A 60,948-nucleotide genomic window follows, 5' to 3' on the forward strand; every position below is an offset into this window, starting at 1 on the left:
TAACAGTAGTAATAGCCAAAACACAAGTGTCAAAAGACTGAGCATATACCAGCAACCTCTGGTGGAACTGGGTAGAATATAAAGGGAGTAATGGACGCCTCTCCCAGCAGCTGACTAGTTCAGCAATCCAGCACTAAAGCCACTGCTGCAAACAAACTGAACTCACCATTACAACTTTATTGCAGCTGTATTCCAATCAAAGGCAGTATCTCTATATTTGTACCTAAAAACAAAATATTCTGGTCTTGGTTGAATACTTACATATGACAGGGAACTGTATGGGGGCGGATTCTCCTCTCCCCACAGTATTTCGCGCAACACAGGAATAGGGCTCCATGTCCCTGGTCACATTCCTCACTGTCATCTCCCGTCCTCTGTCTGGTAATCTGGTTTCCCCTTTGTACCATTCATACTCAGATACATCAGGCCTGGAGAGGCTGTTACATTGTAACGTCACATCACTTCCTTCTAAGACTTCATCCATCCCGATGACAGTAACTATTACATTTGTTGGTGCATCTGAGAAGAGAAGAAATATCTTAATATAATTATTGTATCAAATCATTATGGCTATTTCCACAATATTGTGTATTTCTACTGAGTTAAAGTGTAACTTTGAAATTACCTGGCCAAAAATAGTTTGAGTGGAGCTGAAGTGAGGTTTTCATAACGATATCTATATTATGCTGCTGGCTTCTTTCTAGGCTGAGATCAAGCCTGATCTATCTATCAGGCCTACTTGTAAAAATAATCTGCAGCTTCTCCTAAAGTCGGCGGACACTTCGGGGGGGGGGGGGCGTGACCGTCGGAAAACCGCGACGGATTCGGAAAAACTACAGAATTAAAAAAAAAATTGTATTGCAAAAATAGCACTCACATACACCGGGACGAAGGAGGTGAATTCCGGCAGACTTCAGCGCAGCAGCGACACCTAGTGGACATCGGGCGCACGACCTTAGTGAATCCCAGGCAGAACCCGAATCAGCGTCGGAGAACGTGCCGCTGGATCGTGACTGGACCGGGGAAGTAAATCTGCCCCAGTGACTAGTGATGGGCAGACCCAGGAGGATTCACATCTGGTGTGTTCAGTTGAACCTGAACCAGAAGTTTAGGTTTGTGTACCTGGACCCTAATCTGAACACCGATTCAGGTGTTAACTCTTTAAAAGCTGCCAGCAAATCCACTGATGGCTTTTAAAATAGGTCAGTTATTTAGAGGATTAACACCCATGATGCGTGCTGGCGGGGGTAGCCAAATGCAGAATCTCGCTGAAAGATTGTGGTTCGGGCCCCTCTCATTCCTATTTCAAAGTTCATGAGAAACCGATACAGTGATACATAATAACTGCTGACGATCTACTAAATGAAGGAAGGGGAAATTTACATTTTATTGAATCTATACCTACGTCAGAAAATGCAGAGGGGTTAAATAGGGTTTACTTCAAGCATTACATCTCATTCCAAATTCACAGATTTATATAATATAAAATATACACTGAATATTAGCTAGTTTTTACATACATGTCACAGGGATCTGTAACGGGGCGGATTCATCTCTCCCCACAGTATTTCGGGCAGCACAGGAATAGGACTCCATGTCCCTGGTCACACTCCTCACTGTCATCTCCCGTCCTCTGTCTGGTAATCTGGTTTCCCCTTTGTACCATTCATACTCAGATACATCAGGCCTGGAGACGCTGTTACATTGTAACGTCACATCACTTCCCTCCATCACTACATTGTAGCAAATCACTGTGACATTTTTTGGTGCATCTGTGCAAAGAAAAAAATATTACGCAATCATTAAATCATCAAGGTTCACTCATTTTTTTTCTACATTTTTTTCTTATTTTTTAACTTTTTTTTATACTTTTTTAAAACTATTTTTTAGACCCTCAAGGGTATTTTAACCCTAGAGATTCTGATTGTTCCTACTATTGTATTGCAGTACATGGCATTTTTACATAGTTTTCATTACAATGAGCGACTGGCTCAATGTAATGAAACTGCATATGCCATGACAGCCTTGGGTCTGACAAAGACCCAAGGCTGTCATGGCAACCGATCTCCGGTCCCCAATGACGTTTCAGGGAGCGACGATCGCAACAAAGTTAGCAGCGGCCACGCAATGCTGTTTTTAGAAGCCGGCGTCGGCATCGGCACGGGTAATAACCGCAATTGGTGCTAGCAACAATAGGGTATTTATTATTGGTGGGAGTTTGTTGCAATATGCAGCAAACCCCACCATGATATGAAGAGCCCCCGCGAGAACTAGTTACTTCACATCCTTTTATGTATCCCAAAATGTTACCATAAAAATAGCTTTTAAAGGACATCTATCACCAGATGAAGGATTGTAAACCAAGCACACTGACATACTGGTGTGCACCACCTCTGGCAGGATCTGCTCTTCTTCTAGCTTCTTGTTGCCTGGTTTTCACAGAAAAAGGCTTTTAAAACTATGCAAATGAGCCTGAGGAACTCCAGGCTCCATAGTAGTTAATGGAGCCTGGAGCCCCTCAGCCTCATTTGCATAATTTGTAAAGGACTTTTTTCTTAAAAACAAGGGCATAAGAAGCTAAAAGAACAGCAGAACAGTTCCATGTATCGAGTTAAGAAATTTAAGCCAAATACTTTGTTCCAGGTTTATAGAATCATCACCATTGGGTGAAATGGTACGAAACCTATTATTGATAACAACTGTGAGATGCGCTCAGTTTAGAGAATGACACTGTGCTACATTGCCCTCTGGTGGGATTAGAATACCTCGGATTTACACTGTACAGAGAATAAATACTATGCCTGGATGATCTGAAAATTATTTTCTTTCGTCATGATTGATGATTGTGTTATGGAAAGAGATCATTCAGAGATTTACGGGAAGGGAGAGAGCAAACGAAGCAACTAAATTGTGTGGGTATCTAGGGACACATTTATCATACGTTGGCGCTGAGTTTTCCAGCGTATGATGGTGCCCCTCCACCTGGCACTGGAAAGATTTATCAAGAGTCTCCAACTTGCTGATAAATCTTCTGGACAGCAGCGTAGCCCCCGTTGTGGAACCTCTGCAGGCGCACTGCACCACCAGTCGTGACTCCCCTTCATATCCCTCCATGTTCACTTGGCTTTTTGGTGGCGTAAGGGGAGAAATAGGCGAAATTTATTGCTGTATACCAAGAACTCCGTCTATTTCAAGGATTGCACCTAATTTCAGGAACACAAGCTCTGATGAATCCCCCCTAGTGTTCATTCAACCTACTCTCCCATAATACATACATTCGATGTTCAGAGTGTGCCATCTCTCATTTCTCCGTCCATTAGTATGTGTAGCCGTGCACTGGATAAGACTCCCATCATCCTCATAGGAAGGAATATAAGTCAGGTCTGATTCTTCTCTCCACAATCCATCCTTTAGATCCACGGACGTCTTTATCACATGACCGGGTTTGCTCCATTGTAGATCAGGAGGACTGGAGCCGCACGTGTGATTTACTGCACATCGTATAGTGGTGGCTTCTCCTTCCATCATAATGTCAGACACAGAAAGTTGAATGTTCACTTCATCTATAAAAAGCAAAGTTACCATTACTCAATCTAAGTCATAGAAATCTGTATAATTGTACTTACTCGGGAGGTCAATCAGTTTTATTATGTTATTAACAAGCCAATTATTTTATTGCCCGGCCAATTCGGAAAGTCGTCAGAGACACTCAGGCTGTATTGTTGCAGCAGTCTGCTACAAGAAAATAAACTCAAAGCCCCATAATCACAAATTAGAGGGGGTTTCCAGTTATCTGAAAACCCCAAAAAGTGACAGCGTGGGAAATAATAAAAAAGTATTGACTTCATTATGGATCCCGGTTTCCTTTTCCTGGTTCTCAGGTTTGATTATGTCTGAAAACTTTTAAGGGACTTTCAATTATTTGTTGTCCCCCGGTCCAATGCGGCCTCTCATTTGCCAAAGCCAATCTAGGGACCCCACAGAACTGCCAAAAAGGCACCGGTGATCTGGGAGCTGCAGAGGGGTAAGCTTGCTTTTTGTTTTAACCAATCTACACCCTAAGTTCTTTTTTTTTTAATTCATGGAAAAGCCCTTTAAAAATAAAGGGGCAGATTTATCTAAGATAGAAACCTTTAAATATTTCAAATATATGTTTTTTTTATAGTTTGAAACTTTACCTATTATTACATTTTATAAGTCTTTGGTGAGAGGAATAGAACTTGTGCATTTGCTTAGTTTTTTGGTTTTGGACTTGTTTCATCTTAGCGGATGATAGATCAGACATGTGTGTGAGTTGCTTATTGCAAACCTCAAAATAAAAATAATAAAAAAAAAAAAACTAAAAATAGGTTCCAATATGTATATTTTTTGGGGGTATTGATATAGTGATGCATATGATTAACTGTTCGATAACTCCTCCCTCTTGTGAAGACTTCACCTACCTTATGTGAGCTCTTTTATGACAAGGGTAAGCTTTTGGTGCACTTTTGCGACTTTTTCGCGCCTAAGACAACCTCCCCTTAAAGTCTGCCATGCGTGAATTTTCTACTGTGTACCCTGTGTACCCTGTATCAACAGATTACAGATTTAAAAGTTTGCCTTAAAAAAAAAAATAAAATTTGGTACACAATTTTGGTACTAATCCATACTTGCTCTTGGCAGGAAATTAATAGGAACTGATTGGGAATTTTTGGGGGCTTTTGTTGAAAAAGTTGCAAATTCTCTAGGAACCTTAAGATGTATTAAAAAGGAAAAAGGGGGGTTATATTAAAGTAATACAATACATAATAATAATAATAGTAATACATACAAAGGTCTATACATGAGAGAGAAGATTTCTGTTGGTTCCTTGGTTTAAAATTTTATATATTTACCTGTGACTTGAAGTTTCACAGTTTTTGATTGTTCCTGATATGCATTTATCGAGGTGTCTTCTGTGATCGCTGGATAATAATCACCACCATCATCTCCTCTTCTCACAGGGTCTATCCGCAGGGTACAGCTCTTATCTCCGGGCACCAGGGAGGTTCTGTCTCTGTATTCATCTCCTACTAACGATGAGTATTTGGTGTTTAACACAACTGGATCATACGCAGCATATATCTGTAAGTACCATACAGTGCCGGATGTATCTGATGTCCTGGCCGGATGATATGTACAAGGGATCTCCACACAGGAGCCAATCAGAGCCGTAATCCTAGAAGGGAAGGTCCATCCCTGACACACAGACCCCAGATAGAAGCCTGGAAGCAACGAGCAGAACATGAGGCCGCAGTCACAGATTCTCATTATATCCGATTATTCTCTTATTGTGAGACGACTTACCCTGACAGATGAGGAGAAGATAAAGCTGCTGCAACGCCTCCATTCTGGATCATGTAAAAAATAAATACAGAATATGCTGACACATACTGGATTCTCTCCCTTTTGCTCTTCAATATGCTTCAAACAGCTTGGACACTATGGTGGTCATTTACTTAGGGCCCGATTCGCATTTTCCCGACGTGTTACCCGAATATTTCCGTTTTGCGCCGATTTTCCCTGAATTGCCCCTTAGATTTTGGCGCACGCGATCGAATTGTGGCGCATCGGCGCTGGCATGCATGCAACGGAAATCGGGGGGCGTGGCCGAACGAAAACCCGACGGATTCGGAAAAACCGACGCATTTTTTTAAAAAAAGTGTCGCGGGACCCGCGCTTACCTTCACCAGGTATAGGCCGGTGAACTTCAGTGCATTCCAGCGGGCCTCAGCGGACTTCAGCGCAGCAGCGCCACCTGGTGGACGTTAGAGGAACTGCCTTAGTGAATCCCGGCCAGACCCAGATCCACCGCAGAGAACGCGCCGCTGGATCGCGAATGGACTGGGTAAGTAAATCTGCCCCAATGTGTCACAACCGCTCTCCCAATTCATACAAACATAAACAGTAGAAGAAGGTTATAGGGGCCGATTTCTGATGAATGTGGCTATAAACGTAACCTAAATATTTCTCTGAATAATGAAATAATTCTAAACAGAGGGGTGTGATTGTGTATATTCAACATAGACACGGCAGAAAAATTGTGTAGTTACAGTCTTACTTTCCCATTTGGGACTCTTTTGTTTTTTATTCGTATTGATGACTCATAGGGGCTTATAAAATTAGACTTTGAGGTCCTGAGCTCGTAGTAATTCAAGAGCAGCGCTCAGGCAATGCAATGGAAATCTACGATAATCTGACTGTCGCCTATAACATGCACCTGTTTTCTGGTACAGGTTACAGTAAATTTGGGTGGACAGAGCATCCAAGGTGTAAAAGGGGTGGAAATTGGCACAGGGGGCAGGATGTATCCGCCATTTCCTGATGATAGATATCACAGGGGCTGATTACCAAGTCCTTGCAGCCCCCAACATGTTCCCTTTGTAGAAAGTGGAGTTAAGGAAAAATGTACCTGTGAAATATATGTGGAACTAAGGGTACATTCACAAGGCGGTATGTCCTGCGCTAGAGAGGAGGCGGAGGGGACCCCTCCCTCCTCCATAGAAAACAGCGGCGCATGCCGGAGCATGCTCTATCTTTTCCCAGTGTACGGCGTGGAACAGTGCCACAAATGTGTGGCACCGTACCGCTGCTGGGCCGCCAGTGCCGTCTATGGGGACATATATACAGCCACAAATTTGTGGCCACATATACATCCCTACAGGCAGGCGTGTGAATTAGGCCGAAGGGTTAAAAAAATCTGAACTCTACAGCTTGCTGTTTTAGCCTATACAAAAATGTCTAAAAATTATAATATCTTTTATATAGGGAAAATATATTACTGTGCCGCTGCAGGGTAGTAAGAAAAACTTTGTTTTTGTGCATATCATACTGTACATGTATGATGCATCATTCTTTCCTGCTCTGTGTTCTCATCAATTATCAATGATATTTTCACAGTATTACAGGAAGTCCCCGAGTTACTTATGAGATCCTTAAGTGTGTATTTAAGTTGAATTTGTATGTAAGTCGGAATCGGTTTGTTTTGTAATTGTAGTTCAAGGAAAATAATTTGTTTTGTCCCAGTGACAATTGTATTTTAAAAATTTTGTGCTGTCATGGGAACAAGGATTATCACTAAAGCTTCATTACAGACACATAACAGCTGATCATTGCAGCCTGGGAGTAAAGTGACATCCAGAGAGGTCACCAGAGGTCACAGAGGTCCGTCTGTAACTAGGGGTCGTCTGTAAGTCGTGGACCATCTGTAGAGTAACACACCAAATGCCAATCATTTTACTTATATATTCTTTAATGAAATCACTACCTAAAGCAAAAGATAATTTAAAAATTTGGGTAAAATTTTGGAGCAAAATTTCCAAAGCAATGCAAAACTCTCTACAGCACCATGTGACCTTAATTTATTATCTCGTATACTACAATTTAACCTCTTCTGTAACCATTTTACCAAATTATTACATATTTGTGACAAATTAGGGGGGATTTATTAATTCTGTCGCAACCTTGACAGTCGGCATCTGAGATCAGACTACGGAAAGCACAGCCCGATGTATTAAAGTAGCGCACTGCTGTAAGTAATTAATGCGCAGACGGAACTAATCAGTCGGGCGCCATAAAAAAGCAGACACAAATGAGATGTGCGCCAAAATATTACATGGGCTGCGCCTGTTTTTCTTTTTGTTTTGATTTCAGACCTTTTTTTTTCCTGGTCTGTTCTACGGCAAAAATTGTGCCTAAAAAAAAGCCAAAAAATTCAACATAAATGTTGCGGTAGATGTGGAAAATATAGACCACGCCCACTCATTATAAATGATCCGCAACACTTTTGCTAAAAAAAAGAAAGTGAGTTCCTGACACTTTTTTGGCGCATATACGATAATACATCTGCCCCATTAAGTTTTAGAAAATCTCTTGATTTGGTTTTGTAACTTTTTTCTAAAGTTATTTTTCTTACTCTACAACCAGTCTGCACCACATTGGCATTTTTTCCATTGCACTTAAATGACTACTTTTTCTTGTATGTATTAAAAATATAATAAAAGACTTGCATACCAAATATTATTGTGTTTGTGGTAGTGGGAAATGCTTCTACATACAGATGTTGGAGTTCTGGGCTAAACCCCGTTGTTCATAGATTCCAAGTCTTCACGGGCAGGATCAACGTTGCAATGATGATTACACAACCTTTAACTCTACAAAACAGAGTAGTTATCAGGGAATTATAATGCATTACATGTCCACAACTACATACATGAGACATATCACAGGGTCAGGGCTCTACATGTTGAAGCACCGGTTATCATGTAGCAAATGAATGAATGATGACTTACCTACTGAGTCCAGTGAGACACCACTACAAAGTACACTGCTCAAAAAAATAAAGGGAACACTAAAATAACACATCCTAGATCTGAATAAATGAAATATTCTCATGGAATGCATCATTCTGGACAAAGTTAAATGCTCTGACAACAAAATCACAAGAAAATCATCAATGGGTATCAAATTTATTGACCAATGGAGGCCTGGATTTTGAGTCACCCACAAAATTAAAGTGGAAATACACACTACAGGCTGATCAAACTTTGATGTAATGTCTGTAAAATAAAACAAAATAAGGCTCAGTATTGCGTGTGGCCTCCACAAGCCTGTATGACCTTCCTGCAATGTCTCAACATGCTTCTGATGAGGCTCAGTATTGTGTGTGGCCTCCACGTGCCTGTGTGACCTTCCTGCAATGTCTCAACATGCTTCTGATGAGGCTCAGTATTGTGTGTGGCCTCCACGTGCCTGTGTGACCTAACTAGAACACCGTGGCATGCTCCTGATGAGGCTCAGTATTGTGTTTAGCCTCCACGTGCCTGTATGACCTCCCTACAACACCTCAGCATGCTACTGATAAGGCTCAGCATTGTATGTGGCCTCCATGTACCTCTATGACCTCCCTACAATGCCTCAGCAGCTCCTGATGAGGTTACTGATGGTCTCCTGAGGAATCTCCTCCTAGACCTGGACTTAAGCATCCGCCAACTTCTGGACTGCCTGTGGTGCAGCACGGCATTGGTGGATGGAGCAAGACATGATGTCCCAGATGTGCTCAATAGTATTCAGTTCTGGGGAACGAGCGGGCCAGTCCATAGCTTTAATGCCTTCATCTTGCATGAACGGCTGACACACTCCAGCCACAAGAGGTCTGGCATTATCCTGCATTAGGAGGAACCCAGTTCCAACTGCACCAGCATATGGTCTCACAAGGTCTCTGAGGATCTCATCCCGGTACCTAATGGCCGTCAGGCTATTTCTGGCGAGCACATGGAATGCTGTGTGCCCCCCAGCTTACATTCCTGCTGCTAGGTTGTTTCCCTCCTATGACCCCCTCCCTCTCTTGGTGTACAGGCCTGTCTCCTGGTAGTGCCTTTAGCCTCTGGGTACTACCAAACAGACACAGCTAACCTTCTTGGCACAGCTCACATTGTTGTGCCATCTCGAAGAGCTGCACTACTTTAGCCACTTGTGTGGGTTTTAGAGTCCGTCTCATGCTACCACGAGTGTGAAAGCACCACCACTATTCAAAAGTTACTAAAACAACAGCCAGAAAGCTTTGGTATAGAGAAGTAGACTGTGGTCCCCACCTGCAGAACCGCTCCTTTATTGAGCGTGTCTTGCTAATCGCCTAGGAAATTGATTGTCAGTAAGTGCTGCTTCCTCAGTTCTTTTTCACAGAAGTTTGATTTACTTGGAGTTATATTGTGTTGTTTAAGTGTTCCCTTTATTTTTTTGAGCACTATGTTTTTAGCATTTGAGGAAGCGAATTGGTAATTTTCAAAAAATTTACTTCTGCTAATTTGAAGACTTTAAGCAATGTTTCCAAACTACAACATTTGTGTATTTATAAATAAGGAGACCTTTTAGGGGTAGTCTGATTGCATCCGAATCGGCAATTTTGTGAAACGCCAGATTATAAAAAATGGGAGTTTTCCTAATTTTAAGGAAAATAAATTTATTTACTTTGAGAAAAATTCAAAACTTTTTGATTTTTTAAAAAAATGTATTAGTTTATTTCTTCCATACAGCGTTTTGCCTCATTTGGAGGCTAAGAATGTATGGAAGGGGCTCATTGTGAGCCTATCAGTTCCCTCTGAGGCTTCAAGGCCCTGACATTACAGGCGGTCCCCTACTTAAGAACACTCGACTTACATACGACCCTTAGTTACAAACGGACCTCTGGATTATGGTAATTTATTGTACTTTAGTCCTAGGTTACAATAAAAAGCTTTAACAGTTATCAATGGCGCCTGTAAATAAGATTTATTGTTAGTTCTGGTTCTTATGACAATCCAACGTTTTTAAAATCCAATTGTCACAGAGACCAAAAAAATTTTTGTCTGGGGTTACAATTATAAAGTATACAGTTCCGACTTACATACAAACTCAACTTAAGAACAAACCTATAGAACCTATCTTGTATGTAACCCGGGGACTGCCTGTAGACACAATCTAATACAAGCATAATATATTTCACAACATACTAGAATATAGTTGTACTTCAGTAAGTACATGAGCAATTAGGCCCCTAGAGTTCAAACCTTCTAAGGGGACCTGAAATAATAGTAAAAAGATATATATTTTTTAAAGTAAAAAGAAAACATAAAATAAAATATATAATATATAAATAAAATATTTAACATATTAGGTATCGGATCTCAAAATGTTTATTAAACTATAAAAATAATTAACCTATAAAGTGAAAACTGTAACAGAAAAAAATCTCAAAATGTTCAAACCAACTGTTTTTTTTTTTTACCATTTTACTTTTTTTTTTCTATGCATTTGGAACTAGTATTTTCCAGCAGAGAATATTAAATGGAATAACCAAGAAATACAAATTGTCCCGCAAAAATCAAGCCAATCTGAAAATAGAAAAATAAAATTAGATATGGATTTTCGAAAGTTGGTTTTTAAAAATGGAAACATAAATAGCTGAAAGGGGCAAGGATCAACTTTTTTGTTTTTGTGCTTCCATTTTTGCTCCCCCACCTTCGAAAATCTATAATTGTTTGAAATTGTCATGTATTGAGCTATGTGAGGGCTTGTTTTCTGCATAACAGATTGCACTTCCTTGTGACAGTATTTAATATTCCATACCGTGTACTAGAACCAGGAATAAAAGCCAAATGTGTCGAAATTGGCAATTATTTCCCATTTCTATTACTCATCTCTTTTATTCCATGGGTTAGAACAATGACAAGGATACCAAATTTAACCCCTTCACGACTGCCATAAGGCTATATATGTCCTATATTTACATTCCCCCTGCAGAAAGGACATTTATAAAAGTCACGACAGTGGCCATCTTCAAAAAGCTATATCTCCTTAACCCTGGCACTTAGAAACACAATTCTGGTGTCATATTAAAGGGAACCTATCATGAGGAACCCTTTTTCTGGCTCTCCCATGTCCCCATCGAGAATACTGAGCACATTGCTTAAGAGTTTTTATAGTAAAACTGGCTAGAAAAGTTAGATAAAAGTTTTCCTTTCTTTGTGCAGAGCTGTGCCCCGAGTCTCATGGGAGAATTCCCCCTCTAATATGATTTAAGGGTTGTCTATGGATGCCTCCCAGAATCATAGATTAGAGATGGACGAATTAGTTGAAATTCGATTCGACCTGATTCTCCAAATTTTCGAAAAAATTTGATTCAACCCGAATCGAATCATGAGGAATCACGTTTAAAAAAACAGGTATTTCCTGACTGCAGAGAGCCTGTAGGGTGTTGTAGAAAGTTGTGCCATGCTTAAATATGCATAAGGAGTGTGGTTTGGTCTTCAAACAATGCTTTGTTTTAGTATGACACCCACATGAAAGCCGCCGCTCTTAGAATCACTTCACTCTACACTTCCATGTGCACTTACATAGGCCAACCTCACCAAATTAGTGAAGCAGGAACGCAGCCCGACAAGGTAACGTCTGTGCCAGCTCATTTCACTGATCATTTTGCCCTTCTTTTCATCCATCAGTGTCCGCTTTCAATCGGTCAATAATCCATCAGTATTGCTAAAGCCAAAAACAGATAGGAGTTTTATTCTGGAAGCAACATGGTAGGCCACAAAGTGGCACAATGACAGTGTGGAGGTGGCGGCAACATGGTAGACCACAGAGTGGCACAATGACAGAGTGCAGAGGAGTCCCCAGGAACCTGGTAGGCCAGAGAGTGCCACAATGACAGAGTGTGAAGGTGGTGGCAGCAGCAGGAGGCCACAGAGTGGCACAATAACAGAGTGTAGAGGTGAAAGCAACGTGGTGGGCAACAGAGTGGCACAATGACAGAATGTGGAGATGGCGGCAGCAGCAGGAGGCCACAGAGCTGCACAATGACAGAGTGTAGATGCAGTGGCAGCAGAAGCAGCAGGTCAGAAAGTGGCACAATGACAAATTATTTAGCTGGCAGCAATAAGGTAGGCCACAGAGTGGCACAATGACAGAGTATGGAGGTGGGTGCCAATTCTAGTCCCTGGTAAAGATGGTGGGAGGCAGATGGAGCAACTGGCAGCAGATGTGTGGCATCAGGTGGGTGGCAACATCTGAATATTGCCTGAGGCAGGTAGTTAGAATCCAGACTAATTTCTCAAGATTTGGGGGAGGCATCATGGCTGATCTAATCTGATGCATTACGGGTGGACAAGCGGGTTCGATGGCCGCCCACTCGGCAGCTGGAAAAAAATCACCCATTTTCGACCGGTAGTGAGGGTCCAAGAGGGTGGAGCGGTGGTTATACCTATGCCGGATGTTCACTATTCAGCTGTCACTAGTTGGCCAAAGCAGCATGCTGAAGGCCATGTGTGCAAGTGACTCTGAGGGACTCCCGGCCTCCATCTCCACTGTATACTGCCATGGTGCTTGAGGGTCATCTGCCTCGTCTTCTACCTCCTCCGGATGCTCCTGCTCCTCATATCTTGTCAACTGAGTGGAAAAACCACTAATTTCACTCTGCTTATGCTCCAATGTCCTCCTCCTGCAGTTCCTTACCCACAGGACTCATGTGGCCATGAGATGTAGTCTCCACTTCTTCAGTGCCCTGACCAGACAGATTTTGCAGCATGAGTTCCAAGACATGAAGCAGTGGAATGATGTTATTCATCCTGCAGTCCTGGCGACTGACAAATAACGTGGCCTCTTCAAAGGGCCTGAGCAAACGGCAGGAGTCACACATGAGTTGCCAGTGGCTGACATGAAAGTTACACAGGGGAGTACTACGGTCCGCTTGCATCATCATAAAATCATTAATGGCTTTTTCTCTGTTCATACAGACGGTCTAACACAGGGGTCCCCAAACTTTTTACATAGGGGGCCGCTGACTGTCCCCCTCAGACTGTTGGAGGGCCGGACTAAAGTCTAAACATAAATAGCGGTACATGTGACCTCATCCATAATATACTGGCACCCCCCTCAATTAATTATTTGATATACCGGTACTGCACCCCCTTGTGAACTATTTTATATATTGGCCCAATTAATTAATTAATATACTGGGACCTCTCTCCATTAATTATTGAATATGCCTCCCCCCATTAATTACTAAACTGCCCCTCATAATTAATTATTTCCTATGCTGCCCCTCATAATTAATTATTTCCTATGCTGTCCCTCATAATTAATTATTTACTAATCTGCCCCTTATAATTAATTATCTCCTATGCTCCCCTTATAATTAATTATTTCCTTTTCTACCCCTTATAATTAATTATTTCCTATGCTACCCCTCATAATTATTTCCTATACTGCGCCTCATAATTAATTATTTCCTATGCTACCCCTTATAATTAATTATTTCCTATGCTACCCCTTATAATTAATTATTTCCTATGCTGTCCCTCATAATTAATTATTTCCTAAGCTGCCCCTCATAATTAATTATTTCCTAAGCTGCCCCTCATAATTAATTATTTCCTATGCTGCCCCTCAGAATTAATTATTTCCTAAGCTGCCCCTCATAATTAATTATTTCCTAAGCTGCCCCTCATAATTAATTATTTCCTATGCTGCCCCTCATAATTAATTATTTCCTATGCTGACCCTCATAATTAATTATTTCCTATGCTGCCCCTCATAATTAATTATTTCCTATGCTGACCCTCATAATTAATTATTTCCTATGCTGCCCCTCAGAATTAATTATTTCCTATGCTGCCCCTTATAATTAATTATTTCCTATGCTACCCCTTATAATTAATTATTTCCTATGCTGCCCCTCATAATTAATTATTTACTAATCTGCCCCTTATAATTAATTATTTCCTATGCTGCCCCTCATAATTAATTATTTCCTATGCTTCCCCTTATAATTTATTATTTCCTATGCTGCCCCTTATAATTTATTATTTCCTATGCTGCCCCTTATAATTAATTATTTCCTATGCTACCCCTTATAATTAATTATTTCCTATTCTACCCCTCATAATTATTTCCTATTCTACCCCTCATAATTATTTCCTATGCTGCCCCTCATAATTAATTATTTACTAATCTGCCCCTAATAATTAATTATTTCCTATGCTGCCCCTAATAATTAATTATTTCCTATGCTGCCCCTTATAATTAATTATTTCCTATGCTGTCCCTCATAATTAATTATTTCCTATGCTGCCCCTCATAATTAATTATTTCCTATACAGTGACGGGCAGGAGCTTCCTGTCCGGACGGACGGAGGCTCCTGCCGACTGTTGCAGGCCGCGAACGCCCGGCGCTGACGCGCCAAGTGTCGGGGGCCGGATCGAGACGGTCCGCGGGCCGCATGTGGCCCGCGGGCCGTAGTTTGGGGAACACTGGTCTAACATATAGAGGCTGGAATTCCAACGGGTGGGAACATCGCATATCAGACTATGTTGGCAGAGGCCGTTCTGGCGCTGCAACTCGAGGAGGGTGTTCTTGGCTTTGTAAGAATGGCTGAAGTGTGTGCACAGTGTCCTGGACATTTTTAGAATGTCTTGAAGATGGGTGGAAGACTTAAGGAATCTTTTGACAACCAGATTAAACACGTGCGCCATGCAGGGCGCATGGACCATCCCTCCTCGGTGCAGCACGGACACCATGTTCTTCCCATTGTCTGTCACCATGGTTTCAATTGTCACGGAGAAAGCCACAGATTGATTTCTTCTTGCCTGACATAGAGCAGTTCCTCCCCTGTGTGACTTCGTACGCCCAGGCAAACCAGGTGTAGAACTGCGTGACGCCGCTGTGCCCTGCACATGTGGTATGAAGGAGCAGCACTTAGACTTGTTTAGACTGAGGTGGTGCTGGAGAAGGAGGAGGCGTACACTGGCGCATGAGCAGCAGTTTCACATTCGCACTGTGGGCCGTAAAGGACATGTACTGGCACTGACCGTAGTTACAGCTCCAAAGACTGCGCTGCCGTGCACCTTGGAAAAAACCAATAGGCTCAAGGATTGGCCCACCTTCTGTTGTACATAATGGTGAAGGGCTGGCACTGCCTTTTTGGAAAAGAAATTTCGGCTTGGAACTCTCCACCTCGGTTCGGCACAAGCCTTTAGTCCTCTGAAGGGTGGACTTGGAAAAGGAAGGACTGCAGTACCAACAAATTGGACAGGAGCACGGTGAGCTGCTGCACCTTAGGATGACTGGACGCATACATATGTCTCTTTGTATTCACCTCTTTCAACGACTTCTGGTGCCATGCGTAGCGAGGAGCAGAAGCGTCTGGAGCGGTAGATGATGTCAAAGCTCCCATCGGCAGAGGTGCTGGAGCCTTGACTGGCACGAGGGATCGAGGGAGTTCCTTCTCCTTCCCAGAGTTCTCTGCCACATGTAACACGTTGTGCTAGCGCCCATTTTGGTAATAAAGAAGAAAAAAAAAACTTTGTTCCGATGAATTGCCGTAAACTTCGCATTCGCTGCGAATTCGGACCAAGTTCCACTTCGTTTGAATCGATTTGCCCATCTCTATCTTAGATATTCACTCCTAAATTTGTTGCAAAACTTTTTAACATACAGCTTTTTAATTCTGAGATTTCAAACTGTAACTTTAAAAGTGGATATCTCCTTTTCTGTAAAGCATCCAAACATTATCCTTACCTCCTATTTAACGTAAGAAATGTGTTTCTAGGAGCTAGGGTTCAGGGTGAAATGTGCCCCTCCCCCAGCTGAGGTCAGAAGCTGCAGGAAAGACTTAACTACAAATGCCAAGGGTGCTTGTACTTCTGCAATTCTGCAAAGTTTGAGCTGAACTTGGGGAAATGGCTAGGAAATTTTAATAACATAAGAAAAAGCTTATTCAGCTTTTCTACTTTTTTACAGAATTTCTTATTTTTTAGAACCCCGAGGGTACTTCAACTCTTGGGGGTCAGATTTCTTTCACCATATACTGCGATATATCTTGCAGTTTTGCTAATGATTTAAAGGGAATCTACCACCAGGATCAAGGTTTGTAAACCAAGCATTCTTACATGCTGGTGTGTGCCCGCTCTGGCAGGAACTTCTCCTCTTTTAGCTTCTTATCTTGGTTTTTACAAAAAAAAAGTATTTTACAGTTATGCATTTGAGCTTGAGGGGCTCCTTGCTCCATAGTAGTTAATGTAGCCTGGAAATCCTCAGGCTCGTTTCATTAACTTTTAAAGTCTTTTTTCCTTAAGCCAAGGGTATTGGAAGCTTTAAGAAAAGCAGATCCCATCAAAAGGGGCACACACCAGTATGTCAGTGCTTGGTTTACAATCCTTCATCCTGGTGGTAGAAGACCTTTAACTCTTCAGACAGATATTTCTGACCACACAATGGCCACAGATGGAGAGTCATGTGATATCTAACTGTCAATGAACAATTTTCCTGCCAGGACCTTCATCTTATATCCATGACTGCTATAATAAATAGTTACAGATCACATGACCGTCCATCCGGCTGATGTCCGGCTGATTAGGTAAAAGACAGGAGGCTTAAATGTACATATTAGGGAGTGGTGCAGAGCCTTCAATAGATGTATATTGGTAAATTACCTAATATTCTGTCTGTCAACCCCCCCCCCCCCCCCCCTCGTATATACACAAACATTAGGCGGCAATTCACTTTAGGTTCTTTATTTTTGGAATCACAAAAATACCAAATTTCTATGGCTGTGCACTAATTCTAGAATGCATTGCCCCTCTGAACACTGCTTCCATGTCCTTGGCAGGTCCCTTCAAGCGCTAAGCAGAGTTGTTAATGGAGGGACTGTGCACGAGGTAATGACATAAGCTCATCCACCTGATGATGTTACATAAAAGTATCCTAGCAGTTTATAAGCTGGCGGACAGGCACTCCTTGTTTCGTATTACACTGTGACGCCAGGACTCCCACCCAGTGCACTGTGCTCAGAGGATCCCCAAATCCAGGTAGCATCTTCCTACGAAGACTCCTGGCTGCACCATCTCCAAGGCTGCGTCTACTCATCACTGAGCAAAGAATACTTATGACCATGTGATACTTCAGTTTTTCTTGCTTAATAAATCAGCAAAAATATCTACATTTCTGCTTTTGGGAACTAAGTGGCCATTAATGAGTATATATTTATATATGTGTGTGTGTAAATACAGTACGGTATACATACACACATGACACATATGCACTGTACATACATTTGCAAGCTACACACATTAGTTACACACATTTTTCACTTACGTTCTTTGCAGAAAGTAGAGATAACGGCATAATCTGAGATCCTGCAGCATCTTCTCCTTCTCTCTGCAGCAGCCTCCCGGGACTGGTTTCACTTTTGTGTGTAAAGATGAGATGTGGGAAGGGCTGTGAAGGCCACATCAGTGTCTTCTGCTTCTGCCTTATGTGGCCTCCTGGCTGGACTAAATGATAATCAAAGGGATGGTGGTGTTGTCTAAATCACTATATTTACTCCAATATGTGGTCTACCCAATTTCCAAGTCGTTCTTTAAGAACCTGGACTCTATGACTATATCGTTTATTTGGGATTCATCTCGCTCTAAGCTTCAGTTCGCTAAGTTGCAACGGCACAAATCATCATTGGGGGGCATGGCGTTACCAAACATGTTTCTGCACTATCTGGCAGGCCAACTTAAATACCTTCCTGGTTGGTTAACCCCCAACTTCCCCCCACACCCTGAGACTAGGCCGGCCGAAGACTTAGAAATCAAATGTCTCTGGTCTATATTAAATGATAAAGAGGGGCAAATGAAAGAATTACTTGCTGTTCATAAAGTGGCTAGGCTGATTTGGGAAGGGGCAAGAGCCCTGTGCCCGTTTAACGAGATTCCTGAGAAGATGCCACTCTGGTACAATAATGGTATACCACAATTAAAACAGTGACCTGATGCTGACCTGTGGCATGCCCTAGGCCTACACACAATGGGAGATTTATTTAGAGACATTGGGGCAAATTTACTTACCTGGTCCTGTCGCGATCCCGCGGTGCATTGTCCGACGAGGATTTGGGGCTGTCGCGATTCACTAAGCTTGTGCGCCCGATATCCTGCATCTGTCGCTTCTGCGACGTGGTCCGCCGGAGTTCACCTGCTTCTTTCTGGTGCTTGTAAGTGTGTGTCTTGCAACACAATTCTAAATGTTAAATCCTGCAAGTTGTCCTAATCCGTCGGGTTGTCCGAAGATCTGCCCCCCGATTTCTCATGCGTGCAAGCCGGCACCGATGTGCTAAAATCCAATCGTGTGCGCCAAAATCCCGGGGCAATTCGACGCAAAACGGATATCGTCAGGAAACCCAACGAAAATGCTTCCGACGGACCCTTAGTAAATAAGCCCCAATGTATTAGTATTATATAGCCAATTAGAATCCTAATTTCAGCTACAACGTACCCACTTTTACAAATTTCTGCAATTGAGACTAGCCATCCAAACCCAGTTCCCAGAATCCAGAACAGTTGTGTCCCTGTATACTCTGATAGGGATAGTGAAATCCCAAGGACCAGGAGGTATCATAGCCACAATTTATTCCGTCCTCATCAATGATAAAGTGCAGGGTACAACTCTAAAAGTTGTCGCCTCTTGGACTGAACTTAATCCTGAATCGAATGAGGAAATAGCATCAGAGATTCTGGAGTCACACCAATACGTCTCTCCATCTGTAAACAACAAACTAACTCAACTATATATCAACCATCAAAGCTATTTGACGCCTCTCTACCGATATAAAATGGGGAGGCTGGCGTCCCCGCAATGCTTGAGATGCTCCACCTCACCAGCAGATTTCTGGCTCATTGGTTATGTTATTACACGTCCTCCTTCTGGTCAGATGTTACCGAGACCCTCTCTAACTTGCTCTCCAAATCATTGCCTACCGTCCCTCTGATATGCCGTTTCTGTATCCAAGACGATGAAAATTGGTCTCATTATGAACAAATACCACTTAGAGAAGTTCTCTTTATGGCAAGAAAATCTATTGCCTTGCGATGGATGGGGGACTTACCTCCGACCAGATCACAATGGAAGAAACTGGTCAACCAAATTGTCTCATATAACAAAATAGTTTATAAAAATGCGGTATGTCTGGAGAAATATAACAAAGTGTGGGGGACATGGTGTGACTCCCCTCTGACATCTTATACCACACCCGAATTAGATAATAGTGAAATGCAACCTGAGTCGCTGACCAGTACCTGATGCCTTCATTTCAACTTGCATATAATATAATTCATATCATTAGCTATGCAAGTATAGAGAATAGACCAGGTGTTCTAGGAGTTTGGAGATGAAAGGGATATCCGAGACTGGTCAGTACTTAGCATCACTTGCTTCATTTAGTAATAATAACAGCAAGGAAGAGGGATGGACACCAGAAGAGAGAGAGGTAGAAGATTTTAGTGAGATGAGAAGTGACTGCTGGGGAGAGAGACTGTACCAGATGTGAGGGGATGGAGTCACTGATACAGGTAAGGGGGCGAGCCGAGGAGAGGAGCCTGGATACTTCTTCCTCTGTGACTGGCTCAAAGGAAGAGAGTGAACTGGATGAAGTAGCAGAGGGATTTTTAGAAGATCTGGCCAAGATGAAGCGCTAGGACAGCGCGAAACGACTCATCCCTCTAACCCTCACCCCCGTTTTTTCCTGCTGTCAGATGTCTCTCCCTGTGAAACGAAGTACTTTTTTTTTATCATTAAACGGTTTTTATTGAGAAGTTTTACAACAGCAGAAAACCATGACAAAGAAATGATGTCAAGCGTAAAAGCGTGTACATTCAGAAACTGAGTGTCCATAATTTGCTGTAGTGCGGTGAAGAAGAAAAAAAAAGGGGGATATCTCTTCTCCTCTTACACAGAGGTTTCTTTGAGGAGATGAGAAATGTCTTTGTTTACACAGATACACAGCGTTACAATTTATACTGCAATCAGTAATATCTAACAAGAAAAATGGGAATGAAAACAAGGGGTAGAGGTGATATAGACCTTGCAGGGTATGGAGGGAAAGCGTAGAGGGTAGGGAAGTTGGGAAGGGAGTGCAGGACAGCTTTGGGTGAAGGCCCATAGGGCAGTCTTTTTGGGGATTTCGACTAGTTTTCATTGAAAAGTGGTGAAGTCGGGGGAGCGGTGAAATTCAAGCCAGGGACCCCAAGTCTTGAGGTGCTTTTCAACTGTGGAGTGGGAATCCGCCGTAAGCTCTTCCATCCTCTGTATGGACAATATCTCCTGTAGGAGATCGGTTGCTGAGGGAGTCCGCCTGGTTTTCCAAAGCCTGGGTACCAGGGCTCTTGCTGCAATGAGGAAGAACCCCAGTAGGGGTCGTTTAGTGGCACTAGTTATGGCAGGGATCATGGAAAACAGGAGGTGGGATGGGTCATTGTGAAGCCTGACACCTGTAACCTTGTGTATAAGTCTGATAACCATCTGCCAGAATGGTTGAATGGTCGGACATTCCCACCAAATGTGCGTCATGGTCCCAGGTGCTTGTCTACATCTCCAGCAATCGGCCGGGCAGGATTGGTGGATCTTGTGGAGTCGGGTCGGGACCCAATACCATCTAGAGATGATTTTATAGTTAGTCTCTTGGGCCTTGCTAGAAATGGAGAGTTTGTGGCATAGTTCGAAGGCTTTCTCCCATTCCTCTATGTTGAAGGTCGTATTTAGTTCCCTGTGCCATGCTTCTACGAATGGTAGTACGTTGTTTGCCCACTTGTCTAAGTATAGAGCGTATAGAGTGGAGATTGGTCTTAAGGTGGGGGATGAAGAAATGCACAACTGTTCAAAGGGAGTAATCTCCCTATGGAGTTGTTTGGTGTTTTTGATGGTCCGGTAGAAGTGTTGTACTTGGGTATATTCCCATTGGGAGCGATTGGTCAGTTGTTGTTGTGGGACTAGGTCTTTTAAAGGAGAAATGCCTGTATCCTGTAATATATTCTTAAAAATGAGCGGGTTTTCCGATCTTAAGAGGTCCAGGAATGCGGTAGATTCCCCGGGGGGGAAGTCCGGGTTGTCAGTGATTGGTGTGAGGGGGCCATTACAGTCGAAGAGCCGATAGTCTTTGGGGGCCTTGCTAAGTGTTCTTAAGATCTGTTCCGTGACGAATGGTAGTTTCGTGAGGTGATGTTCGTGGGCGTTGTATGTGTGTGTCCAGGGAAGGGTTTGAAGCGGGGCGGGTGTTTGGGTTGCTTCTATTCCTATCCATAGCTTGTCTTTTTTATGGTGGCATAGGTCAAGGATACGAGCGCAGACTGCTGCATAGTAGTATCCCTTACAATCGGGTAGGCCTAGGCCGCCCTGAAATTTCCGGCGGTATAACGTTGTCTTGGCTATTCTCGGGGGAGAGGAGGACCATAGGAAGCGACTCAGGATGCCAGATAGATTATTGAAAAAGGGTGACTTTAATGCCAGTGGGATAGATTGAAAAAGGTATAGCAGCCTGGGGAGGATCGACATTTTTAAACAATTCAGCCTACCTATCCAGGAGATCCTTTTGGATTTCCATTTTGATAGGTCTGTCTGGAGATTGCGTAGGAATTTACCATAGTTCAGTGGGAAGATATAATCGAAGTCTGCAGGAATGGCAATGCCTAGGTATGTAATGGCATTAGTCTGCCAAGTGAAGGGAAAATGGTCTTTGAGTGATTTAATTAGGGTCGGCTGTAATCCTATGCTCATTGCTACCGACTTTGACATGTTTATTTTATGGTTACTAAAGTGTCCGAAGGTTGAAAGCGAGGTCATAATGTGGGGGATGGAGACGGACGGATTCGTAACGTATAAAAGGACGTCGTCTGCGAAAGCCGAGCATTTATGTTGTCTGTCCCCAATTCGGATACCTTCTATGCCTGGGTTGGACCTGATTGCAATAAGGAGGTGTTCGATTACTAATGCGTATAGAAGCGGGGAGAGGGGGCATCCTTGTCTTGTACCGTTATTGATGGTGAAATGTGGGGATAGAGTCCCATTAACTCTAACTTGGGCCTGTGGATGGTCGTACAGAGCTTTGATGCGAGTCAGCATCAGGGGGCCCAGTCCCAGTTGTGACAAGGTAGCCTCAAGGAATCCCCAGTCCACCCGATCAAAGGCCTTCTCCGAGTCAAGGGAGAGTAATAACATGGGGGTACTGGTCCTGTTAGCGTAGCTTATGATGGAGAAGGTCTTCAGAGTGTTATCTCTGGCCTCTCTAGAGGGGACAAATCCCACCTGATCCTGGTGGACTAAGGATCCCAAGAGTGGAGCCAGTCTATTTGCTATTAGCTTGGCGTATATCTTTGCATCTACATTGATGAGTGATATGGGCCTATAGCTGGGGCATAGCTGTGGGTCCTTCCCTTCTTTGGGTATGACTGTAATATGCGCTCTAAGTAGGGGAGGAGGGAAAGAGACAGTACCAGAAATTGAGTTAAACGCTTTAAGAAGGCATGGCGAGATGGTTTCTTGCAGTGTTTTATAGAATGGTGCTGTATAGCCATCCGGGCCTGGACTTTTGCCGGGGGGGAGGTGTTTAATGACCTGAGCCAGCTCCTCAGTGGTAAAGGGAGTCTCCAGGGCAGAACTGTCCGTCGGAGATAGTGATGGTAGGGCAGTCGCTTTAATATATTCGGATAGTGACTGTGCGGGGACCGGGGCTGGGAATGAATCTGAAGGAGAAGGTAGATTGTAGAGAGACTGGTAGTATGAGGTAAAGGCATCAGCAATGTCTTCTGTGGTATGTACCTGCTTTCCTGTTGAATTTTTGATTGCTGCTATGTATGTTGATGCCTTTTTGTCCTTAAGGGCCCTAGCTAGCAGTCTGCCTGGTTTGTTGCTCCACTCGTAAAATGAGCGCGAGCACAACTGACGGATCCTATGTTGTTTTGCCTCTAGAATAGAGTTAATTTCATGTCTAACTACCGTCAGTTCTCTTAGGGTCGTCAATTGGAGCGTACGTTTATGTTGTAATTCCAGCGTGCTAAGAGTAGAGAAGAGAGTGGACAGTTTGGCACCTGCTTCTCTTTTAATCCTAGCTCCATGTTTGATTAATACTCCTCTAAGTAGGTTTTTTAAGGCCTCCCATTTGAGTGGTGGGGTCGTAGAGTGTAGACCTTGAGAGTTAAGGAATTTTCGTGTCTCCTGCTTCATATCCGACGAAGTACTTTTTAAAGAATATGAAATAAAAGAAAAAGAAATTTTAATGAAAAAATGGTGAGTGCCGACTTTTTTTCTACTCTCTTGATGAATGGGTATTGGGTATGTGCAGGGCCGGATCAAAGGTGGGGCTCCTGGGGCTCGAGCCCCGGGGCCACCACCATCTTGCCCCCCTAGGGGCCCCCACCAGATCGCACCTCCCACGCCTCCCCCCCCCTCATGAGCTTCATGAATTTGGCACTCTCGGTACTGCCCCAAAAGATTGCACCAACTTTGTTTTGGTGCACATTTAGCATGAGACCTGAAATACACTTCTTTCGGACTCTGCATGTTAAATGTGGCGCAAAATTCGACTGAGCATGAGAACGCCCATTGCAGTGCAGGAATTTGTATCAAGTGAAGAATAGTGGAGGCACGATACAAAAGGGTCGCGTGCAAAACATATGTGGTGCGGAGCCTTCTTAAATACCTGTGCAAGCAGGTTGTACATGGAAGAACGTGCAAAGACCAAAAGAAAACAGGTGCAACGACCTGACAGCAGAAGCTGAATTAATAAACCACTACCAGTCTGCTGTAAAGCAGCTAAACAGCTTCCAGATCAAGTCTCTCTCTTTGCCCAGTGCAGTGACATCATTGGCACCAAAGTCCAGCTCTCCCTGACTCAGAATGACCCCTTTGCTGTATTTGATGTTATTATTTCCAGGTTAATCAATAACTGTTCCGCCTGAAGCCTAGTATGTAAATCACAGCAGAGGAGACGTTCTGATGTGGGGAGAGCTTCACTTCAGTGCTTACCTCTGTGTGACTTCATACAGCTAGTTTACACCTGACTTTAAAGTTGATTTTCTAGTTGATATCACTAGGCCAAGGCAGGAACATGAGTTGAAAGGTGTTACTAGGTCCATTTCTGATGATAGGTTCCCTTTAACTATATAAGAAAATTTATTGTAATAGAGGATGTTGCACATTCCAGGAAATTACAAAGTTGCTTCCTCAAATGTCTGATGCCGCCAGCACAGTGATGTCTCCTTATACACAGAGGAGTCAGACATGTAAGTCACTATAAATCTCAAGTCCACGCTGTCAGATCCTCACCTCCCAGACTCTCAGCATCACTCAATTCAGGCAAAATTTGACTATTTTTAGATCATTTGACTTTTAAAAAGATGATAATTAGAGGGAAAAAAACATCAGACATGTCCTATCTATGTTGTTTTCGGTGGAAGGACAACTATAAACTAAGCAATATTGATGTTGTCACATATAGGGCCACATTTACTAAATGTCCACGGACCGTGATTCCGTCGGGTTTTCCCGAATATTTCCATTTTGCGAATTGCACCGGGTTTTTGGCGCACGCATCGGATTGTGGCACATCGGCGCCGGCTTGCATGAGAAAGAAATCGGGGGGCGTGGCCGTCGGACAACCTGACGGATTCGGACAAACCTTATGTCACAAGATCAAGCACTCACATGCACCGGGAAGAAGAAGGTGAATGCCGGCAGACCTCATGCAGGAAATTGGATGCACGACCTTAGTGAATCGCACCGGACCCGAATCCTCATCGGACAACGCACCGCGGGATCACGACAGGACCGGGTAAGTAAATCTGCCCCATAGTGTCACTATATACCAGTAGAGGTGATTACTTTTTTTACCTTTTTACACTTCATTTCTTAGGCTTTGTTAATTGACTGTGCCCGGAGATGGAAATATAGATGGCCTCAAAATTTGTTATAAATTATTTTTTTTATTATTTTACATCATATTTCTGTTTTTCGATCCCCAACTTCAAAAAGCCATAATGTTTCATATTGTTTTCTGTGTAACAAATTGTACTTTTATATTCCATGCAATTCTCTGGGAAGCTGGAAAAAAATTCTGAATGTAGTGAAATTGACGAGAAATTGCACCAATTTCTAGTGGGTTCTGTTATTACGGCTATGACGCGTCTATTTTATGCTTCAGTTTGGTACAATCACAGGATTTCAAAATTTATAGCTTTTCTTAGTCTTTAATAAATTTCAAAAAATAAAAACATTTTTGTACAAAAATGTCTTAATTTCACCTTATTATAATGCTAATTGCCATAGATACCAAGTGTGACAGGAACATGTTCTTCACATATAAATAGACACGTCTTATGTAATTCAAAGAAAGGAACTGAAGATATGAAGTAAAGATTCTGGGTTATGATCTCTCCTAAAAACGAGAAGGAACCTCTGCAGATTCTACATGTTGCACACCTCAGTTTTATCAATGTTTACAAAATTCATTCAACATTAAAAAACCCCTAATTTATCGGAAGACTCGCGCGCCGAACGGTGTTCTTCAAAATAGTATGTGAAGAACAATATGTGTGAAGAACACATTGCAGATGTTTCCATACATCTGCAATGTGTTCTTCATACATATTGTTCTTCACATACTATTGTGAAGAACACCGTTCTGCACGCGTGTCTTCGGATAAGTTAGCAGATGTTCGGAACATCTGCAATGTGTGCTTCACTGTGTTCTTCACTGTGTTCTTCACTTAAATGATCCTGTGTTCACTGTTTTCCTTGTATTCTTCACTGTTCTTCACTGTCTTTTCTTAATTAAATGCTCGTTATCGAGCAGGGGGAATACTCGTCCGAGCAACGAGCCGTTCCGAGTATGCTAATACCCGAGCAAGCATCAAGCTCGGACGAGTATACTCGCTCATCTCTAGTCGTGTCCTTAAAGGACATCTGCCATTAGGATGAAGGATTGTAAACCAAGCACACTGACATACTGGTGCGTGCCCCCTCTGGAGGGATCTGCTCTTCTATTAGCTTATTATGTCTGGGTTTTTATAACAAAATATGCCAATGAGTCTGAGCGGCTCCAAGCTCCATAGATGTTAATGGAGCTTATGCTCATTTGCATAATTTGTTAAGCTTTTTTTCTTAAAAACAAGGGCATAGGAAGTTTAAAGAAGAGCAGATCCTGCCAGAGGGGGCACACACTAGTATTTAATTGTGCTTGGTTTACAATCCTTCATCCTGGTGGTAGATTTCCTTTAAGGGGTTAAACAAAAATGTATTGCACTAGAGGATGTTGCGCATTTCAGGAAATTACTAAGGTGCTTCCCCAAATGTCTGATACAGTCCATGTAGTGCTGTTCATTATACACAGAGGAGTCGGCATGTAAGAACATTGATTATCCATAATAACAGCCGGTCCTACATGTAGAGCTCCAGGTATGTGACATATCTATAACTATACTGTGTGATCCCCTGCTGTCTGTCTGCTCTGTGAATGTGACTGTAAAAAGCGATGAATAACAATTGTCAAACATTCATTTTATGATATTTTTAATCAAATGAGAGAAAACAATCATAACAAGGGAACAGAGGAGATGACACCACGGAGCAGACAGTAAAAAAGACTAAAGAAACGAGAAGTTTCCAGACTCGAAATTCTTTTAATTTACAATGTATTTCCTGTTTTTGAATGTAATCTGACAATATGACAACTGGGGTTACATTGTAGCCTATAGGACAGTTATAGTATATTTATTATCCAATATTTCTGATGTGTAATTTTATAATTAATCATAAATATAAATCTATAAATGTAGCGCTGGTTACATAGAATTATTTTATTTCATTTTTCTACAATGAAAGTATGGAAATTTGCATTGTCACTTTGTTACACATTGGGGCACATTTACTTACCCAGCTTTTTACTCACAGAAAGTGCACTGTGCCGCGATTCACTAAGATCGTGCGTCCGATATCCTGCATGTGTCGCTTCCCCGCTCAGGTCCGACGGAGTTAACCATCTTTTTAGTGGTGCGTCTTAGGGCTTTGGCTCGTAACAAAATTTTAACGTTAAATCGTGCACTCAGTCCGAATCAGTCGGATTGTCCGATAGCCACCCCCGGAGTTGGAAGCAGCGCAGCCGTGCCACAAAAGGATCTTGTGCGCCAAAATCTCAGCAAAGACACTTGTTAAATACCTGTCCAAGCCAAGCAATCCCCAAAAAAGTCCGATGAAGGAGCACTCTGCGACCCTTAATAAATGAGCCCGATTGAGAGTTATGTGTCATTGACTTTATGTCCAAAAAAATGATAAAAAATGCCAAGGGGCTTTCTGGATTTTTTTTGGAGTAAAAAAGGGGCCTTACCCGACACTCAGAATTAGTGGCTTAGCCATTAAACTTTTGGTTGTTTTAAATAAACGCAAAAAAACTCTCAAAAAAGTCACCTCACCCCCATCCCCCAAGTTCAGAGTTGTGAGTTAGTGTTGTGTGGACAACTCTATCTGACTTCATGCACTTTCTGGAATTCATGCGTTAAGGGGTCATATGCAAAAGCAACAGCTAATTGACCTTCCACATATAAAAAATATGAATGACATAACTAGTTATTTTTTCTACTTACATGAGTCTCTTAATCTGCTGTATAAGTCGCTGACCTATCTGATCCAAAATGGAGGCGTTGCAGCAGCTTTATCTTCTCCTCATCTGTCAGGGTAAGTCGTCACAATGAGAGAATAATCGGATATAATGAGAATCTGTGACTGCGGCCTCATGTTGTGCTCGTTGCTTCCAGGCTTCTATCTGGGGTCTGTGTGTCAGCGATGGACGTTCCCTTCTAGTATCACGGCTCTGCTCGGCTCCTGTGTGGAGATCCCTTGTACATATCATGGACATAAATCCGGCACTGTATGGTACTTATACAGATCTACAGGTTATCCAGAGATATTAAACACCGAGGACTCATCATCAGTGATGGAGAAATATAGAGGCAGAACCTCCCTGGTGCCCGGAGATAAGAGCTGTACCCTGCGGATAGACCCTGTGACAAGAGAGGATACTGGTTACTATTATCCAGGGATAGATACAAGTATAAACGCATATTGGGCACAAACTATGCGTCTCTATGTCACAGGTAAATATATAAAATGAACAAAACGCTTGTACAAGAAGCAACATCTCTATCTACCCGTGTAACATTCCCACTCCACAATGGGGCCACGGTTGTGTTCAAATACACAGATACGTAGATAAACTCCATGAAACCATCAATTATATAATAATAACAATATTATAAATAACAATATTTCTTATCTTGCCTGTGTGTCCAGAAAGAGCTCTCCTCACGTCTCTTACATCCACCTACCACCCGATCTACCTTTATAGGTAGAATCGTGGTGGTAGGTGCCCTATAACTGCATGCAACGTTAACTGTTCATTCACCAATTCTGCGTACTCCCCCTGTCATCCGTAAAATGCTTCTCTCCCACTGACTTTTTATAATCCTGTAGTGAGAATCATTGCTCGATATTTCTCCGTGTTCTTATAACTTTATACAGATATAGACAGATAGATATCACATGTGCATTTTTATCACTTTTCTGGATATTTTCCTTGAAAAGTAACAATATACCACAAGTCAATAAAACTAGGTCATTGTGGAACACCCGCACTCAATCCGAAAGACATAAAAGTCTATATCTGTAAGGTCTAGAGATGAGCGAGTGCTCGAGTGCTCGTTATTCGAGACAAACTTTTCCTGATGCTCGAGTGCTCGTCTCGAATAACGAGCCCCATTGTAGTCAATGGGAGACTCGAGCATTTTTCAAAGGGACCATGGTTCGGGAATAAAATGTGTTATTTAATTGAAAAAGAATGTCTTCTGATAAGTTAGCAGATGTATGCAAACATCTGCAATCTATTCTTCACTGTTCCGCGTGTATATTATCTCCCGACAAGTTAGCAGATGTGAAGAACAGTGAAGAATAGAATAAAAACAGTGAACACAGGATCATTTAAGTGAAAAACACAGTGAAAAACACAGTGAAGAATAGATTGCAGATGTTCGGCACATCTGCTTACTTGTCGGGAGATACGCTGTCCCGGGATACGCTCCTCTTCTTCCACTGAAGTCTCCCCGATGTCTCCGTGCTGCTGTGCCCCCGATGTCTCCGTGCTGCTGTGCCCCCGATGTGTGCTGCTGTGCCCCCGATGTGTGCTGCTGTGCCCCCGATGTGTGCTGCTGTGCCCCTGAAGTGTGCTGCTGTGCCCACGATGTCTCCGTGCTGCTGTGCCCCTGATGTCTCCATGCTGCTGTGCCCCCGATGTGTGCTGCTGTGCCCCCGATGTGTGCTGCTGTGCCCCCGATGTGTGCTGCTGTGCCCCCCGATGTTTGCTGCTGTGCCCACGATGTCTCCGTGCTGCTGTGCCCCCGATGTCTCCGTGCCGCTGTGCCCACGATGTCTCCGTGCCGCTGTGCCCACGATGTCTCCATGCTGCTGTGCCCCCGATGTGTGATGCTGTGCCCCTGTCGGTGCTGCTGTGCCCCCGATGTGTGCTGCTGTGCCCCCGATGTGTGCTGCTGTGCCCCCGATGTGTGCTGCTGTGCCCCCCGATGTTTGCTGCTGTGCCCCCGATGTCTCCGTGCAGCTGTGCCCACGATGTCTCCGTGCTGCTGTGCCCCCGATGTCTCCGTGCTGCTGTGCCCCCGATGTCTCTGTGCTGCTGTGCCCACGATGTCTCCGTGCTGCTGTGCCCACGATGTCTCCATGCTGCTGTGCCCTCGATGTCTCCGTGCTGCTGTGCCCCCGATGTCTCCGTGCTGCTGTGCTCCCGATGTCTCCGTGCTGCTGTGCCTCCGATGTCTCCGTGCTGCTGTGCCCCCGATGTCTCCGTGCTGCTGTGCCCCCGGTGTCTCCGTGCTGCTGTGCCCCCGGTGTCTCTGTGCTGCTGTGCCCCCGGTGTCTCCGTGCTGCTGTGCCCCCGGTGTCTCCGTGCTGCTGTTCCCCCAATGTCTCTGTGCTGCTCCCTGGTGTCTCTGTGCTGCTCCCCGTGTTCTTCAATGTGTTCTTCACATACTATTTTGTTCCGCGCGTATCTCCCGACAAGTAAGCAGATGTGCCGAACATCTGTAATCTATTCTTCACTGTGTTTTTCACTTAAATGATCCGGTGTTCACTGTTTTTATTCTATTCTTCACTGTTCTTCACTGTGTATATTTAAGTAAATGCTCGATCTCGAGCAGGGGAAATACTCGTCCGAGCAACGAGCCGCATCGAGTACCTTAATGCTCGAACGAGCATCAAGCTCGGACGAGTATACTCGCTCATCTCTAGTAAGGTCTCTTCAGGGGGTTGGTCATTAAAGGAGATTTATGATGTCCACAGGATTGTCCATGCTCCTCAGGGTAGATAAGTTACTGAACAGTGGGGGGGGGGGACATAGCTTAAGATGGTTTTGAAATTTTGATGAGGGATATAATGAGGAAGGAAAAAAATGTTGTGAAGGTTTTTAATTGTAATGTGTTGTTTTGCTATAATAAAGTTTATAAAAAAAAAAAAAAAAAGTTACTGAACAGTCTTTGTGGATTCACAAAGTTACGTATATTTTTTGTTGATGGACATATCCTATAATATTAATAATAATAATAATAACATAGTTAAAACTAAGTATAGTATTAGTATAGTATCATAACTAAGTATAGTAATGTCTAATTTGTCAAATGAAATTTTACAGAAATGGTGAACGTTCTGCTTCTTGGAGATAATATTATGAATGAAGGAGAAGCCACCACTATACGATGTTCAGTATATCACACGTGCCGCTCCAGTCCTCCTGATCTACAATGGAACAAACCCGGTCATGTGATAAAGAAGTCCGTGAAACTGGAAGATGGATCCAGGAGAGAAGAATCAGAACTTACATATATTCCTTCATATACTGATGATAAGAGTCCTATTCAGTGCACGGCTGCATATAACCATGGAAAAAAATGGAGCGCATCGGGAACCCTAACCATTAACTGTACGTATTCCAGGTGACTGGGTGACTTACATTACAACTCTCACACAACGATCAGTATACAGGGTGGTCACCATACAAATTCAATAAAATCAACAGCTCTTTCATTTCATTTCATTTCAAATCGTTATAATAATTTCATTGAGATTATAGGGACAAGAAACTCATTTCCGCCAGTCTATCCTTATTAGTAATCTCTGCCTTACATTTTGAAAACCTTACAAATAGATAACATACAGGGTATTACTATTAACACGCTGTGTGACAGATACATCCCCCACAGAGCTATGAAGGGTGTATGAAGAGGCCTCACGGGCCATCGCTAACACCCGCAGTCGGTGCTTGCACTGATCGCGGGTGTTAACCTCTTCTTTGCCGCCGGCAAAGTCACCGGTGGCACTGGAAGCTTGGGCACCGCCATGTTACCTCCGATCGCCGCCCCCCCCGAACGTCATCGGGGGCGGCGATCGGTTGCCATGAGAGCCTCGATGTCTTCCTCTGAATGGTTTCTGCATATTCATTACAATGAGCCAGTATATATAAAATAAAGTTGTTCAGATAGATTTCAGGATTTTTAAGTTACAGATATGGCACAGGCTGCCATCAGTTCTACTTCTCGTTGTAGGTTTGCGTTTAAAGGAAATCTATCAAATCATTTAACCTCTACAAAGCAATGACCTTGGGTTACAAGTGCTCTAGGGGAGCGTGGGGGCAGTCGGAGCCCCCAGGGCACTTCCGGCTACATAAACATTCGAGGGTTTTTTTAAAACACAACACCCAGCTTTTCAATAAAGGTTAGAGTTTAAATGATATGCTAGATTTCCTTTAAAACTTTGAAATCTTCAATGTATGCACTACCCTAGAAGGCATGGGTCACAGGCAGTTTAAGTACTTTCCGTGATGATGGGTTAGGGGGTCGTGTGCAAATAACTAATGCACTCCCTCTTCTGTGAACCGCAAAGTTCGAGTCTGTGCCAAACTTGGTGGATTGGTGGTCATGGACCAGTCAAAGGTTTTGGTCCAGGTACAGGGTAACATGGTTAAGTTGGTTGATGGGCAGCTTAGCAGCCAATAGGTCAGCTTTTAGCCCCTAACAACCACAAGCATGTCCAGTGATTGGCTGTAATTGGTCAGGTGAGACATATATAGATACAGACTCACTTGTCTCAGTGCCATTACAGCCAGGATATACCTAAGGAGAGGCTGAGCGAGAGGGTCTCTGAAGGGAAGAATAAAGCTTTTATAATGTCATAATTGCAATTTTGAGGTCATTTAGGGAGAGAAGGTTGTGAGGGACAGATAGAAATTATTGCTCTTTTCAGGGCAGTTTGAAGAGATGTGATAGTGAGTTGGATCATCATCATGAATTAGAGAAATACAGTATATCCCTAAATTACAGATGTTCACTGTGTCCTTTTTTTTCCCAAAAAATGCCTGTATTTGCATAATGTGTATATTCCTAAATTGCAAAGTCCATATTCCCTGCATCCATTCTTTTCAAAATAGTGTCCCCTATGTTTGCTGAGTCTGTACATCTCTAAATTATAAATCCTATCATTCTTTTAACACTTAAAATAACTGCATCTGACCACTCAGTGCACCTTTAACCTCAATGACCATAACAATTTATTTTAAGTACTTTCCCAACTGCCCTGTTATTGCCTCCATTTTGCATCTCTTTAGCACTTACTACCCTAAAAATTCAGGTGCCCATTGACTTCAATGGGGTTTGTGTTCATGGTTAGTGTACCAAACCCAGCTTTTTCTTAATGTTTGCCAAACCCATCAAACCCAAACCATTAAAGGGAACCTAGCACCACAAATCTACCTATAAAGGTAGATCGGGTGGTAGGTGGATCAATAGGACGTGAGGATAGCCCTTTTAAGGGCTAATTCTCACGTCTCCCCACTTTTTTGATAACTTTTATTATCCCTATATGTAAATTTTGTTATGCGGCTACTGGGGCGTGGCTATCCTCATGTCCTATTGATCCACTTACCACCCAATCTACCTTTATAGGTAGATTTTTGGTGGTTGATTCCCTTTAAATGTTAATAGTACTGATCTGTTGTTATGGGGAAGGGATACACATACTCATCTCGATCCTAGCAGGATCGTCGGGAAAACAAAGTCATAAAAAAGCAGGGCGCTGGGATTCGATGTCCGCGGCTCCGAGCTATTCATTTTTCATGCCTCTCGCGAGACGCCACCTCCCTCTTTAGATGCTCTGGACTGCTCTTTATAACTCTCATTTTCTGGCGTTCCTGGCGTGTCAAATTTAAAGAAGACCTGCGCCAGAATTGAGGTGGAGAGGACTATAGGTAGTAGGAATATGTGTAGTTTAATCTTAGTTAATTTTAGTTGTAGATTTCCTCCTAAATATAAATTAGAACACAAGGATTAACACAGCCAGTGTTATTTATAGCAATTTGCTCATTGGTGGCTTGACCTCAAGTTATTTTGAGATACAGCTCCAAATCCACTGTATTGTCACATAGTAAATGTGCTGAGGAGTAGGGCTGAGCCTATCTGAACCGCAATATTCTGGTCCTTGCTGAAAATTTTGTGTTGAGATGTTGAAAGTTGAAAATTTGCCCGAACTCAGCAAACCCAAATCTGAATGGGCCCCCTCATCACTACTCGGGGGAAAAAAAATGAGTGAATAAAAAATATGTAATTACGGTAATACAATGTAAAATATTAAGTACAACAGAAAAAAGCATTGAATTAGTTCTTGAAAATTACTTACTGCAAATTATTATTATTATTTTAATTATATGGACAATATTTATATTATTCTATCAACAGATGGCCCAAAAAATGTTACTGTCATTGTCATCGGGATGGATGAAGTGATGGAAGGAAGTGATGTGACGTTACAATGTAACAGCGTCTCCAGGCCTGATGTATCTGAGTATGAATGGTACAAAGGGGAAACCAGATTACCAGACAGAGGACGGGAGATGACAGTGAGGAATGTGACCAGGGACATGGAGCCCTATTCCTGTGCTGCCCGAAATACTGTGGGGAGAGGAGAATCTGCCCTGATACAGATCCCTGTGCCATGTATGTACATTGTAAAAACAGGATTGTCAACATATTTTTAGTTTTTATTTTACTTTCTATAAATTTGTGGACATAACATTGTTAATCATGTTAGAAATGCTGGTTATCCTATTAAGAGGGCAATTCAATAAGTCCCTGTGTTTGACAACAGAGGGCATTCCTGAGGGAAGTTGGTGTTTCATCGTGTGCTGCCATGTATCAAACGATGGCAAAAGAAATTGCAGACTGATTAATTGGTTAGTTTGGATTTGGCAGCCGTTTGAGTACAACAAGCTTCATGATTTTTGCTAAGATGGAAAAAGAGGATCATTCAGTAATTCTCTTTTTGTTTTTCGATGGGAAAAAATGCGAAGAGATAAAAGCAAGGTTGGATGCTGTTTATAGGGACACTTTGTCATCTATGACCACAGTTAGATATTGATTCAACGGATTTAAACGTGGGCGAACATCTGTTTTTGATGAGGAACCACCAGGACGCCCGGCAGATGTGGCTACAGAGGAAATCATTCAAAAAGTCCACGACATGATACTTGTTGATCGACGAACGAAAGTGTGCAAAGTATAAGAGGCCGTAGGTGTGTCGACTGGAACGGAAATTAATATTTGACATGATAGGTTGGCGATTAAAAAATTGTCAACCCGATGGGTGCCGCGATTGCTCACGGTGGACAACAAGCGGATGTGGCTTTTAACTTCGAAGCAGTGTTTGGAGCAATTTAAGCGTGATCTGAAGGAGTTTTTGTGTCGAGTTGTTACCCTTGATGAAACTTGGATTCATCATTACACAGCAGAATCTAAGCAACAATCAAAACAATGGATTTCTCCCGGTGAATCTGCTCCAAAGAGGGCGAAGATGGTCCCATTGGCCAGAAAGGTCATGGTGACAATTTTTTGGGAATCGAAGTGTCATCCTCATGGATTTTTTAGAAAAAGGAAGAGTGATCTTTGGACAATACTACAGTGAGTTATTGGACCACTTCGACAAAAAATTGAAGGAGACACGGCCGCATTTGGCGAAAAAGGAGGTGCTGTTTCACCACGATAACGCACCAGCACATTCATCCGGAGTTGTCGCCGCCAAACTGCATGAATTGCATAATGCATTGCTGCCGCACCCCCCGTATTCACCCGATGTGGCTCCCTGTGACTTTTTCTTGTTCCCTTGGAGAGTTCGACAAATCCTATTTTTTGGAGCGGTTAAAAATATGGCAGGGACGATGGCAGAAGTGTATCTTTCGAAAAGGGGACTATGTTGAATAATAAAAAAAAAGAAATTTGAGGAAAGATGGTGTCTTCATTTCTAACACGGGTACTTTTTGAACCGCCCTCGTATTTCCATAAATCCTGGACCATGGCTCTGCTTCATTGGTTGGAGAAAAAAAAACTATATATATATAATAATAAAATCATCGGCCTTTTATTTTTACATTTATTTTTTTGTGGAACCAAAGAGCCTTAGATCCGAATCATGGAAACAACGCTGAAGGCTGGTGCAGTATTATTTCTTTATTTCTGTTTTTATTTCTGCTCCTTGTGTCCTGGAGGCGTCCATCGCACATAAAAGTGTGTGAGTCAATACACTATTTTTTTTCAATTCATTGGGGCAGATTTATCAGGTGTCTGAAAGTCAGAATATTTCCAGTTGCCCATGGCAACCAATCACAGCTCAGCTTTAAAATATTCATAAGCACTGGTAAAATGAAAGCTGGGCTGTGATGGGTTGCCATGGGCAACTGGAAATATTCTGACTTTCAGACACTTGATAAATCAGCCCCATTGCCTTTCCTCCGGAGTGGTCATCAATAGTTGGGCGTTACCACTGCTGTTTGTAGTTCCTCTAGGCTTCATGTCCCGATTGCAGGTAGAAATGGCAACTACAGCTGGGCTTCCATTATAGTGAATGTTGTGATTTCCATCCACCACAAGGACACAGATCCAATGGGCTGTGTCTCTGTGTCCCTGTTCTGGTTAACAGGACTTTGAACAGTAAATTTGAGTGAAAGATAGGTGTCGGTCAATGATTGATCAACTACTGATACCTTATTCCAAAGTTAGGTCATCTGTCACGTCTGCGCCAGTGTCCTCCTCTACCTGTGCTATTGCGTTTAGGAAACGTTGAGTTTTGTCTTATCTGGCAGTCTGAACTGGGCTCTAGTGGCTGACCAGTCTGGTATCTGCCAGACCCTTTTCTCTGCTCTAGTTGTCTTGAACCTGTAAACTCTTTGTCTCTCTGATTTCTCCTTCCACCCGCGGTAAGGACTAGCTTTTCTATATAGTATCCAGTACAGGCTATACCCCTTGCTGGTAATCTTCTGTCAATCCAGTTCAAACTACTCTGTTAATATTTTTGCTATCTTTCTGGTATTTGATCTCGACCTGTATTTTCTTACTTGCCTTTTAAAATTATGATTCTGTTGCACGACCCCCTAGAACCACAAGATCGAGAATGCCTATTAGCCCTAATGGATCTCGATGACCCGCAGATCCTTCAGGCCGAGCCCGAAATAGGGACGAGTTTTAGAGGGGGGAATAGGTCTACGTTCAATCCCCCTGTAGCCCCAGGTGGAGCCCTTGATCAATTTCAAAAGAAAGTCCTACAGAGCCTTAAAGCCCTGGTTTATGAGCGAGACCCTGACAACATTACTAAAGAGGAAAAAGCAGCCCTGATGTGGCTCAGAAGTAACGATACCCTAGTAGTCAAAAGGGCAGATAAAGGGGGCAATGCGGTGGTGATGACTAGAGACTACTATAGAAAAGAGGCATATAGGCAATTGGATAACTCAGATGTCTATACAAAATTAATTTCAGACCCCACCACAAAAATTAAAAATAAGCTCTGCTCCTTTCTTAGAGCAGGCGTGGAAAAAGATATTTTAAGCAGATCTATGGCCGAAAAACTACTACCCCCCTTCCCCCAAAAACCAGCCTGGTATTTCTTACCTAAAATCCATAAAACTTTGCAATCCCCCCCAGGACGCCCCATAGTGGCAGGGGTTGGCTCCATCACCGAGTCTCTTTCTAGGTATGTGGATTGGATCCTGCAACCTATCTTGCAAGAAATCCCCACATACCTAAAAGACACTAACGATTTCTTGCGAAACCTGAAAAACGCTCCCTGGCAGGACGGGTTCATATTAGCAACCATAGACGTAGAAAGCCTATATACGCGTATCCCCCATCAATTAGGGATAGAAGCTGTACGCAAGGCCCTGGCCAATTCTGATAGAGATCCTAATTTTGTAAGTTTCATCTGTGATGCGATACATTTCATTCTTACCAACAACACCTTCCAATTTGAAGATACCTGGTACAAGCAGAGAGACAGGACGGCCATGGGCACGCCCATGGCCTGCACATATGCCAACATTTTTCTGGCCGTCCTTGAAGATAAATATATTTTTTCAAAGGGGAACCATTTTGCCAAGCACATACATTCATTTTTGAGATATGTGGACAATATTTTCGTCATATGATCAGGGACAGAGACACAATTCCACGAATTTATTACTTATATCAATGCTAATAACATGAATATGTTTTTTACATTTAAAACATCTAATGTAGAATGTGAATTTCTCGATGTCCTGGTTAGGGTACAGGATTCTGCGTTGACTACCACTGTGTTTAGAAAAAGTACGGCCACTAATAGCCTTTTGCACCATAATAGCTATCACCCTCAGCACGTTAAAGCAGCCGTCCCGTATGGACAGTTCGTACGTCTCAAACGGGTTAACAGTGACGAAACTTCTTTCTTATCCCAAGCAGACGATCTTAAAATAAGGCTATTTAAAAGAGGCTATCCCTCTCAGGTCGTAGAGGAAGCTTATCAAAAAGCAGTAGCCCTTAAACGCGAAGACCTCCTGCACCCCAAGCACACTAAACAGAGGCACAGAGAACACAAGCGTTTTACTTTTACGTTTAATTACAGTCCTATGGCTCAAAAAATTAAAAACACAATCCATAAAAATTGGTATATGCTTTCAGAGGACCCGATACTTAAAGACTTAACCACTTCAACCCCCCTGATTTCTTTCAGGAAAACTAAAAGTATAAAAGACCATCTAGTACGTAGTCGCTTACCCCCAATACAGAAAAATTGGCTCGACAGAATGATCCCGTTTGGGAACTTCTGCTGTGGCCAGTGTAAATTCTGTCCCCAAAATATAAAAAAACGTGAGCTATGTCTAGGAGCTATGTCTAGTGAAAGTGTCTCTACATCAGTTCATTTCTTGTAAATCGAAATATTTGGTGTACGTAATCTTCTGTCCCTGTGGCCACTTCTATATTGGCAAAACTATTCGCCCCCTTAATGTCAGATTTAGTGAGCATTGTCAGTCAGTGAGAAGTGGCAGAGGAGCCCCCAGACTCATAGAGCATGTTAACAAGATACACGGAGGTAACACTTATATCCTCCGTTTTGGTGGCATCGAACATGTCCCGGTACCACCCAACGGCGGGGACCGTCACAGGGAACTTTTGAGGAAAGAGGCCAGATGGATTTCAAGGACTAATGCTATGGGCCCCCTGGGATTGAACGACAAAAATGATATGGGGGTGTTCCTATAATCCTATGTTTCCTCCCTCCATTCCTCTAAGATCTTACCTGTCCGCTCCTGCTTATATGTCTACCCGCTTAAATCTCTGCTTGTGCCACGGTAGCTGTAAATAATTACTTTATCAAGTTCTTCTGTATACTTACATATAATGGTATCTTATTCACGAGAAGTAGAACTAAGTTCACTGTTCAGTTTGTCTTGTTATATGTTTTTTATACTGTATGTGCTGACTTGTCCGCGTATCGCTCTTGTGCATGACTCGGCTTACTTCCTGCCGCGATGCACAGTAGCGTCTTGGTTGCCGGGTAACGAGGGGGTGTGACGTCTCGCCGGCTGCATTAAGAGTCAGGTGAGGACGCCACACTCCACAGGCTAGAGAAAGCACCAGACGGCGCGAAACGGCTGTCGCCTTATTTGATCCCCTGCTCCTATCTCTGCCCCACCTTGGCTGTACCATGTCGGACTGATTTTATGTGAAACTACAATAAAGAATATCTCCAACGGGTGAGTGCCGCAAATCTCTTTTTTACACACCATTCCCGATGTCTGTACTTTGCATGCTGAGCACCACCCCTATGGACATTCCTTCACCTCTACACCATCTCTGAAGACATACATCTACTGCAGGCTTATAAGGGGTTGCGGTAGTGCCTCCGTTATTCAAGTTCTCCGCTTGTTGCAAAATTATGATTCTGTCTTAGTTTGCTCCCGCTGTTTCTGACCTGGTTTGTCCACAATGGTTTATTGTGCATTTGTCCCTATTTGGCATAGGGAGGGAACATCACCTAGTTATTGGCCTCCATTTAGGGGGCCCAATAAGTAGGCAGGTGGCAGATAAATGGCTGGGGCTCACTGTCTTTGTTTGTGTCCAGCCATTACACAATCAATAAAACAGTCTGGCCAACCCTTTTAATGTTAATGTTATGATGATGCTGTATTCCATTAAAGGGAACCTGTCATCAGGATCACACATTTTCACTTAATGACATGGCTTTAGTTATAGACTTTCTATGACTATTGCCCAATCTGCTTTAATAATTTACATTGATGGTTCCACTCACTTTTAACATTTTATAATAGACTAGCTGTAGTTCCCGGCATTGCCTGGGATAGTAAATAACTGCTCTTAGCTATAACAAAATAAAATGGGTTAACAAAAAATATTTTATAGGTATCTATAGACTGTCGTAGGCAGTCTCTCCCAGTTACTGTCTATCTGTCACCAGCAGTCTCTTCCAGTGACTGTCTATCTGTCACCGGCAGTCTCTTCCAGTTACTGTCTATCTGTCACCAGCAGTCTCTTCCAGTGATTGTCTGTCACCGGCAGTCTCTTCCAGTTACTGTCTATCTGTCACCAGCAGTCTCTTCCAGTGATTGTCTGTCACCGGCAGTCTTAGAGCTCAAGTTTCATTTTTGTACACCTGTCTATAAAATTAAAAGGAAAGTATACCTGAAAGTATACCTCACACAAGTGTGAAGGAAGCAAGAGGAAGTGTGGTCTGGGCAAAACCAAAAAATATCAGAAGGGCCTTCTATAAACCAAGGTTTTTAATATAATTTGTGCCAAGTTGAAAATATTGCACTGATCTATATCAATTGTTAGCTGGCGTGCATATGATATCAAGTCATTCTACAAAATTACTTGTCCCAGCCCTTATCATCTCCTGCTTGGACTACTGCAACATTCTTCTCTGGTCTGTCTCCTCGCTTCTCCTCTGCATCTCCTCTCTGTCAGTCTCTCCACTGGTTACCTATTGTACAACAAATTCAATATAAAATCCTAACCATGATATACATAGCCACCCACAACCTGTCCCCTCCATACATCTCTGAATTCATCAGCCAATACCATCCCACACGTAATCTCCATTCCTTACAGGCCCTTCAGCTTCACTCTATTACCATCCACTCTTCTCACAACCATCTCCAGGACTTCTAGTGTACGTTCCCCATACTCTGGAACTCTCTATCAAAATTTGGCAGACTGTCCCCCACTTTCCAAATCCTCAAAAGTAACCTAAAAAATCCCACCTGATCAGGATCAACTACAATGCACAAGAACTGCTCTGCTCCCTCCCCAAATGTCTCCATCTACTTTCTCATACACATTGGGGGTCATTTACTAAGGGCCCGATTCGCGTTTTCCCGACGTGTTACCCAACTATTTCCGATATGCGCCGATTTCCTCTGAATTGCCCCGGGATTTTGGCGCACGCGATTGGATTGTGGCGCATCGGCGCTGGCATGATGGAAATCGGGGGGCGTGGCCGAATGAAAACCCGACGGATTCGGAAAAACCGGCGCATTTAAAAAAAAAAGTCTGTTGCGCAGCTTGCACTTACCTTCACTCAGCCCGGCTCGGTGTATTCCAGTGCGTTACGATGCTTTCCAGCGCAGCAGCGCCGCCTGGTGGACGGCGGAGGAACTACCTAAATAAATCCCAAATCCAGCACAGAGAACGCGCCGCTGGATCGCGAATGGACCGGGTAAGTAAATCTGCCCCATTGTGAGCTCTCAGGGGCAGGTCCTCCTTCCACTTGCCTCCTGATTACTATAGTTTTCTACTCTTTACTTTCATTTGTTTGTCTCTTCATGTATGTGAGCAACTTACTGATTGTATAGCACCATGGATTTAATGCTGCTCCATAAATAATAATAATAATAATAATAATAATAATAATGTCAGATAAAAAGAGAAATAGTGCGCCAGTTCCAGTTATAGTCCAAAAGGCAGGGCCTTGCGTAGACTTGTCCAACTCCATGATTAGACGCTGTATATATCAAGAGCTTCTTGATATATCCAAAGTGCGCAAAGTGGTTGGGGAACATCAAGTGCTGAGTTGACCCATTCGAGTTCAAGAACCTGAAAGATCTGTTCCGGTCCATGTTCCTTTACACAGGGAAAGTCATCATCAGGGAACGACAATCATCAGAAAAACAGCAAAGCTCGAGTCCAACTCGCACTTACAGAGATAAGACCTGACATTGTGCCCACTAGTTGAAACTTGATAAATCCCCCTCCATATATTAATTGCATTTTTTTTATTGTGTGATTGAGGAATTTAAATTTATTTTTCATATTTTTATAGATGCACCAACTGGAGTTTACATCTCTTACATAAAGAATGACCATGAGTTGGTGTGTGATTTCCGGAGCAGCCGTCCTGATGTCACTCACTACACCTGGATGAAGGATGGATCTATATTACACAATGAGACAGGGAAGACTCTGACCATAGACAACAATGGGGAGCGCTACGGCCGCTATTCATGTATCGCTCACAACGCGGCTGGGAATTCCTCCTCAGATGAGATCCACATACAACGTAAGTGTCCTATAAGGATGGTAGGACATCATGTATTTAGCTTTTTTCAAGTAGATCTGATGCCCAAAATACTTGACGCTACAGCACTTGGTTCAAAAGGGCAAGTTTATGCACAAAGTTTTGGAAAGATAAAATTTAATGTCTAGAATACAGTATAAATCCTGGGCCGTCTTATATTGGAATAGCAATAATTCCTTTATTTATATAGCACACACAGATTACTCAGCGCTGCACAAATCTCCCCAAATTGGGTCGGCTTATACTCGAGTATATACGGCATTTTATTTGTTAAAGAGTCAATACAGATGACTGCAGCTGGTAGGACTTTTCTATTCTAATGAAGATCAAACATGTCAATTCTTGCTTCCAAAAACATTTGGGATGAGAGTGTTAATTTATGTGCAGATTCAGATGATTTCAACAAAACACTGTTTCACTAGATTTAACCATTTTTTTTAGGTAGTAAATCTAATCCAAATTTTTCCTGGTTAACTTTAGTCGAATCTTGTCTATATGATTATAATGGAAGTCTAACTGATTGGTTCAAAAGACCATTGAATTGAATGAACTTTTAATGGCTTGTGTTAGTGTCCACCTGACCCACTTCCACTTGTGTTATCATCATTGTAGTGAAAATGGAATTGTAGACAAAATTTTTAAGAATGAATACAACGAGATAGTATCTTTTCATAATGGGGCACATTCACTTACCAGTCCGGAGGAGTTCACGAAGTACGGAGTGTCCGATGATCATGCACTCTGGCACGATTCACTAAGATCGTGTACCCGATATCCTGCATGTACCTCTTCCCCGCTCAGGTCCCAGGAGTTCACCTTCTTCTTCCTGGTGCATGTAAGTGTATTGTCCGTGTATAATGCGCTGTGCAGGGAGTCACTAAGATCGTGCCCCCGATATCCTGCATGTGTCACTTCCCCACTCAGATCCCCGGAGTTCACCTTCTTCTTCCAGGTCCGTGTAAGTGCATTGTCTTGCGACACAATTTGAATGTTAAATCCCGCGCTCAGTCCGAATCAGTCAGATCGTCCGACGGCCCATCCCCCGATTTTTGTTGCATGAAAATAGCGCAGCTGCGCCACATTCCGATCATGTTCAACACAATCCCGAGTTAAATACCTGTCACAGCGGCGCAAATCCCGGAAACTTCGAAAATCTGACGAAAGTGTGATCCGCGAACCCTTAGTAAATAAGCCCCAATGTGTTTTAGAGGCGTAGAAAGGTTATGTACAAATTTCCAGAAAAATTGAGCTCGATAGCCTTTGACAGATTCTATTCGGAGCCAAATTGAATCTTATGATCTTGAATGATCCGCTCATCTCTGGTTTCCATCAATCTTGAGCGAGTGACGGCACAAATGCAAAACTTTACTACACTACGATATAGCACACGAGTTTGGGTTAATGTAATTTCAAGATACAAGTATTTAAAAAAAAAATCTTTTACGTTGTTATGTTATACTGTACAATCACAATTCAGACTTGCATAATGTGACTCACAGGCCTCCGTGTCCCATGATGGGACACATGAGAAGACTTCCCACCTAAAAACTTGTGTAGTGGAGCAAATTATATCCCATCACTTGAGATCTTCTAATTATTGACAGCATTTGAGGTTTTGATGAATTTAGGAAGACATGAATTTAGGAACGCCGCTGTTATAATCAAATCTTTCTCTATAAACTAATAAAATATTTTGTTTTCTTACAGGAGATACAGTAGATTTGCCTTTGATTTTGGGGATACTTGCTGGAGTTTGCTTTGTTCTTTTCTGCATTCTGCTCATCTGTATTTTCCTATGGTAAGAATACAGGCAGTCCCCGGGTTACATACAAGATAGGGTCTGTAGGTTTGTTCTTAAGTTGAGTTTGTATGTAAGTTGGAACTGTATATATTATCATTGTAATCCCAGCCAGAACTTTTTTGGTCTCTGTGACAATTGGATTTTAAAAATGTTGGGTTGTCATAAGAACCAGGATTAACACTAAAGCTTCATTACAGACACCTGTGATAACTGTTATAGCTGATTATTGTAGCCTACGGCTAACGTACAAGAAATTACCAATATTCAGAGGTCCGTTTGTAACTAGGGGTCGTATGTAAGTCAGGTGTTCTTAAGTAGGGGACCGCCTGTATAACATATATAACAATATAACGATATGTGCATATTACCAAAGGGAAACTGTCACCACAGCCGAGGTGATCCGCCAACCTCAACTCGCTGGGTTCTCCCTAGTTACCAGGTAGAGAATAAAACTTGATTTTCAGCTTTTCTAATCATCGCTGGTTAATTAAAAAAGGGGTTCCCTTAGGACTAAAGGGCTCTATGGGAACCTGTCTTAGATGAATTTTTTGAAACAGCGGTGACAGGCTCCCTTTAAGGGAAAAAATCTGCTCTGTCTACATTTCTCTGTTGTCATGTTATATAATAAAAAGGTGAAATCAGTCAGAAAAATTCCTTTGAAGGAATTCCCATTTTATTGTGTATTGTCCAGGCCCTTTTGTAATTAGGACAAAGGACAAAAATCATGTTTAGTAAACTAGACAAAAAGGCATTTTATTTTTTACTGCTGGACATGTACAATTTTTAACTTTAATTTTTTATAGCCGTAACAAGAAGTCCACTGTCCCAAACTCTCCAATACATGGAACATTATCCCCCAGGAGTCCTTATAACGTGAGTGTTTCTGCAAGGCCAATAGGATGTGTTCTTTCCGTTATAGTCCAATGTATGACTGTGTTTCTGCATATGTGTCCACCTTTAAAGTGGGCTGAAACCTGACCTCACACCTCAGCTATTTAGCCTGGCATATACCTCACAGGAAGAAACCTAAGGCTAATGTTTCCACTAGTAAGGCTGCACCGGCATTTTGGTGTTACTGCTGATTGTTAAATTGTTGGTTCTCTCCAATGGGTCGGCTACTTACTAGCACCGATTAATAAGATGAGTGAAGAAATCAGGCGGTACCTTTTTGAAGAAACTGTTAAATCCAGATCACCTCCTGCCTCACGGTGTGTTGAGTTTGGCTCGAAACCTCCCTACTGCTTGGGTAAACTCGTAACAGTATAAATCCAAATTGACTTCTGCCAACACTTCAAGTTTTTGGAAATTTAATACCATATTTGCACAGTGCATTCCCCACAAAAACCAAAGCTTTTCAAACAGAACACTTGTTTTTAGTCATGACTACGAATGAGTGTTCCGTTTGAAACGTGTTGGATTTTGTCGGGAATGGACTGTGGAAATATGGTATGGTATTTTCGCTGGAGAGATTTCAAGAATACTAGTTCTCTTTACCAGACTTAATGTTATGCATGAACAGACAGACATACAGTATCGGCTTTATCAAGAACATTTCTCAAAACCAAGCCTTCTGTTTTTTCAATGTTTTGTGTTAGAGCACCGTAGCTACGAAAGAGAATCCCTATGGAAATATCCAGAGTGAGAACCATATGCATCCACCAAGCATGAGATCAGGGTAAGCAGGGTAATTTTCATTTTGGCCAATTTCAAAGTATTCCTGATGAAGAGAACTGGATATTGAAAGGTGTTAAGTGTTTTTCACACATTGGGGGTCATTTACTAAGGGCCCGATTCGCGTTTTCCCGACGTGTTACCCGAATATTTCCGATTTGCATAGATTTTCCATGAATTGCCCCAGGATTTTAGCGCACGCGATCTGATTGTGGCGCATCGGCGCTGGCATGCACACGATGGAAATCGGGGGGCGTGGCCAAACGAAAACCCGACGGATTTGGAAAAACCGCTGCATCTTTAAAAAAAAATTGGTCGCACGCGCCATACTTACATGCCCCAGGAAGAGATGAGTGAACTCCGACGCAGCTCGGCGGAACTCGGCGCAGCAGCGACACCTGGTGGACATCGGGCGCAGGACCTTCATGAATCGCCGGAAGACCCGAACGCTCGTCCGAGAAGGAACGCGAATGGACCGGGTAAGTAAATGTGCCCCAGTATTTCTGGTTCACAATTATTAAGCATTGAAGAGATTAGATCTCAATTTGGGTTTAGGGATCCAGGTTTTGATTTTAGATTTGATCAATTATTTCACGCTTTTATAGGAAAAACAGGTGATAAAACAAGATTTGTTGTAGAAGCAAACACATGAATTAAGTATTCGTGTTGCACAAAGTCATTTACTAAGATAGCGTCTCGATTGTATGGATTTATTGTGCAAACCTTCACAGGAGTGAGTGTTTTTTCATCAATTAATAAATGGCATTAATCAGCTGGGTATATTTAAAGGGAAAATTGGAGTAGTTGTTTTAAGGGTAATTTTTTTTTCATCTGTCTTGGAACCATAGAATGGTACAATTTAACTTGCTTTAAAGTGCACCCGCTCTATTATACCCCTAGTTTGTTATTTAAGATAAGTCTTAGGGAGAATTCTGCATGTCGCCGATTTTAAGGGATAGGGTCCTGATTTCCTAGACCTCAATGGTTACTGAAATAAAATTTTCTAGTTCAGTGAGGAATCCTTGTTAATTTCTTTAACTAAAACAGAGCAGGTTGGAATAGTGAATATTTTTGACCTTCGGCCGCGGGATCGCACAAAAAAGTTGGTTCTTTATAGGATTTTCTACCACGATGTGTAGTTCTAGGTGATAAAATTATAGGATCCGTTACTCTGTACCACACTCGGAGACGGTCAAGTATCAAAATTCTTACTTTATTTAATAAAATCCATGCAGACAAGTACGGCTGATGTAAAGGATCAACGTCTTTTGACACAATGGGGCACATTGTCCAGTCGCGATCCAGCGGCGGGTTGTCCGATGCTGATTCGGGTCCGGCCGGTATTCACTAAGGTCCGTGCGCTAACATCCACTAGGCGTCGCTGCTGCGCCGATGTTCGCTGGAGTTCACCAGAGTTCACCTTCTATTACTTGGTGCAGGTGAGTGTGCGTGTCAAGCGACACTTTTTTAAAAAAAATACTGCAGTTTTTCCGAATCCGTCGGGTTTTCCGACGGCTACGCCCCCTGATTTCCATCGCATGCAACCCGGTGCAATTGCGCCGAAATCCGATCACGTGCACCAAAATCCCGGGGCAATACAAGGAAAAACGACGCCAATCGGAAAAATACGGAAAATGCGCGAATCGGACCCTTTGTAAATGACCCCCATTGTGTCTTAATCATGATCTCAGTTCTAGGTGCCTCACATTTCAGGAATCAATAGATTCGATACAGAGGATTATGCTTTTGCGAAGAAATGTCATATAGTCCTCGGTACAATCATAACAAATGATGGGAGATTTGGGAGTTGGTGACGCAAGATTTCAGGGGTTACAAGTATTCATTGTGGAAGTTTTGTGTGTGTGTTGGGGGAGGGGGGGTTCTCTTCTTTTTTCTCTCTTCTCTCTCTGTTTGGCCAAGTTTGGCAGACATGGTGGAAGGGGGGGGGGGTTAGGGAATAGGAGGTCATGTGATATTAGTGGATAATAATAAAGTACATGTTGATTGGATGTGTAATGATACAATTTTTTGCATTGAATAATATGAAGTTCTTTATTTTCTCTTTATATATATACATAGATCAGGGGGACCATATATACTGGAGTATGAGCCAAATGTGTTGAAAAACCCAAATTCGGCTTATACTCAAGTAAAAAAAAAAAGGCTTTAGTCACCCTTCCGGTACCCCCTCAGGTCTTCTCTGACAGCAGCAGGTCTGTATGATGTCAGAGGCTCTGACGTCAGCCGTTGCATGCCGCATGGACCTGCCGCTGCCGGATGGATCGCAAAAAAGACCTGCAGGGGGCGCCGGAAAGGTGAATATAGACTTTTCTTTAATGAATTGGGCAAATGAGGGTTATCTTCATACATGAGGCAAACAAGGGCCTGCTGTATACATTAAAAATGTCGAAATTCCAGCTCTGACTTCCAAACGGTCTAAAAATTTTCTTTATTTGTGCATTATACATCGGGTAAATCATGACTAAGGCTTGTCAGCCGAAACGCATTGATCGCTTCACTTCTGTGTACTTAGACCCTGGGCTGCAATTTCTACATTTTGACTGTGCATTTCTTGAGTGTTCACCCGCCGTTAATCAGGTGTAGTATAGCTGAGCTGACCAGTACATTTGCTTCCTGCTGTATACATGGCGCAATCAAAGGCTGGCTGTATACAGGGGCAGGGGATAGCTGTATACAGGGGCAAGGGGCTGGCTTTATACAGGGGCAGGGGGATGGCTGTATACAGGGGCAGGAGGCTGGCTGTATACATGGCGCAATCAAAGGCTGGCTGTATACAGGGGCAGGGGATAGCTGTATACAGGGGCAAGGGGCTGGCTGTATACAGGGGCAGGGGGATGGCTGTATACAGGGGCAGGAGGCTGGCTGTATACATGGCGCAATCAAAGGCTGGCTGTATACAGTGGCAGGGGATAGCTGTATACAGGGGCAAGGGGCTGGCTGTATACATGGGCAGGGGGATGGCTGTATACAGGGGCAGGGGGCTGGCTGTATACAGGGGCAGAGGCCTGGTTATATACTGGGGAATTCTGGGTAGATAGATACTGGGGAGAAGGGGCTGAATAGCTATATACTGGGGAGGCAGTGACCAATGCATTTCCCACCCTAGGCTTATACTCGAGTCAATAGGTTTCCCCAGTTTTTTGTGGTAAAAGTAGGAGCCTCAGCTTATTTTCTGGTTGAGGTATATACTCAAGTATATGTATATATGTATATATGATGGTTCGGTCTGTGCTTAAAGTGCACCTGTCACCAGGAATGTTATTTCTAGCTAGTAACAGGTAACAATAGCCTATGCTATACAGATATAAAAACTGCCATTGTCAGCATTCTGAATCACTTCAGTAGTTCATATAGTTTCATTTATATTACATGGCTCCCTTTCAGCATTGTGAGCCAACGTTTGATAAATGTCCCCCCAAAGTTTTTATCCAGTGGTCCTGTGAGGCCACTTATTGGCCAATGTGGGATCCATAATCCATGACACTTCAGGTAGATGGTACTTCAGCTGGATAAGAAAACTTTGTATTTTTTAAACAACACCAGCCCGGGCCACCACCATTTTAATTACAGGGGTGTTGGCCTTAGTATATAACAGGAACAATTTAATAATGTCAGACCTCATGAAGTTAAATGAAATTTGTATAAAATCTTTCAAACAGAGATTTTTCATATTTTTTGTAGGTCTTCAGTGGATGTGAACATCGAAGGAAACTATGTGATTTACAGCAACAGTGAAGTAAGTGTAAAAAAAAAACCTTAAAGAAAATGTAACAGGATCAAGGAACCGAGCGCACTTACATGCAGGAAGGATCCGGGCTTCTTTTAGTTTCTTATGCTCATATTTTTTTTAAAAAAGGTAAAAAGTTTTGCACCTGAGGGCATAGGTAGCTAAAAGAAGAGCAGATTCTCACAGAGGGGGTACAACTACCACTGTGAACTTTTCAGACTGAAGCCACTCCTGCAGTTTTTGGGGACTCGCTTTCCTTAAAAAAAATAACTTTAAAAATTTGTTACTGAGCCAGAAGGGCTCTGGGGGAAGGGCGTCACCAGAGCCCCTCATGGCCCAGTCGTCTCTCACTTATGTGTTCTCCCAGCAGTCTTTCCTGCCCCTCCCTAATTAGAATATTTTTAGATGTTATTTTTTTTGGAAAACAAGGCCAAAAGAAAATGAACTAAATCTTAAAGCCTTATATTAATTGGATTTGCTGGTAGATTTTTTCATTTTATTTTTATTTTTTATTTTGTAATTATTGTAATTATTATTTTGCAGCTTATGGAGCCAACAAATGAAGTTGAATATTGTGTCATCGCCCAAAGACAGCAAAACCAGATTGGACTTTTGTCTTCTAGAACGAACAATGCAGATGATGTGGAATATGCAATTTTAAAACGTTAAGGGATGTTAAGAATAATTATCCCATTTATCCTATTTACTAAGGGCCCGCGGTCGAACCTTTTTTCGGATTATCCGAAGTTTTCCGGATGTGACCGGTATTTCACTGTGGATTTTGTCGCACGCGATCGGATTGTGGCGCTGCTGCGCTGGTTTTCATGCAACAGAAATCGGGGAACGAGCCGTTGGACAATTCCACTGATTCGGACTGAGCACGGGATTTAACTTTCAAATTGTGTTTCAAGGCGATGCACTTACATGCACCAGGAAGAAGAAGAATGGATTTCTTGATATCAACTTTAGCAACAAAAAATAATTGAAATTTGGGGAATTCAGAACCCCAAAAGCTGACACCCTGGACTTTGAGAAAAAAAATCACTCCAGCAACTATGTGGATTTGACACGGATTTCTTGAAATCAACTTTAGCAACAAAAAAGGAATCAGCTACTGAGTACAAGCAGCTGGACACTACAGACAGCACATGCAGTGTGAAATGACAGGATTGCAAATGGCCGTCTGTTTTTTTAGGGCTGTGACATAACGTAAGCCTGCCGGTCGCTGATTGGCTTACATTTCTGCACGTGTGATCGAGGGTCTTCCTTTCTCCTTCCCAGAGTTCTCTGCCCCATGTAACATGTTGTGCTCGTGGCCATTTTGCTAATAAAGTGAAAAAAAAAATGTTCCCACCAAACACCATTAACTTTGGATTCGTGCTAAACCAAAGTTTTCTTGAAATTCGGAACAAATTCCACTTCGTTAGAATCGAATTTGCCCATCTCTATTGAAAATGTATTAAACACAATAAAACCTATATAAATTGGGTACCACAGTGATCGCGCCCAAGAAAATAAAAAAGTAGACATATCATATGGAACGCAGTCATATAAACTGATCCCACAGGAAAGTGACGCAAATGCCTTTTTCCGTCAATTTTAGCACATTTGGAAATTTTTCAAACTTCCCATTACACGCCATAGAATAATCAATAACGTCACCGAGAGGTAACATTTATTTCACAGAAAATAGTTACTCACACAGGTCTGTACATGGAAAAATTAAAAAGTTATAGATTTTTGAAGGTGGGGAGCAAAAAATTAACGAAAAAACACTGCGACACAAAGGGGTTAAACGTTTCCATTTTTTTAAATAAATATCTTTTTTTCTTAGATTTTTTGGTTTATATAGCTAATCATTATTTAGTTTTTTACAGTAAATAAATATAGATACGCAAAAAAGTGTTTTATGTCCGTATATTTATTGTCTCCTTTTTCTTTACAGCCTGTGATTTCCACACACAGCTCCCTCCCAGGAGGACCTGAAAGTGAAGAGAACTTCTTTAAGAATGCTCACACAATAATAAAACCCAAATGACGAAATGTATTAGAACAAAATATTGTGCCTAAAATAATCTGGTTTAAAAACATGGAATTTTATATTTTTGTAATTTTTCCTTTCTTTAAAAATCAGCAACTTATGAGGCTACTCTGCCTATCATGTGAAGATCTCACAGTGCTGGCTCCTTTCATTTCCTCTATCCTTCCCTTTTTCATAGTCTGAGTAAATCACTGTCCCTGCTTAATATGCAAATACGTTCTCCATTATACCAGTACCAGTATCTATTTCAGAAGGAACAGATTTCCAACTGTAGACAGCACTGTTTCAACTCGTTTCAACAAAGCTCTTACTTCTCCTCCCTATTCAATAGCCTCTCAATCAGCCAAACTGGTTTCCTACGCTGTACTGAGGAGACTCAACCAGGGGATACAGTCTTGTCTACAGTTGGGAATTTGTTCCTTCTGGTTTGGCTGAATCCCCATCATGTCCTTAGGCTCCTTGTAAGTTATGCTTGGTGTTAAGCGGGCTGCCTTACAAGGTAGAAAAAGGAGGCAATGGGGCAGATTTACTTACTCAGTCCTGTAGCGATCCAGCGGCGCGTTCTCAGTCGAGGATTCGGGTCTTCCGGCGATTCACCAAGGTAGCGCACCCGATGTCCACCAGGTGTGGCTGCTGCGCTGAAGTCCGCCGTAGTTCACCGGAGTTCACTATCCTATTCCTGGTGCAGGTAAGCGCGTGTCAAGCGACACATTATTTTTTTTTTTTAATTCCGGGGTTTTTCCCGAATCCGTCAGGTTTTATGACGGCCACGCCCCCCGATTTCCATCGCATGCATGCTGACCCCGATGCGCCACAATCCAATCACGTGCGCCAAAAACCAGGGGCAAATATTTGGGAAACCCGACGAAAAATAGCGATTCGGGCCCTTAGTAAATGACCCCCATTGTTTTCCTTTTCCCACCCTGGAGAATGTATTTGCATATTTCCTAGAATCCCCTAGTGGTCTATACACAAGAGGTGGACCAGCACTGCCCAACAATAACCACTGATCAAAACATGCCAAAATATGTAATCAAAAGCCACAAAAAGAACAGAGGCATGAAAAGTAGATCAAGCAAATAATATCTTTATTAATAGAAAAATACACCACAAAACATGCTTAAAAACCTTTAAAAATTGTGAACGAAGTCACAAATGAATGACATCCTCGGGAAAGTGCTGAACACATGATAATGTGCACTGTTCCCGGAACTCCAGCTCCCCCTACTGGCCACAATATAGTATACAACAATGTACAGAAATAAATATTATAGATGGTGAGCTAATCAAATCTTTTGACAAGTCCATACAAATGCAAGATAACAACAAAAAGAGGGGTGAAACACAATAATGGATGGACACACAATTCAAGGATCAGCACAAAACCATATACAAATAAGAAAATTGTATACCTAAATGCTCAGGCCATGAGAGCGGGGTGCTGGGGATAGATGCCCCACGCGTATCGCTACCTCATGGTAACTTCCTCAGGGATGATCTGATGATGTGATGATCAACATTACCCCTAACCAGAACTTATGACTTAACTTTGTGGATGGGGTTCGCTCATCAATAGTAATAACATAATTCTATGCCAGGCATTGCCTCTAGGAGCATGACAGCCTGGCCAGCCTCCAGATGTATGCATAAAGCCGATGTACTGGCATATGATTAATGTTTCCCATGGACTGTTATGTGGATTAGTAATTAGCTAATTGTACTTGCAGAGCCGGAATTAATTCCAAACTTCATGAAATTAAAATTTGATTAAAAATGAAAATGGTCACAGGCTATACAGTACATGTCCGTGAAAGGTTAAATATCTGCGGAATATCTGTTGTTATCCTAAAAAATTGTTCTATAAATTGTCATTATGAAATCCTTTCTATTCTACATGAGATTAGACATCGTAAAGTATCCTTAGGTTTCATACTATTCTTTGTATGTGCGATTTTGTACCTTGTTAACTATCTCTGTTGTGACCCACACTGCTGACTTTACTTTTGTGTTAATTTATGAGCTGCAATCAGGGTAATATCTAAGACTTGATTCTAGTATTAGCTGGTACAACTAGATTAGGAGTAAGGGGGTCAACTGTTAGTTCAAGCACAACTGTACCAGGATTATTCGTAGTAATTTATGTAGTAGTGTTTGATTTGTCTTTAGAGCTAACTGTGATCCGATAATGTACCGTAGATAGTATATTACAGGTATATTATGTCAAAATATGGAATGAGAATTATTGGCTTTTTTAAAAGGTTTCGTCTGATTTCAACAGGTATTGTAGCAAATGTGTATTTTACAATAAAAATGAAAGTATCACTTACCTTTTAGATTTCCTGATCCCCATTACAGTTCTCTCAGATTCAATGTGAATTGCAGTAATGATGACACCACATTAGTACCATGTGGCCTTGAGGGCCAATCAGTGATCTAATCGGTTTGTCAATATGATGTCACCCTTGCAGCCAGGTCCAGAGATCTAGAGTATTAACCGTGTTTTTATTATGTTATGGAATTTCACAATATTTACTTATTAGACTCGCAATAGACAACGGTGGGCTTATGGTTAAGATATGTCACCAATGTGTTAAATGTTCTTGTTGGAGTCTCCTGCCCCGGCTGTGATGTATGTGGAGATCACTAAAAGCTGTACATAGTGCAGCTTCCGAGCCCAGGGACCAGAGAAACTACGGCATGGGACACTGGGAGGGACCGCAGAGGTAAGTACAAGTTATATTTTTAAGCAGCCCCCTTGACCACATATCTATTTTTCATAGGGTCTCGGACAACCCCTTTAACACAGATGCCTCACAGAATGCTACTTAAGAAGTTTAAGTTACTAATAGGTATTCCGGATTGTTCCGGCTTGATTTTTAAGAACAAAGCAGATTACAATATCAAGCACACAAGAAAGAATATTGACCGATACATATTTCATCCAGGACTTCTTCCTCACGACACTAGTTGCTACACCCATCACAGCCACCAATATCAGAGAGCACATTCACAAGTCACACTATTACAAGTACAACTAACCCAGACACATATCACCAACACGTCGGCCATGGTAACCGCATCCACTGGTGAGAACATGCATACATTGGGCCACATGTATTTAGTGTGCGGATTGTACAGGAATATTGAAGACCGGCTCAAAGTTTTCAATTATCTGGCACATCCTGCACTCAGTTTAACCCCTTAACGACCAGGCCCTTTTTTCGTTTTTTTTGCGTTTTAATTTTTCGCTCCCCACCTTTAATTTTTCCAAGTAAAGAGCTGTGTGACGGCTTGTTTTCTGCATAAAAAAATTGCACTTCATAGTGAGGGTATTTAATATTCCATGCCCTGTGCTGTGAAGCAGGAAAAAGATTCCAAATTCAGTGAAATTGGTAAATAAATGCATTTGCGCCATTTTCTTCTGGAGTTCAATTTTTACGGCTTTCACTGAGCGCCCCCAAATGACAGGTCTACTTTATTCCTTGGGTTGGTATAATCACAGGGATATAAAATGTATATAGGTTTTATAATGTTTTCATATGTTTACAAAAATTAAAACCTCCTACAAAAGGAAAATCTTTATTTTGCCATCTTCTGGCGCTAATATCTTTTTCATACTTCACTGTACCGAGCTGTGGGTGGTGTAATTTTTTGTGATTTTTTAAAGAGTTTTCAATCCTTCCATGCTGAAACCTGTATGGGCTTTTGAGCATTTTTTTATAGATTTTTTTCCAAAATTGCCAAAAAGTGGCACTTTCAACTTTAAGCGATATTTTAAGGTTAAATGCCGGGAATAACCGTTATTGTATTTTTATAGATCGGACATTTTGGGATGTGCTGATACCTGACATGTTTTTGGTTTTTACTGTTTATTTACATACAGTTCTAGGGAAAGGGGAGTGGTCAGAATTTTTACGTTTTTTTCATTTAATTTATTTTGCCATCTTCTGGCACTAATAACTTTTTCTTACTTCAGTGTACGGAGCTGCTTCTATGCTTCTATGTTTAGGAATGTACAGCCTTTTGATCAGTTTTTATAGAATTTTTTTATGTTTTTCAAAATGGAAAAATGTGCCATTTTCAACTTTGGGCACTACTTTCTGTTACGGGGTTAAACGCTGTGAAAAAAACGCCATTATATTTTGATAGATTGGGCATATGGGGATGCAGCGATATCTAACTTCTTTAGGATTTTTAGTTTTTATCATGGCTGTCATGGCAACCGATCGCCACTCCCCTATGACATCATAGGGAGGGACACTCTTCACCAATTGCCGCCATCTTTTTGGCGATAGACGGGTTTACACTCGTGATTGGTGCTAGCACAAATCACAGGTGTTACCGGTGAGTGTTAGTTGCAATATGCAGCAAGTCCTCTCCATTCACCCACAGCCGACGCATGATGTACTACTACCTAATGCATCAGTAAGGGGTTAAAAATGACCCTTATTTAAACAGAATTTGAAAAAGTTAACAAAATGACATCCTAGAAAAAGCCACCAATTATCAGAGAGCACATTTACCACGCCGCAATCAAACTGTGCATCAACCAGTCACATCAGTTGTATCACAATTACCACAAACAGAAGTAAAAAAGTAAATTAAAAAAAGAAACAAGTGAAACGATAAGAGCATTAAAGGGGTATTCTCCTCTCGTCTGGGCATTCACATTCAGTTTGATAAATCTGCCATATATAAACATTTCTTCAATTGGATGCTATTAAAAAAAATGTTCCTGTGTGAAGATAATTTCTCATAAATGTAATCATATGGTCCCTTAGAAACGAGATAGCTTCCTTGGATACGACCACCTCTGCTGGAGGGATTGCACAAGGAAACAAATTGTTTTTGTATATGAAATGTCCGGGAGTTACTGCATGTCGCACAGCCGTCCTGTGGTAATGATCGCTGAATCCAGGTGGTCAGGCAGGACTCTATAGTGCAAGTCTGACCACCACTACCAGAGTGTGAGGTGGTCGTATCCGAGGAAGCTATCTGGTTTCTAAGGGACAGAATGGCTACATTTATGAGAAATTATCTTCACACAGGAACATTTTTTTTTAATAACATCCAAGTGAAGAAATGTTTATAAATGGAAGATTAGTGAAACTGAATGTGAGTGCCCAGGCAAGAATACCCCTTTAAGCCTAACTGTGGAACAAGAATTAAGAAAATTCAAGGAGAAAGGAAAATAGACGGAATTTGACGAAAAGGCAATTGAAAGCATTAAAAGTACCTCTACAAAACCTATACCAAATTACAAGGAGACAATATAGGACAGCATTGAAACTATTCATAGACAAAGCATTATTGCAAGAAATTTTGAGCAAGACAAAATATAAATTACTTTTAGGAGATGTTGTTTTCACTATCCCCAAAAATACATAAGGAAGCCAAAAAGCCACTTAGGAGGCCTATAGTTTCAGGGATAGCATTTTAAATTTTGAGTCTTTTACAATATATAGATCACAAATGACAACCATTGGTAAAAAGAACACCCAAGCTATGTAAAAGAAACACAAATGAATGCAATTTTGGAAGAAATTGACTATTAGCCACTTTAGCCATTGATCACTGTATACATGTATGCAACATGATCAAGGAATTCAAGCTATAATAATAATAATAATAATAATAATAATAATAACAATAATAATAATCTTTATTTATATAGCACCATCAAATTCCGTAGCTTTACAAATCATAGGGGACATATACAGGGGTGACACAAGAGCTTACAGTCTATGAGGATGAGGGGGTGACACAAGAGCTTACAGTCTATGAGGATGAGGGGGTGACACAAGAGCTTACAGTCTATGAGGATGAGGGGGTGACACAAGAGCTTACAGTCTATGAGGATGAGAGGGACACAAGAGCTTACAGTCTATGAGGATGAGGGGGTGACACAAGAGCTTACAGTCTATAAGGATGAGCAGGTGACACAAGAGCTTACAGTCTATAAGGATGAGGGGGTGACACAAGAGCTTACAGTCTATGAGGATGAGAGGGACACAAGAGCTTACAGTCTATGAGGATGAGGGGCTGACACAAGAGCTTACAGTCTATAAGGATGAGGGGGTGACACAAGAGCTTACAGTCTATAAGGATGAGGGGGTGACACAAGAGCTTACAGTCTATGAGGATGAGGGGTGACACAAGAGCTTACAGTCTATGAGGATGAGGGGTGACACAAGAGCTTACAGTCTATGAGGATGAGAGGGACACAAGAGCTTACAGTCTATGAGGATGGGGAGGTGACACAAGAGCTTACAGTCTATGAGGATGAGGGGGTGACACAAGAGCTTACAGTCTATGAGGATGAGGGGGTGACACAAGAGCTTACAGTCTATGAGGATGAGGGGGTGACACAAGAGCTTACAGTCTATGAGGATGAGGAGGTGACACAAGAGCTTACAGTCTATGAGGATGAGAGGGACACAAGAGCTTACAGTCTATGAGGATGGGGGGGGGGTAACACAAGAGCTTACAGTCTATGAGGATGAGGGGGTGACACAAGAGCTTACAGTCTATGAGGATGAGGGGGTGACACAAGAGCTTACAGTCTATGAGGATGAGGGGGTGACACAAGAGCTTACAGTCTATGAGGATGAGGGGGTGACACAAGAGCTTACAGTCTATGAGGATGAGGGGGTGACACAAGAGCCTACAGTCTATGAGGATGAGAGGGACACAAGAGCTTACAGTCTATGAGGATGAGGGGGTGACACAAGAGCTTACAGTCTATAAGGATGAGCAGGTGACACAAGAGCTTACAGTCTATAAGGATGAGGGGGTGACACAAGAGCTTACAGTCTATGAGGATGAGAGGGACACAAGAGCTTACAGTCTATGAGGATGAGGGGCTGACACAAGAGCTTACAGTCTATAAGGATGAGGGGGTGACACAAGAGCTTACAGTCTATAAGGATGAGGGGGTGACACAAGAGCTTACAGTCTATGAGGATGAGGGGTGACACAAGAGCTTACAGTCTATGAGGATGAGGGGTGACACAAGAGCTTACAGTCTATGAGGATGAGAGGGACACAAGAGCTTACAGTCTATGAGGATGGGGAGGTGACACAAGAGCTTACAGTCTATGAGGATGAGGGGGTGACACAAGAGCTTACAGTCTATGAGGATGAGGGGGTGACACAAGAGCTTACAGTCTATGAGGATGAGGGGGTGACACAAGAGCTTACAGTCTATGAGGATGAGGAGGTGACACAAGAGCTTACAGTCTATGAGGATGAGAGGGACACAAGAGCTTACAGTCTATGAGGATGGGGGGGGGGTAACACAAGAGCTTACAGTCTATGAGGATGAGGGGGTGACACAAGAGCTTACAGTCTATGAGGATGAGGGGGTGACACAAGAGCTTACAGTCTATGAGGATGAGGAGGTGACACAAGAGCTGACAGTCTATGAGGATGAGGGGGTGACACAAGAGCTTACAGCCTATGAGGATGAGGGGGGACACAATAGCTTACAGTCTATGAGGATGAGGGGGTGACACAAGAGCTTACAGTCTATGCGGATGAGGGGGTGACACAAGAGCTTACAGTCTATGAGGATGAGGGGGTGACACAAGAGCTTACAGTCTATGAGGATGAGGGGGTGACACAAGAGCTTACAGTCTATGAGGATGAGAGGGACACAAGAGCTTACAGTCTATGAGGATGAGGGGGTGACACAAGAGCTTACAGTCTATAAGGATGAGGGGGTGACACAAGAGCTTACAGTCTATGAGGATGAGGGGGTGACACAAGAGCTTACAGTCTATGAGGATGAGGGGGTGACACAAGAGCTTACAGTCTATGAGGATGAGGAGGTGACACAAGAGCTTACAGTCTATGAGGATGAGGGGTGACACAAGAGCTTACAGTCTATGAGGATGAGGGGGTGACACAAGAGCTTACAGTCTATGAGGATGAGAGGGACACAAGAGCTTACAGTCTATGAGGATGAGGGGGTGACACAAGAGCTTACAGTCTATAAGGATGAGGGGGTGACACAAGAGCTTACAGTCTATGAGGATGAGGGGGTGACACAAGAGCTTACAGTCTATGAGGATGAGGGGGTGACACAAGAGCTTACAGTCTATGAGGATGAGGAGGTGACACAAGAGCTTACAGTCTATGAGGATGAGGGGTGACACAAGAGCTTACAGTCTATGAGGATGAGGGGGTGACACAAGAGCTTACAGTCTATGAGGATGAGGGGTGACACAAGAGCTTACAGTCTATGAGGATGAGGGGGTGACACAAGAGCTTACAGTCTATGAGGATGAGGGGGTGACACAAGAGCTTACAGTCTATAAGGATGAGGGGGTGACACAAGAGCTTACAGTCTATGAGGATGAGGGGGTGACACAAGAGCTTACAGTCTATGAGGATGAGGGGGTGACACAAGAGCTTACAGTCTATGAGGATGAGGGGGTGACACAGAGGTTGTATTATGGTCCAGCCATTCTTTATAAGGGAGCAATATAAAATAATTTAATAAATAATTTAATAAATAAAAATTTTGCTGCTTGCACCAGCCATCAGCCGCCATCTTATTTACAGGGTCCTAGGTGAAAGAGACTGCAGAGAAGCCTGGAGCTTGGTAAATATCTGCTGTTTGCCAAATAACAGACGGGAGGAGGACATAGGATGGATTAGTAAAGGGAGAGGTGACATTTCATGCAGTTAGCGAGTGTGATAGGCTTGCCTAAAGAGATGGGTTTAAGAGCACGTTTGAAGCTTTGGAGGGTGGGTATTAGTCTGAGAGTCCGGGGAAGGGCATTCCAGAGAATTGGAGCAACTCGGGAGAAGTCTTGGAGACTTCAATAGCAAAGCTATAGCAAACTTACTTTCTAAAAATGAAGAAGAATAACTAGAACACTCAGAATTTTTTGTAGAAGGAGTTCATTTTATTTTTAATCAAATTAATATTTGGCTAAATAAAGAATAATATTGCCAAACAGGTACCGCCATGGGCACTAGATTTGCCCCATGTTTTACCAATTTATTTATGGGCTACTCAGAATTGATTACCATCCAGCCCAGGTTTGTAGCTGATTTGGTGCTCTGGAGGAAGTACACTGATGATATTGTGCTAATTTTAACATGGGGGGGGGGGGGGAGAACAATTGGAATAATGTATGTTGGATTTAAATTCCAACAAGTATAACCTCAAATTTACTCTTGATAGACAAGATAGATTCATTTGTTGCCACTAATAAAAAAAGATATAGCCAAGAAAGTTATCAACTTCCTAGATGGCTTCTTAATGTCATGTTTTTTAAAAAATGCTAAAGAAATTGCAGCCCAGGCTTCCAGTATTTATTGTTTCAGATGCTGCAGATCTCGTATCTTCACAGCATAGACAATTGCCTTCTGATCAC

At 42.4% G+C, this 60,948-nt stretch overlaps 2 protein-coding genes across 2 annotated transcripts in view; one reads left to right on the forward strand and one right to left on the reverse strand.

Moving 5' to 3' along the window:
* LOC140065466 (B-cell receptor CD22-like) overlaps window positions 1–8,170 on the reverse strand; it is a 24,632-nt gene extending 16,462 nt beyond the window's left edge. Inside the window, exons 1-6 of the mRNA XM_072113062.1 lie at window positions 8,032–8,170; window positions 5,326–5,369; window positions 4,875–5,243; window positions 3,276–3,563; window positions 1,521–1,772; window positions 262–519 (exon numbers count right to left, since the gene is read on the reverse strand). Of these exons, the coding sequence (XP_071969163.1) occupies window positions 262–519; window positions 1,521–1,772; window positions 3,276–3,563; window positions 4,875–5,243; window positions 5,326–5,368 (1,210 nt within the window). The 5' untranslated portion in view covers window position 5,369; window positions 8,032–8,170. The remainder of the gene's footprint in view (window positions 1–261; window positions 520–1,520; window positions 1,773–3,275; window positions 3,564–4,874; window positions 5,244–5,325; window positions 5,370–8,031) is intronic.
* Window positions 8,171–31,096: 22,926 nt separating this feature from the next.
* LOC140134589 (B-cell receptor CD22-like) lies at window positions 31,097–52,177 on the forward strand. Its single transcript, XM_072155020.1, has 8 exons — window positions 31,097–31,337; window positions 34,144–34,401; window positions 42,047–42,283; window positions 44,009–44,099; window positions 44,906–44,975; window positions 45,698–45,777; window positions 49,476–49,530; window positions 50,065–52,177. Exons 2-8 carry the CDS (start codon window positions 34,179–34,181, stop codon window positions 50,188–50,190), a joined length of 882 nt encoding a protein of 293 aa, XP_072011121.1. The 5' UTR covers window positions 31,097–31,337; window positions 34,144–34,178; the 3' UTR covers window positions 50,191–52,177.
* The last annotated feature ends 8,771 nt before the right edge of the window (window positions 52,178–60,948 follow it).

The sequence above is a fragment of the Engystomops pustulosus genome, chromosome 6 (assembly GCF_040894005.1).
Source record: "Engystomops pustulosus chromosome 6, aEngPut4.maternal, whole genome shotgun sequence".
In the NCBI taxonomy this organism is placed as follows: Eukaryota; Metazoa; Chordata; class Amphibia; order Anura; family Leptodactylidae; genus Engystomops; species Engystomops pustulosus.

Coding starts and splice junctions, on each gene's coding strand:
- LOC140134589 (XM_072155020.1), top strand. CDS start 34,179: ATGGATGAAGTGATGGAAGGAAGTGATGTGACGTTACAATGTAACAGC. Junction 44,976..45,697: donor CCCCCAGGAGTCCTTATAAC/GTGAGTGTTTCT, acceptor GTTTTGTGTTAG/AGCACCGTAGCTACGAAAGA. Junction 45,778..49,475: donor CCACCAAGCATGAGATCAGG/GTAAGCAGGGTA, acceptor TATTTTTTGTAG/GTCTTCAGTGGATGTGAACA.